Source organism: Hemiscyllium ocellatum, chromosome 29, assembly GCF_020745735.1.
Source record: "Hemiscyllium ocellatum isolate sHemOce1 chromosome 29, sHemOce1.pat.X.cur, whole genome shotgun sequence".
In the NCBI taxonomy this organism is placed as follows: Eukaryota; Metazoa; Chordata; class Chondrichthyes; order Orectolobiformes; family Hemiscylliidae; genus Hemiscyllium; species Hemiscyllium ocellatum.
In genome coordinates this window covers 31004973-31077061 of record NC_083429.1, presented here as the reverse complement: position 1 = coordinate 31077061, position 72089 = coordinate 31004973, and the positions used below count along the sequence as shown (strand labels likewise).

The 72089-nt window shown below is 40.4% G+C and overlaps 1 protein-coding gene across 1 annotated transcript; it reads left to right on the top strand.

The window, feature by feature from the left end:
- The first annotated feature begins 20627 nt into the window (after nucleotides 1-20627).
- LOC132829515 (cystathionine beta-synthase-like) lies at nucleotides 20628-56644 on the top strand. Its single transcript, XM_060846735.1, has 15 exons — nucleotides 20628-20767; nucleotides 23479-23585; nucleotides 26470-26604; nucleotides 28650-28729; nucleotides 34827-34961; nucleotides 35285-35354; nucleotides 39162-39253; nucleotides 40989-41114; nucleotides 41895-41979; nucleotides 44843-44948; nucleotides 45302-45370; nucleotides 45865-45999; nucleotides 47270-47378; nucleotides 49787-49871; nucleotides 56526-56644. Exons 1-15 carry the CDS (start codon nucleotides 20628-20630, stop codon nucleotides 56642-56644), a joined length of 1593 nt encoding a protein of 530 aa, XP_060702718.1.
- Nucleotides 56645-72089: the final 15445 nt, after the last annotated feature.

Here is a 72089-nt window from a genome sequence, read left to right as displayed (position 1 = left end):
TGCAAATTCCTCGTAGTATTCCATTAGTCCTACATGAGCTAGGCGCTGTAGAAGCCACTGGCATTATTGATGAGCTGAAGAATAGATCTTTGTGTGAGAAAAGTAAACATGGACCATAGAGGAGCACCAACAGCTTTCCACAAATGAGAAAATTCAGTAAATTGTCTCTTGTTCCACAACCCCGATGGGTAGCTATCCCATTTGTTTGGTAAACTTTTAACTGAATCAAAACCCATTCCCTTACAAAAAGTTAAACTCAGGCCTGTCATCACCCTTCCCTTTACTTTACCAGCAGAGGGCACCCTGTGCTGGCCCATGTTATGAGGCTGTTGGACTTAGTTGAGATAGGAAATGTAATCTATGTTGAATTTGTAAGGCTATCTAAAATGTTTGAAGAAAATTCCAGTCAATCTTATTTTAGCATGGACATTAATTGAAAACCTAATTATGTCTACATAACAGAAGACAGAGAAGAAATGCACACAATCCAAGTTTATACAAAAGTGGCAGCATTTAAAATGACATTTTTGATTTCTAACAGTTGCAACATATTGCTGTAAATTCAAAAAGGATATTTATCACATTATAGACTTTGATGTGACTGTCAAAGGTCTAAATAATAAATTTGCAGATGGCACAAAAATTGATGACGTTGTTGATAGTGGCGAGGATGGTCTCAGATTGTAGTCTGATGTTGATCAGCTGGTAAATTGGGCAGTGTAATGGCGAATGAAGTTTTATCCTGATAAATGTGAAGTGATGTTTTTTGGAAGGTCTAATGAGGGAAGGACATACACAATGTATGGTAGATCTCTAGGGAGATCAAAAGAACAAAGGGATCTTGGTGCATAAGTCTCTCAATCCCTAAAGGTGTCATCACAGGAGGATAGGGTGCTGAAGAGGGTAAATTGGATGCTTGTCTTCATTAGCTGAGCCATAGAATGTAGGAGCAAGGAAATCTTGTTACCACTTTATAACACATCGGTTAGGCCATGAATGGAATACTGTGTACAGATTCCCATACTGTCCGAACGACGTGAGTATGCCAAAGAGGGTGCAGAGGAGGTTCTTAGGTTGGTACTTAGGATGGAAAGTCTCAGTCATGAGGAGAATCTGAATAGACTGGGACTCCTTTCCTAGGACCAGTAGAGGTTGAGTGGAGAATCTGATTGAGGTATTCAAAATTATGAGAGGCAGAGACAGGGTAGATTGTGCGAATGTTTTCCCTGTTGCAGACGCATCTGAAACCAGAGGGTGAGGACAAAGTGATTCAGAGGGCAATGAGTAAAACTGTTTTCATCTGGAGGGTAGTAGAAATATTAAATGTGCTGCATGAGAGAGTGGTGGAGGCATGTACTCTGGCAACATTAAGAAGCATCTGGGTGAGCACTTAAAATGCCAGGGGCATAGTAGGCTATAGACCAAGTGCAGCTAAGTGGGATTAATGTAGTTTGGACTTGTTGGTCAGCATAGATATGGTGGGTTGAAGGGCCTGTTTCTATGCTGTATGATTCCATAACTCTGACTTTGTTTGCAGACATCCCTCCAATTAAATATTGGCAAGACAGACATCATTGCTTTCTGTCCCCACTCCAATTTGCCAAGCCACTGACTTCATTTCTCTCTCCAGGAGAAAGTGAGGACTTCAGAGGCTGGAGGTGAGAGTCAAAAATTGTGTTGCTGGAAAAGCACAGTAGGTCAGGCAGCATCCGAGGAGCAGGAGGATCGGCTTGTTAGGCATAAGCTTATGCCTGAAACATCGACTCTCCTGCTCCTCGGATGCTGCCTGACCTGCTGTGCTTCTCCACCGCCACACTTTTTGACTTTTCATCTCTCTGTCTGGCAATTGTCTGACACTAAGCTAGAATGTTAGCAATTTTATTGTCATATTTGATCCTAAGATGATCCTTTCACAGTTTTTTCTTACCCTCACTAAGATCACCAATTTCCATCTCTGTCACAGCACTGCGTATAACCTTTTCAGCTCATCAGCCACTCTAATTCATAACTTACACTGGCTGGTCTCCTACATTCTGTCTTTTGGAAGCTTGTGGTTATCAAGTCTCCATATCCATATCCTAACTCACACAATGTCCAATTTACCTGTGATGTCTGGCCTACACTAGACCTCAGTCAAGCAACACTGTGAAGTATTACATTCTCATCTTTATTTGCAAATGACTTCAAGGCTTTGCCCCACTCTAATTTGTTCTGGTCCCACAACTCCCTCAAATATCAGCATCTCTTGAGCATCTCTGTTGTTAATTGCTTTGTTTTTGGTTGTTGTACCTTTAGTCGCCTAGGTTAAATTTCAGGAATTTCATTACTAGATCGGTTTGTCTCTCTATCTCTCTTACCTCCTTTCAGACACTCTTCATAACGTTCACTTAGACCAAGGTTTTAGCATGTGACCAAAAATCTCTTTGTGGTCACTTATAAATTGTTTTAGGTTAAATACCCTTCAGGATGGAAACAAGCCCTCCAGCACAACAAGTCCACACTGACCCTCCGAAAAGCAACCTACCCAGACCCATATTCCCCACCCTATATTTACCCCTGACTAAAGCACCTCATACTATGGGCAATTTAGCAAGGCCAATTTACCTGGCCTGCACATCTTTGGATTGTGGGAGGAAATCTTTGAATTGTGCTCACTCTCTCAGCAGAGCAGGTAAGGGCTGTTTGGCAGTGGCTGCTTGAAGGCTCGGTGACATTTGTTTAATCGTTTAAAAAAAGTTTTTTTTTAGAAAGCGCAGGAGCGGACCCGGAAGCTGGTGTAGCGCAAGCTTACCTGGGTAAGTTGTTTTTTATTTCCCTATAAAGGTGCACAGGAGAGGAACGCGAGGCACTACAGAGGTAGTACCTCCCACCCGCCCTCCTCCTCTAACCTAATAATAAGACCCGTTGTGGTAAGAAGGTAAGTGCTGCATTTTGCTTATTGCAGTGTTTAGACCTAGTTTTTTTTAAAGGTTACTTTTAGGGGGATGGCAGCGAAGGCAGTGCAATGTTCCTCTTGCAACATGTTTGAGGTGAAGGATGCCATGGTCATCCCTGCTGATTACACTTGCAGGAAGTGCACCCATCTCCAGCTCCTCCGAGACCGTATTAGGGAACTGGAGCTGGAGTTGGATGAACTTAGGATCATTCGGGAGGCAGAGGGGTCATAGATCGGAGCTTTAGGGAAGTAGTAACTCCAAAGATTGCAGACAGATGGGTGACAGTGAGGGGGGCTGGGAGGAAGCAGCCAGTACAGGGACCCCCTGCGGCCGTTCCCCTCAAGAACAAGTATTCCGTTTTGGATACTTGTGGGGGGACGACTTACCGGGGTAAGCAATGGGGTTCAGGCCTCTGGCATGGAGCCTATCCCCATTGCTCAGAAGGGAAGGGTGGAGAAGAGCAGAGCAATTGTTATTGGAGACTCGATAGTTAGGGACACAGATAGGTGGTTTTGTGGGGGCGAGAGAGACTCATGTTTGGTATGTTGCTTCCCAGGTGCAAGGGTACGTGATGTCTCTGATCGTGTTTTCCGGGTCCTTAAGAGGGACTGGGAGCAGCCCGAAGTCGTGGTTCACATTGGCACCAACGACATAGGTAGGAAGAGGATGAGGATGTTAGACAGGCTTTCAGGGAGCTAGGTTGGAAGCTCAGAGTTAGAACAAAGAGAGTTGTTGTCTCTGGTTTGTTACCCGTGCCACGTGATAGAGAGTCGAGGAATAGGGAGAGAGAGCAGTTAAATGCGTGGCTACAGGAATGGTGCAGAAGGGAGGGATTCGGTTTCTGGATAACTGGGGCTCTTTCTGGGGAAGGTGGGACCTCTGTAAACAGGATGGTCTACATCTGAACCTGAGGGGCACCAGTATCCTTGGGGGGGAGGTTTGCTAGTGCTCTTTCGGGGGGTTTAAACTAACTCTGCAGGGGCATGGGAACCGAGACTGTAGCTTTAGGCTGCAGGACCTGGAGTGTAGGGAGGTTAGGAACATGGCATCAATCTCGAAGGAGGGTGCCTGTAAACAGGAAGGTGGCTTAAAGTGTGTATACTTCAATGCGAGAAGTATACGAAATAAGATAGATGAACTTGCAGCGTGGGTTGGTACCTGGGATTTCGATGTTGTGGCTATTACGAAGACAAGGGTAGAACAGGGACAGGATTGGCTGTTGCAGGTTCCAGGGTTCAAATGTTTTAGTAGGGTCAGAAGTGGAGGTAAAAGAGGGGGAGGTGTGGCATTGCTTGTCAAAGATAGTATTACAGCAGTGGAAAGGACGAAGGATAAAGACTCTCCATCTGAGGTAGTTTGGGCTGAGCTTAGAAATAGGAAAGGTGAGGTCACCCTGTTTGGAGTTTTCTACAGGCCTCCTAATAGTCCTAGAGACGTAGAAGAAAGGATTGCGAGGATGATTAAGGAGAAGAGTGAAAGTAATAGGGTGGTTGTTATGGGGGACTTTAACTTTCCAGATATTGACTGGGAAAGCTATAGCTCAAGTACGTTAGATGGGTCGGTGTTTGTCCAATGTGTGCAGGAGGGTTTCCTGACACAATATATAGACAGGCCAACAAGAGGTGAGGCCATAGTGGATTTGGTTCTGGGTAACAAACCAGGCCAGGTGTTAGAATTGGAGGTAGGTGAGCACTTTGGAGACAGTGACCACAATTCGGTGACTTTTACTCTAATGATGGAGAGGGATAAGTGTGCACTACAGGGCAAGAATTATAGCTGGGGGCAGGGAAATTATGATGCGGTGAGGCATGACTTAGGATGCGTGGCTTGGAAAAGTAGGCTTCAAGGGAAGGGTACAATCGATATGTGGAGCTTGATCAAGGAGCAACTATTGAGAGTCCTTGATAAGTATGTACCTGTCAGGCAGGGAGGAAAGGATCGTGTGAGGGAGCCGTGGTTTAATAAGGAATTGGAATACCTTGTTAAAGGGAAAAGGGCGGACTATGTAAAGATGAGGTGTGAAGGTTCAATTGGGGCGATTGAGAGTTATAAGGTAGCCAGGAAGGATCGAAAGAGAGAGCTAAGAGCAGCAAGGAGGGGACGTGAAAAGTCCTTGGTTGGTAGGATTAGGGAAAACCCAAAGGCTTTCTATAGGTATGTCAGGAATAAAAGAATGACTTGGTTAGGAATAGGTCCAGTCAAGGATAGTAGTGGGAAGTTGCATGTGGAGGCTGAAGAAATTGGGGAGACACTGAATGAATACTTTTCGTCAGTATTCACTCAGGTGCATGACATTGTTGCTGATGTGAATATTGAGTCACAATTAATTAGAATGGATGGCTTTGAGGTATGTAGGGGAGAGGTGTTGGAAATTCTGGAAAGGGTGAAAATAGATAAGTCCCCTGGGCCTGATGGCATTTATCCTAGGATTCTCTGGGAAGCAAGGGAGGAGATTGCAGAGCCATTGGCCTTGATTTTTATGTCCTCGTTGTCTACAAGAATAGTGCCAGAAGACCGGAGGATAGCAAATGCGGTTCCCCAGTTCAAGAAGGGGAGTAGGGATAACCTTAGTAACTACAGGCCGGTGAGTCTTACCTCTGTTGTGGGCAAAGTCGTAGAGAAAATTGTAAGGGATAGGATTTATGAACATCTGGATAGGAATAATGTGATCAAGGATAGTCAGCATGGTTTTGTGAAGGGCAGGTTGTGCCTCACAAACCTTATTGAATTATTTGAGAAAGTGACTAAGGAGGTGGACGAGGGTAAAACGGTAGATGTGGTGTATATGGATTTTAGTAAGGCGTTTGATAAGGTACCCCATGGTAGGCTACTGCAAAAAATACGGAGGTATGTCATTGAGGGTGAGTTGGAGTTTTGGATTAGGAATTGGCTGGCTGGAAGAAGACAGAGGGTAGTAGTTGATGGTAAAGGTTCATCTTGGAGTGTAGTTATCAGCGGTGTTCCGCAAGGATCTGTTTTGGGACCATTGCTGTTTGTCATTTTTATAAATGACCTGGAGGAGGGGCTAGAAGGTTGGGTGAGCAAGTTTGCGGATGATATGAAAGTCGGTGGAGTTGTTGACAGTGAGGAAGGATTTGGCAGGTTACAGCGGGATATAGATAAGCTGCAGAGCTGGGCAGAAAGGTGGCAAATGGAGTTCAATGTCACTAAGTGTGAAGTGATTCACTTTGGTAAGAGTAACAAGAAGATGGAGTACTGGGCTAATGGTGGGATACTTGGTAGTGTGGATGAGCAGAGGGATCTTGGTGTCCATGTACACAGATCTCTGAAAGTTGCCACCCAGGTAAATAGTGCTGTGAAGAAGGCATATGGCGTATTGGCTTTTATTGATAGGGGAATTGAGTTCCGGAGTCCTGAGGTCATGTTGCAGTTGTATAAGACTCTGGTGCGGCTGCATCTGGAGTATTGTGTGCAGTTTTGGTCGCCATACTATAGGAAGGATGTGGAGGCACTGGAACGGGTGCAAAGGAGGTTTACCAGGATGTTGCCTGGTATGGTAGGAAGATCATATGAGGAAAGGCTGAGGCACTTGGGGCTGTTTTCATTGGAGAAAAGAAGGTTTAGGGGTGACTTGATAGAGGTGTACAAGACGATTAGGGGTTTATATAGGATTGACCATGAGAACCTTTTTACACTTATGGAGTCAGATATTACGAGGGGGCATAGCTTTAAATTAAGGGGTGGTAGGTATAGGACAGATGTTAGGGGTAGATTCTTTACTCAGCGAGTCGTGAGTTCATGGAATGCCCTACCAGTAACAGTTGTGGACTCTCCCTCTTTATGGGCATTTAAATGGGCATTGAATAGGCATATGGAGGATAGTGGGCTAGTGTAGGTTAGGTGGGCTTGGATCGGTGCAACATCGAGGGCCGAAGGGCCTGTACTGCGCTGTATGTTTCTATGTTCTATGTTCTATGAAACTGGAGCAAATCCATGCAGACACAGGGAGAATGTGCAAACTCCATACAGACAGTCGCCTGAAGTAGGAATCCAACCCAGGCTCCTAGTGCTGTGAGGTAGCAGTGCTAACCACTGAGCCACCATGCCATCCAAATGTTTTATAATATTTTTGTGAAATACTCCAGGACTTTTTATTCTTTTAAATATGCATTATTAGTTGTTGTTTATTTCTAAAGTGTTTATGTAATTTTAAATAGTTTGATTTAGACTCAATCTAATCTCCCGTTGTTGCTTCTTACTATAGTTTGTATTGTGGTTAGCTATAAACTTTCAAAATTGCCTGGAATACTGATTTCTATCTTATCTCACCCAATTCAAACTACACAAGTCTGGCTCTTCCTATGTCAGCAGAAATACATGCTGGGTAAAGAAAGTATTCATTAAGGCTCATTCCATTTACACATGCTTATAATTTTTTCCCCATTTTTTACTATAAAACCTGCCAAATTAAGAATTAAAAAGAGACTGACAGAAGTCATTAATTCACCAACTTGAGATATTTAGAATAAGCCAAGTCACATCTTGAAGAAGAGGATGCCAGGAATTTCACAGTATTAAATCACCAGACTTCATGCAAGTATGTTTTACTTAGTCACATGCTTTTTAAAATGATTTTAAAAAACATTATGGTCATCTGGTATTGCAGTTAAATTTTCCAAAAGCATTCAATTTCTCAGTCATTAACATTTCATGTGAACAATTACTTTCCTAGGATTAAGTGTTCTTTCTAGGATTGTTAAAATCCATTATTTAAGGAGACAAAATTTGAATTGTAATTCATACGTAAAATTCCTAAAAGCTACAATCAATCGATCTCGCCAATTCACAGACTAGTCCTACAGAAAGGAAAGTATTTAATTGTATTGAGTTAATGTATATGCATTCATTCCCATTTTCTGGTACAGAACCTGAGAATGGCTGAAAAATGCCTTTTTGTTGAATCTTTTCATTCTGTATTCATCAGGGCAATTCACAAGAATACCAATTTAAGAAGAAAACCAATAATTACAATGCATGAGAGGGATGTGCTGATTTGTCGGCAAGTAGACTCTAATTGCTAGAGATTTTGATATGGGGAATACACTAATTAGTGATAATTTACAGTTAACTGACAGTTCTTTAAATTTTAAACCAGGGTTCATTCTGATTGGTCAGGGCTTCACTTGTCCCTGAGCAGGTTGGATGTCCAACAGTTCAATGTGTTCGATGACTGGCCTTATCAACAACTTTGTAAGGAGGATCTGAACTATTTGTTCACCATGTAGACTTGATGCTGAATTAGGGTATATCAAAGCCATCCTGCAGGGTGATTACTCTGATCTGATTAGCTCATGTCTCACTGTATATATAGCAAACAAACTCAAACTGAGGTGATCCCTCTTGGTTCTGAAAAGTGCTCAATCTACCTCCGACTGAAAGATAAGAGGTCTCAAGCATGTGACCAATAGGTGAAGATAGCTGTTTCACACTGCTAGTAGGTAGCCCCTACACAAGTGCCTTTCAGCAACATGAGAGGAGGGTGCTGATTGGATGGAAAATGCACTCTGATGGCTGGAGATGTTGCCATGGAACTTAACCAACTTAGTGACTAATGCATCAAGTAGCAAGCATGCAGCTGAAGGACATTGTGACATGAGCATAAAAATTCTAAGTTGATCTGCAATATTATTACAACGTACTGAGGTGTTTGGTAGAATTTGTTTCTATTGTTGAGGTAAATATCACATTTCTACAGTAGCCAACATATTTCAATAGAGAGTTTTCAGAGAGATGCTGTCATCTTATAACTTTTGAAGGGTCCAAGTGGGCAATATGTTTTGGATTTCCCTGTTTAACTGCACAGCTGCAACCATTGTAGGTTTTGGCTTGACCTATGCAAATAATATAAATTTTTACACTCAACTACCCTATCTAATCCATTATGCTTGATTTGTATGAAGATAGGTGATAAATTTGCGAAGAATATTATTCCCTTCTCACTGCACTTCCCCGTGTAAGTAAAATTTCCAGTCCTATCCTCTTTGGCAATGAAGTACAATTATAATTTATAATATAGGACAAGGCCATTTGAATTACACTGAGCTGGAAAATTTAGACCAATACCAGTTACTGTCTTGTTTGAAATGAGGTTACTGGGGCTAAGCAGGAGCAGGAGCAATTTATTAAATAAGTCATGCAACACGGACGTTGGAAAGAAACATTCATAGGATAGGGATGTTACTTACCAGGAGAATGTTAATTGCCTATCTCTAATTGATATCAATTTGAAATCATGTTTCAAATCATGTTTGAAATCAAGTTAACACCTGAAAGCTCTATCTGACATCATGTGAGTATCTTTGCTCATCAGGATATGAAGAACAGTTCCATGCAGGAGCTCACCAATCTTTAGTCTTCACTTGCCTTTAAATTTGTACAGAAGAATGCTTCATGAATAGTAATTTAAGTTTACTCTTAAGTTTAGACTGAGGTCTTGCAAATACTTGTATCTTGGATGTGCTGTAACTAGTGATTAGTTGCAAGACTGAACCTCACTTCTCCTTTTCACTTGATATCAGTAAATTATTTAATACCAATCAGAAGGAATGGTGACAGTGGATCTATCCATTCCTGCAAGCAAATGCATTAATATTAATCACACTGACTAATGAAACTGGTAGAGTCCTGTGTGCTGTGTTGATCTCATGGTGTTTAATTAGAATATCAAAGGAGAAATGTTAATCTGACTGAATAATTGAATATGGGGTTTTGAGAACAGGAAAATTCTCAAACTTTGGTCAAAACAGAGGTGCCAAAATCAATAAGTGATTTAAACCTGTGCTAATGCCATGAGAAAGAAAATGAGAGCCTCTTATGGACTGGTTCAGTCTATGAACATGCCTCCTCTACTCTATCACTGTACATTGAGGGTGTTAGAGATAACAGGAATGTCAAATAACTGCCAGTTTATTTGAGTGTGGCCTTGGAATTGGGCAAGTTAAAATCATTTTGCAGTAATTTTGGACAGGACAGTGATGTAATTGAAAATCAGTGAAATAGCACAAAATCGATGACTAATGCCTTATCATACACATCCATGGGAAGAAAGGGGGATAAAGAATGACTTTGTGTTTTAGTGGGTAGAGTAGTTTGATCAATCACTCCAAAGATGTACTTGAAGGTATTTTAATGGATTGACCACTGAAACAGACCCTAGCTGCAGGACTTCTAATAACCAATGTTATTGTGATTCTACATGACTGCTTAGTGGTTTAATATAAGTATACTAGTTAATGGAACAGTATCCAAGTTGTTGAGTGCCATTGCTAGTTGGAGCAAGGATCAGACCTTGAGAGTGGATCAGAGAGTCTAACATTCTGGAAGATATGACCAAAGGATAGAACAGTAGTAAACCACAATCTTGAAATTCTGTGGTCCTTGGGTTATAAGTCCAAAGAAAGGAGTTCCACTAACAATGTCATGAAGGTAATATAGCTACAAGTCAGGATGGCATGCAACTTACCTTACAGATACTGGTGATCCCATGTACCTTCTGCCCTTGCCTTTAGGTAGAAAAAGTCATAGGTTTGGAAAGTGTTGTTGAAAGAACCTTGGTAAATTGTTACATTGCATCTTGCAAGTGACAAACACTGCTACTAATGTGCATTGGTGATGGAGTGATTGAATGTTAAAGATGGTGAATGTGGTGCCAACCAAGTGGGCTTTTTTTTTGGTATTGAGTTTCTTGGGTTTGTTGGAGCTGAACCCATCCAGGCATGAGGAATGTATTCCATAACACTCCAGACTTGAGCCTTGCAGGTGGTAGACAAGCATTAGGAGACAGAAAGTGAGTTACTTGCCACAGAATTTCTAACCTTTGACTTGCTGTTGTAGTGAGAATATTTATAAAGCTGGTCTAGTTTTGGTTCTGGTCAACAGTAACCTTCATAATTTGGTCATGTGGCATTCAGTGATTGTAGGGTACTGATGTGCAATCAGTTATTTCTGATATTTAACTGGTTCAAATCACCCCCAAATCCCTGGTTTTAGACACTGGATTTATTTAGGGAATGTGAAAAGAAGAAGGTAATAGGCGCATATTTTAGTGCAAAAGATTCTCTCTGTTTATTTAAAATACAATAGGTAAGTATAATACAAGAAATGTAGATAAACACAGAAATTGACACAATCAACTATACAAAGAACAGTAATACTATTAAATACAGTATTAATGAGATTCAACACTATTAGAGCCTAAAGACAACCATTTTCATTACACAAACTTTAATCAAGTTTCCTACCCTTAGGATTCCAATGCATTGTCACCACCCATCTTCCCTTCCTTGCTGGCTAGGTTGGGCCTTTGGGGTCTTGGAGTTTATGCTCATAGCTCAAAACAGGGTTTTGAAGTGTCTGATTGGTTAGGTTCTTGCCATTGGTTCTCTTGGTTTGGAACAGGCCTGTGTCTGGGATCTTGCTTCAAAAGCTGATTATTGGGGTGCAAGCCTGTGGGGAAGCTGCCTGTGTAGACGATTGTTGTCGAAAAAGGGCCTCCCTTCAGGTCAGATTGGGGCTGACAGTTATATTGACTGCATACTGTTAACTCCCCTCAAATTTGTGCCGTCCATTGTGTTTCTGGTGTTTCCTTCTGAGGGCAATTAGTTTTTTGATCGTTAAAAGTATGTGTGAATGGATTTTGATTGAAGGTGATTGCCTGATATCTTTGTAGGTCCCAGAGTGTGTGCTATGTAGCCCAATGTGTAAAGTCTGTTTTGGGTTAGAGTCTGTTAGTATTGGTTGATTGTCCTTTAAACAACAGATGTAACTTAGAATTTCAGGCTGAATAATAGTCCTAGACATAAATCTCCATACTATCGCCTCTGTTGTGTGTTTACTGCGGCCTCAGTCCAGGATTTTGCCCACTATTTTTGATATTGGAAAAGTCTAGGATTTTGCCCAATACTTTGGATGATGAGGAATATTGCCCAATTCTACAGTGATGGCAATGCTTTTGAATTTCAAAAGAAGATCATTAAGTTCTCATTTGTTGGAGATGATCATTCCTGTCACATGATTGTCAGGTAATGTTACTTGCCACTTATTAGTCTGTGCCTAAACGTTGTCCAGGTCTTGTTGCATATGGACACAGACTGTTTCAATGTCTGAGAAGTGGCAAATGGTGCTGCATGTAGCAAAATCATCAGTGAACATCCCCACTTCTGGCTGTATGACGGAAGAAAGATGAAGATGGTTAGAACAAAGACAGTACTCTGAGGACCAATTGCAGTGATGTTTTGGGACTGAGATGACTGAATGAGTCACCCAAAAGAGTCGGATACAATTACAACATTTAAAATGCATCTGGATAGTTGTATGAATATCAAGGGTTTAGAGGGATAAGAGCCAACTGCTGGCAAATGGGACTAGATTAATTTAGCATATCTGGTCATCATGGATGAGTTGAACCAAAGGGTCAGTTTCCATGCTGTACAGCTCTATGAGTCTATGACTCTAAGAGAAATGAATTGATTGATTTGACAGGCATCCAGAACACTGAGACCGAGCAGGTAACTTATACACATTTCTGCCCCCAGAAAACATCACCTGAAAGTCAAGAATGTGTGACATGGTCTTGGGATATCAATGGAAGTGTGCAGAAGTATTGTTACATGGGAGGGAACTAACAAGAGGAAATGTATAATGAAAATGACCTGAAGAACAGCTCTGAGACAAGTACATTGGAACAAATGGTTATTGTGGCCTGAAGAGCAAGTCAACACAATTTAAATGGTAGGGAGTTGACACATAATCAAAGAATTTGTCTTTAAAACAATCAAAGTGGCATTAGGGTGAAAAGAATTTTGTGTTTGGACAATTGAAAGCTAAGAGGGGAAAATACTTAATAGCAAAAATACACAAGATGGCTATTGGTGAAGGGAGACCCGGAGAATATTTCAAGTCCATGTTTCTGGAAGTGAATGTGTTATATTCAACCAAGGATGAGCTAAAGTCCTCAAAAGCTGATAGCATAGTTTCAGTGCAGAAAGAGGGAGAACTCTAGCAATTTGATGAAAGGGAAAAAGAAGAAAAAATAAAGAACGAGACAAAGGGAGGGAGATATTTACCATACTTGGAAGCCTACCTTCTTCCAAACTGAAATGACTGTCTTTGGAAATCACTTCTTGGTCCACATATCCATATATATCATCACTGTGCTGAGAATAAATATCTCCATGCAGAAATTAGCTACCTAAAGGCCTCTCTCAAATTGGCTACCCACTTTCCCTTTCTCTTTAAACCTCAGATAAATCCTAGCCAGAACCAGTACCTTGGAAAAATATCTGGTTAAAATGAACAAAGAAGTAGAAGAATAAATTTATAAGGCATGATATCGTGTTTGGTATGACCTGGTTTACAACATCAGCCAGACTCCTTGGATGAGGATACTGACATTATGTTTAAAAGTCACTCAAAGTTTGAAATCAAAAGATCAAGTAGCTTTATTGTTAATAGGGAACCAGACTTATACTGTAGAAATAGGCAGATTAATTAAGAAATAGTTATGATAAATCAAAAAGCTGTTTTCATTTGGAAAATGCGGACTGTTGAAAATTTGAATCCTCTTTAAACTTGTGTTCACTCAGCACTCCATACTTGGAAACAAAAACAGAAGTCGCTGGAAAAGCTCAGTAGGTCTGGCAGCAAATGTGAAGAGAAATTAGAGTTAACATTTCAGGTCACGTGACCCTACCTCAGAACAGTTCTGAGTTTCTCTGATTCCGCTTCACAGATGCTTCCAGACCTGCTGAGATTTTCCAGCAACTTCTATTTTTTTGTTTCTGATTTACAGCATCCGCAGTTCTTTCAGTCTTTATCCCGTACTTGGTATCTCCTGCACAGCACAAAACCTCATTTAACTGTGCCACAGTAATAACCATCTATTAATATGAACAAGCAAAAGATTTATCAGGTGTCACTCTGCACTAATGAATGTGTGTTTTTGAAAATAAGAAGGTTTTGCGATCAGAAGAAATTAAAACTAACCTTCACCTGGAGACGCAAGAGGACAATGGTCATCCAATGTCATGAATATTTGTCCCATAATCATTGCCCAAGAAGGTTCAGCAAATCTTAGCAGGACTTCTACACTTAATGGTAAGGTCCTAGAGAGTGTTGCTGAACAAAAAGACCTTGGAGTGCAGGTTCATACTCCTTGAAAGTCGAATCATAGGTAGATAGGATAGTGAAGAAAGCGTTTGGTATGCTTTTCTTTATTGGTTACAGTATTGAGTACAGGAGTTGGGAGGTCATGTTGCGGCTGTACAGGACATTGGTTAGGCCACTGTTGGAACATTGTATGCAATTCTGGTCTCCTTCCTATCAGAAAGATGTTGTGAAACTTGAAAGAAAAGAAACTTGGTTCAGAAAAGATTTACAAGGATGTTGCCAGGGTTGGAGGATTTGAGCTATAGGGAGAGGCTGAAAAAGTTGGAGCTGTTTTCCCAGGAGCGTCGGAGGCTGAGGAGTGACCTTATTCACAAAAGGTTCACAAAATTATGAGGGGCATGGATAGGGTAAATAAGCAGTCTTTTCCCTGGAGTCGGGGAGTCCAGAACTAGAGGGCATAGGTTTAGGGTGGGAGGGGAAAGATATAAAAAAGACCTAAAGGCAACCTTTTCACACAGAGTGGTACGTGTATGGAATGAGCTACCAGAGGAAGTGGTGGAGGTTGGTACAATTGCAACATTTAAGAGGCATTTGGATGGATTTATGAATAGGAAGGGTTTGGAGGGATGTAGGCCGGGTGCTGGCCTAGATTGTGTTCGGATATCTGGTCAGCATGGATGGATTAGACCGAAGGGTCTGTGTCCATGTTGTGCCTTTCTATGACTCTATGACTCTCTTTGTTTGACACAGCATAACATATTAACCCCAAGGAGTAGGATATAACAATAAATGCTCAGCGGGTTAGGAGGGCTTCTCATCTGGCAGAACTTGCAGGCAGTATTCATTACATAGTAGATGTGAGAGAGTTGTTTTCTTCAAATGTAAGATGGATCAGAAGAAGAGGAGAAAGACCCAGAGATCTGCTTCTTGGATGCTGCCTGAACTCCTGTGCTTTTCCAGCACCACTCTACTCCAGAATCAGTTCCCTAATACCTTGTCTAGAAAATAGAATGGTGCCCCCAAAATATTAATGAAACTAACACAATCATGTCAACATCCTGCTTGTCTTCTATCAGTGAATCATCCCCAAATGTCATGTTTGCATATTTTCTTTATCCAATTAATTAATGTGTCATATTTAAACTGCTGCTTCTTAACAAGCCCAGAACACCATCAGAAAATTGCTGGTAATTGTAATCAAAAATCTTCAAAATCAACACGTAATTTGTAATAGTTCTCCTCAATACTGACAGTCTCCTTGCAATTTATAAGTTTCATTTGCAAATTTAGAACCAACTTTTTGATGTAAATTACAAATCATTAGTGCAAATTGTGAATAGTAGTCACTGAGTAACACTGATCCTTGTTGACGATTACTTATCACCTCCTGCCTCTCTGCATGGCTATTTTTTAAATTCCCATTCTCTGTCTTGTGTCTTGAAGCCAGCTAGCAGTACATGCTGGAATTCTTTAATGCAGAAAGGGATAGAAGTTGAGTCATTAACAATAATGAAAGCTGAGATAGATATTTTTAATCAGTAAGGAAAGCAATGGTTATGGAGAAAAGGCATGAAACTGGAATTGATGAGTTGAATCAGCAAATAAATAATTGAATAGCCAAACGGACTCAAATGGCTGAACAGCCGAAATCTGTTCCCATGCCTTATCATCTTATAGTCTGCCACTTGTCCATGATATTGCTTTCTCTGACATCACCCATTAGTCCATTAAGGGCACCTTATTGAAGAGCTTTTGTAAATCTAAATACAGTACATTATTATTTACTTTGTTCCCTGCTTAAAACAAAATAATAAAGTTGATCACATTAGATTTTCCCATCTGAAATCCACATTGAATATTCATTACTAGACTACCTGTTATGTGCAGTGCCTGCTTGGGTGGGGGGAGGGGGGAGAGGTAATGGCTGGGTAGGATTGTCGCCAAATTGTTAGTACAGAGATCTGGGTAATGTTCCGAGGACCCGGATTTGAATCTTACCATGGCTGGTGGTAATATTCGAATTTAATAAAAATGTGGATTTAAGGGTCTAATGATTACTATGAAACCATAACTTGTTGGGGGAAAATATCCATCTGGTTCTTTAATATTCTTAACTGGTTTGGATTTCACATATCTCCACACCTACATGATGTGATTGATTCTTAACTGTTTGACAATTAGGAATGAACAATAAATGTTAGCCTGGACAGTGAAACCTACGTTCTGTGAATGTATCATTTAAAAAAAATTCTATTGACTGCAAATACCCTGTATATTAGGACCTGCATAAATTCAATGGCTGATCTGATCTTGGCTATTTTGTATCAGATAGATTTCTAATTCCAAATTTTCAATATAGCATCATTGATCTGTAAGAAAGATGAACACAAATAGAAAAGAAAAAGATAAAGGAACATTGGAGCATGTGTATATATCCCTGTAAGGCTGTTCTAACATTAAGTCATAGAGTCACATAGCACAGAAACAGACCCTTCAGTCCAACCAATCCATGCTGCCCATGATTCCAAATAAACAAGTCCCACCTGTTCGCACTTGACTCATAGCCCTCCGAACATTTCTTATTCATGAACTTATTCAAATGTCTTTTAAACATGGTTACTGTGCCTGCATCCATCACTTCCTCTGGAAGGTCATTCCATTCTCGGTACATAAAGAAAATTCCCCTCATGTCTTTTTAAATCTTTCTCTTCGCATGTTAAAAATATGGCCCCTAGTCTTGAAATTCCCACCTGAGGGAAAAGACACCTACCGTTCACTTTATTGATACCCACCAGGATTTTAGAAACTTCTGGAAGTTTGCCCCTCAACCTTCTATGCTCCAGTGAAAGAAGTCCCCACCTATCAGTCTCTCCTTATAAAAGTAAACCCTCCATTCACAGCAACATTCTGGTAAATCTTTTCTGAATACTCTCCAGCTTAATAATAGCCCTCTTATAGCAGTTAGCTCAAGTCTCAACTTGTTTGTTGTGGCTTGTTCCAAATCTTTTGATAAGCAAATCTAATGAAATTCTATTGAAGTCAGTGTTAAAATTTTCAATGCTTTCAACTCAACATGATTTTGGGAAAGTTTGCTGAACTTCCACTATAGTTTTTGAGAAGGAGAGCTCTCTGACATCAGCCCTAAATGGTCTAACTCCAATTTTAAGGTCATACACACTTCTTCTAGATTCTCACATGAAAAGAAATATTTTCTTACTATCTGCCCCAACAGATCATTTTACACACTGCAATTAAATCATCCTCCATTTTATGTTTGAAGGAATTCAAATCTGCTTCATGTAATCTGTTCTCATTTTTAACTCCAGTATCTCCATTATTAATTTGGTGAATTTTGTGCTGCATCTCTTGCAAGACAAACAGCCAATATATTCTTGCTGTGATATGATGTCTCAGACTAAATGCAGAAATCCCGATGTTGGCTATGCAAATTTTTATATAATCATGGTCCTCTTAACCTAAAGCCATATTCCATTAGCTTGTGGAAATTTCAAAGATTTGGGCCTATTCACTTGCCTTTAATGACTTTTTTATTTGTTCCATCATTTACACAATACTTTAATGTGTTTTTAAAAGTCAAATAACACCATCGTAGCTGGTATCCTGTCACCAAGTCACCCTTTATTTATATGTGACCAGCTAACTTAGAGCCAGTGTAGTGAGAGTCCTTTTTTTTTCTTTTTTTTTCTTTTTCTTTTCCTTTACCCCATACTACTGCCTGACAGTGGTAGTGCTTACTTTTCCCCAGCATCCATGAGCCGGTGTCAGAGACACAGTGAAAAACAAGTGTGTAAATCTTTATTTATTTCCACTACCAGGAAGAAAGGAAACACCTGAGTGGCCAGTGAAAAGCAATGCCTTTCTCAGAGGGCAATGCTGCATGATTAAACAATGAAGGCGAGGGCAGGGATTAAATCAAAATAGAGTTGTAGTGGGAAGAAATCTGGTTTATATCTGTCAGCCACAGGTCCCTGATTGTCCCAGGTCAATAGCCTCAATCCGGGATCACGTTCTTCATGAGATCCACCTGGTCCTCGTTCCACTCAGCTTTTGAGGTGCGAAGTATTGAAAATATTCGCATACTTTCGGCTTTTAAATACTTACTTCCTGAAATTTTGCTTGCATTATGTTCTGGCAGTCAGCCCTAATAACAAGGTAGCAGAGTTCATTGACAGAAATAATTATCCTTTCTCACCATTGCTGGGAACAATAGTTGGGGAACAGTTGTGATATTTGAACAGACTGTTTCCATTCTAATTGCAATTTCCTTTGACCAGAAAGGAGAAATTTTGATTTCAAGTTTCTGTAAGAGGAGGTAACTACAATTTTCCTGAATACTAGTAAAACCATCTTAGAATGCAATGCATCATTAGCCATGGCGACTTACTGGCTTTTGGAGTTTGCAATGCCAGGTTAATGTCAAGTTCTTTACCCTTCATTATGTGCTATTTTAAATGTTTGATGCATTTTGATTCATGAAATAGTTTGCAGTTTACGAACCATAGTTGAAGTTCTCAAATGTTCAGAAAAATAGCACTTGGGGAAAGAATATTCTGTTGAAAACCAATTGTCTGCTTTCTGTTTCATGTCTTCTGCTTTTCCTTGACTTTGAACAGTGAAGCACAGTATTCAGCTATCATTGAAATGACACTAATATATTCAATTGTGGCAATGGATGCAATATGATGAGAGTTCCAAGATGCTAAAGATTTGCTGTTATTTGCTAAGTGAATTTCTAATAGGTCTCCTCAGTACTAAGAAATTATAGACTATTATCAGAGTTAGGGGTCCTCAGATTTTCCTGGTGATTTATGTTCAGTGCATTTTGTTTCTACATTGCTGTTAATTCAAGGAAACTTCTTTGGCTGAGCTGAATTGGAATCACACAAAACAGAAGGAGGCCAATTAGCTCTCTCGTGTTTGTAACAGCTCACTGATTGAGTTATCAAATTAATCCTACGCCCCTTGCAAATAGCTTTGTGAATGTTTTGTTTATAATTATACATCAAATTTCATTTTGACAGCACTGTACAAAAGAAGCAAGGGTGATTTGGGGAGTAAAAAACTTCTTCACACAATGGGTATGGAAATGGGTGGGTTCGACTGAAGTATTCAAAAGGGCATTGGAAGATTATTTGGTCAAAAAAAACCCGATATGGTGTAAAGGCAGGAGATTGGGCATGAGTAATAGAATCAGTGCAGGCATGATGGACTGAATGGCTTTCTCTGTGCCATAACAATTCCATGACCCTGTGATTATGTGCTAGGTGTGGTTGAATCTGTGCCAATTGTCGAACAGCTTGCATTCCAGACCGTAAAAACTCACCTGCATTCCTCATTTGTCTATAACCAAATAAAAACTAGGATGAAGCAGACAGAAAATTTAAATTACACCTCTAATGTCAAATGCATTGTAATTATGCACAGCAAGGAACAGAAAAGTAGGAGGGTTCACCAAGCTATGAACCCATTGGACAGAAGATAAGCATTTAAAGTTTTCTAATTGTTGATGCCAAGCCAAAACATTCCAAAAGGAATCGAACTTCCCTCTCTCTACACATTGCCTTGTATTTGTTCCAGAAGAAAACCATCAGAATTTAACTACTCATTTTCCAGGTAAGGTTGGAGTGAACAAGATTTGTGTAATTAATTTCTTCACAAATACCTTTTTTTTATTTTAAATGATAATTACAGCTGCCACTAACTAAAGCAATTAACAAAATGGGGTGTCTCAGCAAACTTCATTGTAACGATATTTCTGATCATTCAGAAGCTTGAAAAACTTTTGACTGACTTTTGATATAAAAAGTGTATGAAAATGACTTCAGTTGTTCTGCTGTTCTTGCTGTCAGTCTAAAATGATTGAATCATGTCTAAAGTGATTTAATAAGAAAACGTGAACTTACAGGACTAAAATGTTGCAAGGAAGCTCTTGATTGTTATTGAAATATCAAATCGTATTATCCTGTCAGGGAACTAATCCAATTATAACAGGGAAAATCTATTTTTTTTATTACTTAAAATACAATGCCAAGACTTCTTCAAATATAATTCAGCCACGGTCTTTTGATGGTTTAGCTAGAATAGAACTGTTTTATAGAATCTTGTTTGCTATTCAAAACTCCATTTCAGAAAGCTCACCATTGTAGGTGTTAGGTCAGCCTGACTGAGGTTTCCACCACAGCATGCTGACTCTCCAAAATCCATTATATATATGTTTTGGACTTGCAAATGCTGCGAATGTACTATCCTGAAGTTTTAGATCTGATCTTTTATCCAAGCTAATGAAAGGCCATTTCAACCAGAAGCATTAACTTTGTTTCTCTCCACAGATGTTGCCTGGGTTTTTCCACTGTTTTACCTTGGATGTTAGAAACTAACTCAGTGTACTCTGGAAATTGAACTGAAGGCTGAGAAGTTTGCATTAGTCTGTTGCACACAGAGCAGAATCTTTAACAGATGATCAACACTGGAACCAGATAAAAATATTTATCTTTATTTCCTACAGATTAAATAAGTTTTGCTTTTAACTCCACTGTTCACATGATGACCTCTGAACTGAGCAATAAAATGAAAGAGAATCAAATACAGGAACCTCCGCAGCCAAGAATGCCAGACCTTCCATCACGCTGCACCTGGAGTCTGGGGATGGCACCATCCAAATCTCCACACACTCAAGATCAGCTGTAGGTATTACATATGCTTCAGCGAAGTAGCTTCACAGCAGCAAGACCACATGTCATTGAAGAGAAAGTGAGGTCTGCAGATGCTGGAGATCAGAGATGAAAATGTGTTGCTGGAAAAGCGCAGCAGGTCAAACAGCATCCAAGGAACAGGAAATTCGACATTCCTGAAGAAGGGCTTATGCCCGAAACGTCGAATTTCCTGTTCCTTGGATGCTGCCTGACCTGCTGCACTTTTCCAGCAACACATTTTCAGCACGTGTCATTGAAATCGTGTAACAAGTAGCTTTACTTTCTAAGTCATAGAGAGACGTATAGCACGGAAACAGATGCTTTGGTCCAACTTGTCCATGCCGACCAGGAATCTTAAATTAATCGAGTCCCATTTGCCAGCACTTGCCCCATGTCCCTCTAAACCCTTGCTATTCAGATACCCATATAGATGCCTTTTAAATGTTGTAATTTTACCAGCCTCTACCACTTCTCCTGGCGGCTCATTCCATACATGCAAAACCCTTTGTGTGAAAAATATTGCCCCTTTAGTCCCTTTTATATCTTTCCCCTCTCACCCTAAACCTATGTCCTCTAGTTCTGGACCACCCCCCCAGGGTAAAAAAGATCCTTGTCTATTTATCCTATCCATGCCCCTCATGATTTTATAAGTCCCTATAAGGTCGCCTGTCAGCCTCTGACGCTCTGTGAAAACAGCCCCAGCCTATTCAGCCTCTCCCTCTCATTCAATCCTCCAATCCTCACAACATCCTTGTAAATCTTTTCTGAACCTTTTAAAGTTTCACAACATTCTTCCAATAAAAAGGAGACCAGAGTTGCAAGTAATATTTCAAAAATGGCCTAACTAATGTCCGGTACAGCCAGAACATCACCTCCCAACTCCTATACTCAGTGCTCTGACCACTAAAGGAAAGCATACCAAATGTCTTCTTCACTATCCTATCTACCTGCGACTCTACTTTCAAGTAGCTATGAACCTGCACTCCAAGATCTCTTTGTTCAGTAACACTCCTTACCATTAAGTGTATAAGTCCTGCTCTAAATTGCTTTTCCCAAATGCAGCACCTTACATTTATCTAAATTAAACTCCATCTGCCAATTCTCAGCCCATCTGCCCACCTGATCAAGATCCCAACAAAACCAAGTATCTTTGTTTAGTCGAAGCTCTTTTGGGGATCACATTTAGTACACCCACTTATTTTGTGTGAGTGCAATGGATTCTCTTCATAGCATTAAAGTCCAACTTCACTCAACATACCTGCACAAGTGAAGGTCACAGACTGAACTATTCTGGTGTAATTCTCTGTTTGTTCAACTAACTCCTCTGAGTAAGAATGTAATGCATTATCAATACCAGTTTCAGCAAATGGAATCTTCACAAAATCTAACAGAGTATACACAATCGATTTCAATTAATTGTAATCTAATCAAGGTCCTGTAAACATAAGCTAGAGTCAGCTGAATGGTTTGTAGTTAACTGATTTCATTAACTGAAATCCAAAGGACTGGATTTAACAATTACTTGCCAGAGTGTTTGAAGGTGGGAGGCTTGTTAAATCCAGTATTCAGCTGAATTACAATTATTGTCCACTTAAGGACCTCATTCCTTGGTCACTGGGACTTAACTGGCCTTAGGAAAAGCCTATGCCAATTTGCCAACCTGACAGACTGCTTTGGACCGTTTAGAGGGGCCTTTAAGGTTTAACCTGGTTGTCATCCCCACCAAAATCTTTCGAACCTGAGCCCCCAAGGTCCTTCATTCTCAGCCCTCCTCACAAGGGCTGGCCAGACTGGCCCCAGTCACAACTGTAAAAATAGACTCAGTTCCTGACTCAGTGCAGCACAGGTCTGTCTGAGGTGCTGGAGAGCTTACTAAAGCAGGACATTCTCACCCGGAAGCACAAAAAAAAACCCTCCCACCATATTGTATAATTTATCTCAGTGAAACCGTGTTAACATACTGAACTCGTTGCTTGTCCCATTTTCTTTTACAAAATAGAATTTTTTAAAAATTTGTAGAATTGCCCCAGTTTTATTTATCTTTCCATTCTTGCAGTACTGGAATCACTGGTAAGGCCAACATTTATTGCCCATTCTCCAATCCTCTTCAGTAGATGGTAGCCAAGCTCACTTTTGTGTAATGAATGTGCACTCACACTGCTGCTGGACGGAGTGTTCAGGGATTAAGTAATGGTAATACATGCCCAAGTTAGGAAGGTGATGAACCTAATGAGGAACTTGGAGTTAAGAGTACTTTTGTGTGACTGCTGCACTTGCCTTTCTCAGTGGTATAGGTTGCAGCCCTGGTGGGGTAGTGATAGTGATTTTCTGCAGTGCGTGTTGCACAGATGGCACCTGCTGTGGATACAGTGTGCCAATGAGGGATCAAGTTAATGAAAGATTGCTTTGTTTTAGATGGTATCAAGATTCTTGATTGCAGTTGGATCTGCACTCATCTAGGCATCTGGGGACATGTTCCAGCTTTTCATTTAAATGACACTATAGTTTCATTTGAGTGCTCCTGTGGCTTTTTCTCGTTATTTCTAACAGGCCATCTTTCAGTCTCAGTGTTAATCAGAAATCAAATCTGGACCTTAGCTAAGTAGTACAGTATGTGCTGCATTTAATTTTGGACACGCATTACAGACTTGTTTAGATTGTAACAAAGCATTCTGTTACATTCTACATCTCTTCTTTTGCAGAAAGGATTCAAGCAAGATCTTGCCTAATGTCCTTTATAAAATTGGTAACACTCCCCTAATCCGAATTAATAATATTGCAAAAGAATATGGAATCAAATGTGAGCTATGTAAGTAACACTGAGTGAGATCTCATTATGTTTTCATCCTACACAAATGAGCTCAGGTTTTTGGAAAAACTTGGCGCTTTCAAATAATTATTTTGTGTAGTTGTAGTAGGTAAGCAAAGACTGGACACAAAGGTGAGCCTAGTGCTGTACCTCAGCTGTTAATGATTTGGAGGTACCGGTGTTGGACTGGGGTGTACAAAGTTAAAAGTCACACAGCACTAGGTTATAGTCCAACAGGTTTATTTGGAAGCACTAGCTTTTGGAGCACTGTTCTTCCATCAGGTGGTTATGGTTGTCCACAACCACTTGATGAAGGAGCAACGGTCTGAATGTGAGTGCTTCCAAATAAACCTGTTGGACTATAACCTGGTGTTGTGTGACTTTTAACTTTCAACTGTTTAGGTTGTACTGCAATCATTCCGTTCTAGCATTTTAATGATCGCTATGTTCTTAGTCACTGTAAAATAAGGAAGAAAACTTATACTATATTCAGAACAAAGCTTGAAGATTAACCTCCAATGGTGTGCTAAAGGTTTTTATCTTTTGCAATTTTGTAATACATTTGCAATTTTTTGTCAGTAAATGAAAATGCATCTTTAAGGTCAATGTTCTGTAAAATGAATGCTTTTCTAAATTTATTTTACAAATACTTAGAATAATAATTGCTATTGTATGTACAATGTGAACATTGTTTCATGTTTCTGTTTTTGGCAGACTAATGAAAATGGTCTTGTAGGATTTTAAAAACTCATTTGCAGGATATGAGGGTCAATGGGAAGAGTTTCCAGCATTAATTGGCTATCTCTAATTTCCCTCACAAAGTTGTAGTTAATAGTTTTCTTGAATTGGTTCAGTCCAGAAGATGTAAGTACATGAATAATATTGTTAGAGATGGAGTATTGGACTTTCAAACCAGCAACAGTGAAGGAGCAGTTTTTTAAAAATCATTTTACACATTCATGAGAAGTCTGACTAGGCCAGCATTTATTGCACATCCTTAATGACCTTGGCAAATATGCTGCATCACTATCTTTTTGACCTGCTGATGTCCATGGGGTGTAAGGAAACACAAAATGCTGTTAGAAACAGAGTTTCAGTTCACAATGGTGAGTAACATGGATGGGAATTTAGAGGTGGTGGCATTTCCAAACGCCTGTTGCCCTTTAGGTGGTAGAGCTTGTGAGTTTGGAAGATGTTGTGTAAGGAAGTTTGGCAAGTTGCTGCACTACATTGTACAGATGTCAGACACTGCTACCACTGTGCTCTGATGGTAGAGCTACTGTGGGTTGAAGATGGTAAATAAGCTGCCAGTAATGTGAACTGCTTTGTCCTCAATGGTACCAAGTTTCTTGATTGTTGTTGAGGGTGTAGCCATCCAGGCGAGTTGAGAGTACTCCATCAAATTCCTGAATCATGCCCACGAGAAGGTGTGTATGAGCAATCTGTACCACTGCTCAAATTGCTGTATGACCTCTCTGTACTATTGCTCTAGAAAAGGTAAATTTATTGCCACCATCCTCTTCCAGCTTGAGCATCTGCAAGATTTGCCTAATCCAGTGATGCAGAGGAAAATAGCTTGATAGTCCAATGAAAAGTAGTCTTAAAGAAGATGTTGTTTATTGCATTTTATGAATCAGTTATATTTCAAATGGAACACAATATAAAAATAGAACTGTGTTGCTAAAGCTAAACAAAGCACTAATCAGACCAAAGCTGGAAAACTGAGCAGTTTTGAGCTCCCTATTTAAGCGAAGGGATACTGGCATTGGAAGCAGTTCAAAGAATGTTCATTTTGTTGATACCAGGTTTGGAAGGGATTGTCTTTTGAGGAGAGATTGAGTAGAATTGGCCTGCACTCGTTGGAATAGAGAAGAATGACAAGTAATCCTGTTAAAACATAGAAGCTTGTGAGAGGACTTGTCAGGATAGATGTGGAAAGGTTATTTCCTCTTATAGGAGAATCTAGAACAAAATGGCATAATCTCAGAAGAAGTGGTTGCAAATTAAAGACAGAGATGAGGAGGAATTTCTTCTGAGGGCTGTGGATTGGTGGAATTCTGTAGACAACTGATGAGGCTGGTTTTTAAGTATATTCAAAGCCGAGATATCATTATTTAGTCAGGGTATCATAGGTTAATGGGAAAAGGTAGGAAAATGGAGTTGAGGATTATTAGATCAATCATGATCTCATCGAATAGAAGAACAGTTTTTTTAACAGTGGAGATGAACTCTTTATAGGGTGCAATGAATTTTAATCTTATTTGTCTGGCAAATCTTTCTCATTAATTCATGCACAGGATTTGAGCCAGCATTTATTGACCAGAGGGCAGGTAAGAGTCAACTACATTGTTGTGAATCTGGAGTCTCATGTAGGGCAGACCAGCAGTTACCAAGTAGTGAGAAGAGCAGTGGCCAAACAGCATTAGTGAATCAGAATGACTTTCCGCTCAACAATTGGCAATGGTTTCATGGTAATGATTCCAGATTTAAAATAAAAAAAAGTGTTCAAATTCCACCATCTGCCATGACAGGATTCAAAACCAGGTCCCCATAATGTTACCTGGGTCTCTGGGTTAACAGTCTAGCAATATTATCAGTAGGCCAGTAAATAGGCTGTTTTAGGCTACTTTAGAAATATCTCAAAGCAAAGTTATTCTTAAGAATAACGTTACTACCACCAACTTACACTCTTTAATTCAATACTTGTTCAATATATTCTGTGACTTTTTATTTGCACTCTATCATTTTCAGTGTTTCTACTAAATGTGTGTGTGTGTGTGTGTGTGTGTGTGTGTGTGTGTGTGTGTGTGTGTGTGTGTATGATCAGAAAAATATAATTAGGACCATAACTTTGTTAAGGCTACTTTTTGAACATCTTTTCTAGTGGCAAAATGTGAGTTCTTCAGTGCTGGTGGAAGTATTAAGGACCGCATTGCTTTACGAATGATTGAAGATGCTGAGAAACAAGGGGTTCTGAGATCAGGTGATGTCATCATTGAACCAACCTCTGGTAACACGGGTAAGAATTGTTATAGTATTCGCTGAAAGATTTGAGTCTAAGTGAGTTATGGGAAAAAGGAAGTCAGTGATACCCATTAGGAGGTTCCAGAATAAACTTCAGTGATATATACAGATTCTATTCTAATCTCTGGGTGTTCTGCTAAACTGCAAGATTGCACCAGAGCCCTCCAACACGTTGAAGCGAGTGGAATAGTGTCGAAGAGTGTGGTACTGGAAAAGCACAGCTGGTCAGGCAGCATCCATGGAATAGGAGAGTCTAGGTTTCAGGCATAAGCTCTTCATCAGGAATGAGGCCTCTCTCCTGCTCCTCAGATGCTGCCTGACTGGCTGTGCTTTTCTAGCACCACACTCTTCAACTCTGATCTCCAGGCATCTGCAGTCCTCACTTTCTGCTGGTGGAATAGCAATTGACGTGTGTTGTGCCCACTTCCTGAGAGTTAAATGGGTGCAAAAAGCATATCATAATGGCCTTCCCCAATCTGTACCCAATTGGTCCATCCGTCAAATTCATGAGACCACCTTGCAGCCATCCTGAACAACTTGTGGCGATAACATTCAATGGGTTAAGTATGCTCCTTGTTGAAGCACCATGCTTCCAAAATTTAAAACACAACAGTTAAAGTAATCTGATCCAAATCACTGCTGCAGAAATGTGTTAAATGAGCCCAAAACATGGTGCTTACAAACTCATTGCACTCTGACATCTGTGCTTAAACATTTGCCGACTTCCTGTAATGTTTGCCAGGTGAACTGAAATTACAGATACAATGAAAATAAGACCAGAACTGGAATAGGAACCATTAGTCATGATTTCAAATGTGTAATCTTCCAACTTTGCAATTGGCTCCTGTCCTATGCCACTCAATGCTATTGCCAGAAAGAAACATTGTTGTTAAAGAAAAACAATTGCATTATTACTTTGGTTAGAGATCTAAGATTATGCATGAACACGTTTGCAATACGTTAAATGTTGTTTGCAGCATAGAATTTTGGCGTACATTTCTCTGTATTGAATGAGTTATGCAATTAACTGGAAAATATGAAAAGGGCAGAACTAAGCAGACAAACTTGCAGTGATGGACTTTATACTTTCATTGGGCTTATTTACTTGACAAAGCAATGTTTAAATTATCTCCCGTAGCATAAGAATGGGTAACATTTTTATCTTTTAGGTAACTGAAAGATACAATCAACATTTATTACAGCCTTGGTATCTTAATATATTGCAATTACTGGCACAAATATAATTAGGCTAGCACTGAGGAATTTGATTACAAACCATTGCAAGCTTGCCTCAGCATATCATGCTGCAAGTGGCCTCAGTAAGGTGGAGACACAGACCTTTCTACTGTTAGGCCACATACCATGATTCAGTGATGATTTCGTGAGCATGCCTCTTAAAGGCATATTGCATACTTGCTATGAAACATAAAACTGTAGACTTCACTGTCCTTGCGCAAATCAGTTATAGAAAAGAATGCATTAACGTTCTTGCAGGTAAATCAGAGTCATAGAGATGTACAGCACAGAAACAGACTCTTCGATACAACCTGTCCATGCCGACAAGATATCCCAACACAATCTAGTCTCACCTATTAGCACATGGCCCCTACCCCTCTAAACACTTCCTATTCATATGCCCATCCAGATGCCGCTTAAATGTTTCAATTGTACCAGCCTCCACCATTTCCTCTGGTAGCTCATTCCATACACGTACCACCCTGTCTGTGGAAATGGTTGCCTCTTAGGTCTCTTTTATATCTTTCCCCTCTCTCCCTAAACCTTTGCCCTCTAGTTCTGGATGCCCCTATCCCAGGGAAAAGACTTTGTCTATTTATCCTATCCATGCCCCTCATGATTTTATAAACCTCTATTAGGTCACATCTCAGCCTTCGATGCTCCAGGGAAAACCGCCCCAGCCTATTCAACCTCTCCATGTAACTCAAATCATTAGATTAGAGTGATCAGTCATTTTTTGATGTTGAGTGCTGTTACTTGGCCATAAGTGACTGAATGTATTGCCGTCAACTCATATTTTCACAGGTATTGGTTTAGGCTTGGTGGCTGCTGTGAAAGGATATCGCTGCATTATTGTCATGCCAGAGAAGATGAGCTTAGAGAAGGTAAATGTAAAATTAAGAATCCTTGATTCTGAAAGAAAGCAATGTCCTGATTCAGAAATACCCCACAGTGCAACTTCATTTTATTCCAGTTGCTGCTGCTGGTCAATTATTTTCTGCCCGTATTAACCCTGGGTTCATACGATGACAATCTGAAATGATTTTCTGCAATTCAAGTTGGGTATGGACACTTCTATTTTGTCACATTGCCTCCACAGTTTGGGCTGTGGTCCTCCCTGCTGCTGACTGAATGAGACCACTCGATGATTTACATCATTTTTTTTCCCTCTGTCAGTGTGAGGGAGTCTTCCGTGGATGTACGGTGTTCCTTTCCATTTTATGATCATAGAGGTGATGCAGAAGGCGAGAGTAGTGCAAACGCAAAAAAAAGGTTTATAAGAAGGAAGAATTATATCATATTCTGTCTACCCTACTCCAGTTGATGCAGCTTTTGCCTCTTGTAGGATGTTTTATCTGATGTGGTAATGCGTAATTATATCTGAACCTTAGAAACTAGGTATGGATATTGTGGTATTGAAATACCCAATAAGACATTTATCACAGCTAGCAATTCCATAGTCATTATATTCACAGGTATATCAAGTGTCAAGGTTAACACTAGGTTATTATATTGCAATGGTATAACATACTTTTAAATTGATCCCAGGGCAAGATGGAACTTGAGAAGTTTATATCCCCCACCTTACAGGCTATGACATCAGCATGTCTTTTAAAGGTATGCCGACATACTGACTGCGAAACATTACAAAGCAGTCATCTCCTTAATAATTACAGACAGAGTGACAATACAGAACAGTGGTTGTTTTGTTTTCCTTTATTACATTATAGATATAGGAACTCCTTTTTTATTTATACAGTGAAGAGAATTATTTTTAATATATTTATTTATTCTCATTCTTTCACGAGATGTGGCCACTGCTGGTTAGGTCAGTACTATTTGCCCATTTTATACACAACCCTTTATTAATTTTCTGATATGTGTTATGCTGTATGTATATTCTATAGGGCATTGGAATGGGGTAGACAGAATCTGATGCAACCTTTCCTTTGTAAAAACTTAAAAATCACACAACAACCGGTTAAAGTCCAACAAGTTAATTTGGAAGCACTAGCCTCTTCATTATGTGGCTGTGAGGCAATGCCTTGAAATGTAATGCTTCCAAGTAAATCTGTTGGACTATAATTTGGTGTTGCCTGATTTTTAACGTTGTCCACCCCAGTTCAATACCGGTTCCTCTAAATCATTCTTAAAAACTGTTTGTTTCTCTGCTTTTGCACCACTCTTGTCTTCTGCATCACTTCCTCTATGACCATAATATAGAAAGGAACATCTTACATCCGTGGAAGACTCTCTCACACTGACAGAGGGGGAAAAAAATGATGAAAATCAATAGTGGTCTCATTTTGTTAGCAGCAGGGAGGACCACAGCCCAAACTGTGTATGCAATGTGACAAAATAGAAATGTTTGCAAGAGCAAAATTGTCAGCAACAGAAAAGTGAGTAGAATTGCATGCAATTTTCTGGGCATCACAATCCACCACTGATGTTCAGTAGCGGCAGTGTATACTGTCTAGCAGATGCACTGCAGAGAATTGACCAAAATTCCTTAGACAGCACAATCAAAAGTCAGGACCACTACCATCTAGAAGGACAAGGATAGAAGATACTTTTGAAAAACGATTGATGTGAGACAAATCATATTTCTTGCTAGACTGTAGCGAGTTGCCAAGTAAGTAGGATTCTAGCTTGTTAAACACCGTATTAATGCCACAACTTGCCTCATTAATATTTAGCTTCCTATCTTATGAATGTGTTAAACAAACTAGATGCTGAGAAATGTTGACATGGAAATTGGAGTAGGTACTAGGTGTTTTCAGCTCACCATTTGCTCCAAAGGATCTCCCATGTTGCTTAGGCACAAACAATATGTCAGACCATGATCTGCAGCTATCATATCCAGTTCTCTGAGTGATATACAACCAAGAAATGGTCAAGGTGGGTGAGGTTTGCTTCTGTGTTACATTGTGCGGGATCCATGGAGAAGTGCAGCATCTCATTTATGCTGGATGTTAGGATGTTGAAGGCATAAGCAAATGAGGCGTGCATTTGCTTTTAAAAACTCCAGCTATGTTTGCATTCGCAAACATTTCTTCTCATGTATACAGAGTGAGCACGATTATGTGTTAAATGTTAGTCAAAAGAGATTCCACCATGCCTTTGATGCTAGCCAAACTCATTTGGCATTTCAGTGACTCGGGCGTTAATGGCTTTAACTGTTTATTCACTCATGGGACATGGGCATCACTGGTTAACCAGTAATTATTGTTTGTTCCAAGTTACCGTTGAGAAGGTGGTGGGTGAGCTGTCTTCTTGAACTGCTGCAGCCCCTATAAGTATACGGAAAATATCATTAAGGAGCGACTTCCAGAAATTTCACCCAGCAATATATTTACAAGTCACAACACTGAGAGGGCAACTTGGTGTTTCCATTTACCTGCTGTCCTTGTCCTTCTAAATGGAAATGGTCATGGGTTTGGAAGATATTGACTGGGGATCTTTGGTGAAATACTGCAGTGCACCTTGTTGTTTTCCTGCTGAGCATTTCTGGGGTAGATAATGGATGTTTTGATGTGGTGCCAATTAAGCAGACTGCTTTGTCCCCTCTGACCTATCATCGCCATCCCCAACCCCATTCACCTATTGTACTCTTTGCTACCTTCCCCCACCCTCCTCTCTGACCTATCACCTCCATCTCCACCTGATTCGCCTATTGTACTCTTTATTACCTTCTCCCCAGCACCCCCCAACCCCCAAACACACACACACACACACACACACACACTTTTATCTCTCCACCCTGGAGGCTCCCTGCTTCTATTCCTGATGAAGGGCTTTTGCTGGAAACGTTGATTTTTCTGCTCCTCAGATGCTGCCTGACCTGCTGTGCTTTTCCAGCACCACTCTGATCTAAACTCTGGTTTCCAGCATCTGCAGTCCTCATCTTTTGCCCTGGACGATGTTAAACTTCTTTAGTGTTGTTGAAACTGCACCCATCCAGGAAAATGGGGAGTATCCCATCACACTCTTCACCTCTGCCTTGGAGATGGTAGACAGATTTTGTGGAGTCAGAAGGTGAATTACCCCTCGGAGTATTTCTAGCCTCTGACCTGTTCTTGTAGCCACTGTGTTTATGTGGTCAGTCCAGTTGAGATTCTGGCCAATGATAACCTACAAGATGGTGATAGTACAGGAATCAGTGATGGTAACACCATTGAATGTCACGGTGGTTTGATTGCCTCTTATTGGAGATGGTCATTGCCTGCCATTTGTGTGGAGTGAATTCTACTTGCCACTTGATAGACCAAGCTGGATATTGTCCAGATCTTTTGCACTTGAACATCCTTCAGTATCTGAGGAGTCATGAATGGTGCTCAACTTTGTGATAACCATTGGTGAACATCCCCACTTCTAATCTTATGATCGACGGAAGGTCATTGATAAATGGTTGGGCCTAGGACACTATCCTGAGGAGCTTCTGCAGAGATGTCTTAGAGCTGAGATGACTGACCTCCAACAAGCATATTCTTATGTGCCAGGTATGATTAGATTTTATTTGATTTGATTTATTACTGTCACAGGTACTTAGATAAAGTGAAAAGTTTTGTCTTGCACACAGTACAGGCAGATTGTACCATACAATGTACATAAGGGCAATAGAACAAAGTGAGGAATACAATGTTAAGGCTGCAGAGAAGATACACAAAGAGCGAGATCAACATTAAAACTGAAATTTTAGAGATCCATTCACAAGTCTAATAGCAGCAGGGAAGAAGCTGTTCTTGAATCTGTTGGTGCAAGTGTTTAAGATTTTGTATCTTCTACCCAATGGAAGAGTTTGGAAGAGATTATAACTTGGGTGGGAGGGGTCTTTGATAATGTTGGCTGCCTTCCTGAGGCAATGAGGAGTATAAATGGAGTCAATAGGTGATGTGTGATGGACTGGGCTGTGTTCACAACTTTCTGTAGCTTTTTACGGTCCTGAGCAGAGCTGCTGCCATACCAAACTATGATACACCTGGATAGAATACTTTCTATGGTGAATCTATAAAAATTGATATCAGTTTTTATTGATATGCTGAATTTCTTTACTGTCCTGAGGAAATAGAGGCGTTGTTGTATTTCCTGGACTATTACATCAATGTGGATAGACCAGGACAAATCGTTGGTGACTGTCCTATGAGCTTGACACTTTCAATCATCTCAACCTCAGCTCCATTGATGTAGGTAGGGGCATCCCATCCACCTCATTTTCTGAAGTCAATGTCCATCTCTTTCATTTTGCAGACATTTAGGAGAAGATTGCTATCTTTTCACCATGCCACCAAGCACTTTATCTCTTTCCTGTATTCTGTCTTGTCCTTGTTTGAAATCCAGCCTACAATGATTGTGTCATCATCAAACCTGTTGGAATTAGGGCAAAATTTGGCCACACAGTCATAACTGTACAGGAAATATAGTCAGAGGCTCAGTATGCAGTGTTCTTGCATGCCGGTGTTGAGGGTTGTTGTGGAGGAGGTAGGAGGTGGAGTTGCCTATTCTCACTGATCACGGTCTATGGGTCAGGAAGTCGAAGATCCAGCTGTGCATGTGCGTGTGTGTGTGTGTGTGTGGGGGGGGGGGGGGGGGGGGGGGGGGAGCAGGGGGGGAGGGGAGTAACTGAGACCTAGGCCTAGGCCTCAGAGTTTGGAGATTAGTTTAGGTGGAATTAAAGCTTTAATCAGAGTGGGAGCCTGACATAGGTATCCCTGTTCTCCAGATGTTCCAAGGATGTGTGTAGAGCCAAGAAGGTGGGATCTGCGTTGTGACAGTGCATGAATTTCAAGGCAACAAGGCAGATTGAGTAGATAGTATTGATGTGAGCCATGACTAATCTCTCAAAGCACTGCATAATTATGTAGATCAGAGCCACTGGGTGGTAGTCATTTAAGCTGGTATGTACAGGATCTGAGTGCATGCCTGGGGATTCCATCTGAGCCAGTCATTTTCCATGAGTTCACTCTCAAAAAGGCCGATCTAACGGCTGACTGAGGGAACAGGTGCTGTTGAGACAGATGGCATTGTTTCACTGACCTTCTGTAAAATGGATTGAGTACATTAGGGAAGGATATATTTTATTACCTATTCTGCTCTGCTTTACTTTGTAGTCCATTATATCATGTAGGCCTTGCCACAAACGATGGGTGTCCTTGCGGTTAGTTAGAGTCTCTAGTTTAGTGACATTATAGAGACACCAAGAGACAGAGGCCACATGACTCCAACCAGCAGAGAGGTTGCCACCTTGATACCCATTGATTCCAGTTTCACAAGGGGTCTTTGATGCCATGCTTGGTCGAATGCAGCCCGAATGTTCACGGGCTATCACTTTCACCTCACCTTTGAAATTCAATGCTTTCGTCCATGTGTGAACTAAGACTGTAATGAGGTCAGGAGCTGAGTAGCCCTGGTGAAACAAAGTGGGCGTTACTCAGCAGACTATTGCTGAGCGGGTGCTGCTTGATAGCATTGTTGATGACACCTTGATGACACCTTCCATCACTTTACTGCTGATTGAGAGTAGACTGATGGGGTAGTAATTAGTCGGGTTGGATTTGTCCTGCTTTTCATGTGCAAAACTTACCTGGACAATTTTCCACATTGTTAGGTGGATGCCACTATTGTAACTGTGCTGGAACAGCTTGGCTTGGGAAGCAGCAAGTTCTGAAGAACAAGTCTTCAGTACTATTGCCGAAATGTTGACAGGACCCATAGCCTTTGCAATATACAGTGCCTTCAATCATTTTGTTGGCCAAAAAGATCGAATGAAGTTGAAAGAAATTGATCTTGAGGTGGAAAGCCAGCAGTATTTTCTTGCCCCATTGTTTTGCCAAAAGTAAATATTTGCTCAAATTGGATGCTGACAGCACACACAAATTGCAATTTACTTCTTATGAATGTTTGAGTCTGTTTCTACTGCTGTTATTCTTCAATGTTGTATTGTTTATCAACTATTTCCATTTTTTTGTCCGTTTTTTGTTACAGGTCAATGTGTTAAAAGCCTTGGGAGTTGAAGTGGTGAGGACACCAAACACTGCAAATCTCAATAGCCCTGACTCTCATATTGGAATGGCCTGGAAACTGAAGAGCGAGATTCCAAACTCTCATGTGTTTGATCAGGTGAAATCACTTGTCAATGTAACTTATGTAAATTTCTTGCATCCATCAGATCACACGGAAATATTGTGCAATATATGCATTTTGTAAAAATGCATCAAGCAGAAATTCAATTCCTTCCTGGAATGTGCAGAATGATGGCAGTGGAAGTCTTGAGGGATCAAGCTATTTGACTTTAAATGAAGAATAGTGAAAATTTCAGAGAACTTCAACTAGATCCTTGAAATTTTCCCTTACGATACCCCAAAAACTTGTAAGACTTGTCTATAAATCTATTATTTTGCTTTAAATGGAAACATTAATGCCAATATTTATTTTATCCTCAGTATCAAAATGCTAGCAATCCATTAGCACATTATGACATCACTGCAGAAGAAATTCTGGATCAATGTGAAGGTAATAATTTCTTTAGAGAACCTATTCCTTATTTGCCTCAACATCCATGAAGCACAGACTGTCCCTATGGCATTGTGCGTGTAATATTGACTGAACCGATTCCACCATGAGATAGTATTCTAGTTTTGAATTAAAAACATAAATGATCATATAGTTCCTGAGTCGACAGAGCTCTTTACACTCCTTTCCCCCATCAAACCTGAGGTTGATTGTGATTTAGGATCAAGTTGCAGGAGTAATCAGTTGATTCAGTTGTACACAGGGTTCTTATTTTCTAAACTTGCATTCACCTGGAAGATTCACATTTTAAAAATACATTTAAGGGGTTGGGGAGCTGCTGTCTAAGGCAGGATTCATTGCTCAACCCTAAATGTCCTGAAGAAAGTGGTAGTGATCTGCCTTCATAAATTGCTGCAGGCTTGAAGTATAAGGAGACACAGCCAGTGTTAGATTGCTTCAGGATTTTGACTCGACCACAGTGAAGGAGATTCTAACTCCATATTGTGAGAAAGGTGTATTTGCAGATTATGGTTCTCCCATGCATCTGTTATCATTGTCCTTCTAGGCAGTAAAGGTCTTGGATTTGGAAGGTGTTGCTGGAAGAACCTTGGTGTGTTACTGCAGTGCACCTTATAGATTGTGCGCACTGCAGCCATTATGCATAGCAGTACTGGGAATTTCTGCCAGCAGTGGCAGCTGGCATGACAATCCAGTGGGCTTCTTGACCCTGGATGGTGAGAACAATCTTGAACAGGATGCTTTAATTTTGGGCCTTAACATTTTACCTTTGACTGTGGTAGGTAGCTACACAGCAAATTGTATTTCACCTTCCAGATGTCTTCAATAGTGCTATCAGCTGAGCAATAACCTGCTCACTGGTGCCCAGTTTGCATTTTGCTGGAACTACTCAGCTCCTGACCTCATTAACAGCCATTGTACAAATGTGGACAAAAGCGCTGAATTTCAGAAGTTCAGTGAAAGTGACGGTCATGAACATCAAGGTTGCATTCGACCAAGTGTGGCATCAAGGAGCCCTAGCAAAACTCTATTCAATGGGCATCAAGGGGGCAAATTCTCTGCTGGCTAGAGGCATACCTGGCACATCAGAAAATGGTTGCGGTTATTGGCAGTCATTCATCTAAGCTATAGGACATTTCTACAGAAGTTCCTCAAGGTAGTGTCCTAGGCCCAACCACCTTCAGCTGCTTCATCAATAACCATTCGTCTATCATAAGGTGAGAAATATGAATGTGCAATTATTGATAAACAATGTCCAGCACCCATTCACAATTCCTGAGATACTGAAGCAGTCCAGTTTCAAATGCAACAAGGCCCGGACAATATCCAGGCTTGGGCTGACAAAGGCAAGGCAAAAGTGAGGACTGCAGATGCTGGAAACCAGAGTTTAGATCAGAGTGGTGCTGGAAAAGCACAGCAGGTCAGACAGCATCCGAGGAGCAGAAAAATCAACGTTTCCGGCAAAAGTCCTTCATCAGGGCCTTCATTCCTGATGAAGGGCTTTTGCCTGAAATGCTGATTTTCCTGCTCTTTCGATGCTGCCTGACCTGCTATGCTTTTCCAGCACCACCCTGACAAAGGCAAGTAACATTTGCGCTACACAAATGACAGACAATGACCATCTTGAATAGGAGATAATCTAACCACTACCACTTGACATTTGAAGGTGTTAAAGGTGTTACCATCACTGAATCCCCCACTATCAACATTCTGCAGGTTACCAATGATCAAAGATTCATCACAAAGACCATCACTGGGTCAAAATCATGGAATTCCCTCCCTTAGGGCCTTATGGGTTTACTTACAGCCCATGGACTGCAACGGTTCAAGAAGGCAGCTCACTGCTACATTCTCAAGGTCAACTAGGAAGGGCAATAAATGCTGGCCAGCCAGTGACACCCATGTCCTACAGGAAAATATAAACGTAATCCTCTGGATTTATCTCTGTAACCCAGAATGATTTTTCCTATTCGAGTATTGTACTCGAATAATATACCAGCACTTACAAGCACTGAAGTCACTGAATACATGAATGGCACCCAACTCAAAGTCTCTGTTGTTGTCACTGTCTTTGAGCTGCCATGTCAAATACTTTCCTAGTTTACCATCATGCGTTGCATGAGTAATACTTCCCTACGGTTCAGTGTCAGAAAAACTGAACTGCTCCTACTTGTTCTTGCTACACGCATATCTCCATTCATAATGCTACAAATATTGTCTCGATCTTTGCTCTGATCTAATCTCTGTTTTGTCACATTATTCTGTTCAAAGCTGTGTATAGAATATGCATACCATATTTGGGGATTCCTGAAGCAGGGCTTATGCCCGAAACATCGATTCTCGTGCTCCTTGGATGCTGCCTGACCTGCTGCGCTTTTCCAGCAACACATTTTTCATACCATATTTGGGGGTCTAATACAAATTCAGGAACATTTGCCAGTCACACCTATATGCTTTTTATAAAGATTTATATCCATAACTGCAGGCACATTTTGAAGTTCCAAATTCAGAAGCAAGGTCACTAGACCTGAAACATTGACTCTGATCGGAAAGATGTTGTGAAACTTGAAAGGGTTCAGAAAAGATTTACAAGGATGTTGCCAGGGTTGAGGATTTGAGCTACAGAGAGAGGCTAAACAGGCTGGGGCTGTTTTCCCTGGAGCGTCGGAGGCTGAGGGGTGACCTTGTCGAGGTTTACAAAATTATGAGGAGCATGAATAGGGTAGAGGGAGTCCAGAACTAAAGGGCATAGGTTTAGGGTGAGAGGGGAAAGATATAAAAGTGACCTAAGAGGCAACTTTTTCACACAGAGGGTGGTATGTGTATGGAATGAGCTGCCAGAGGAAGTGGTGGAGGCTGGTACAATTGCAACATTTAAGAGGCATTTGGATGGGTATATGGATAGGAAGGGTTTGGAGGGATATGGGCCGGGTGCTGGCAGGTGGGACTAGATTGTGTTGGGATATCTGGTCGGCATGGACAGGTTGGACCGAAGGGTCTGTTTCTATACTGCACATCTCTATGACTCTAACTGTGTATGCTGGAAATCAGAAACAAAATCAGTAATGACTGGATACATTAAGTAAGTCTGGTAGCATTTGTGGAGAGAAAACAGGGGCAACATTTCAGATCCAGTGACCCTTCTTCAGAATTGAAGAACTAGTCAGCCTGAAACTTAACCCATTTATTTATTGACTAGCTTTTGCTTTGCTCTTTGTTCCCATCTCATCAACTTCAAGAACTTGACCTTGCTCTTAAGGCACTGTACAATCTTGCTCCAATTTATCTACTCTAGCCATATTCCAGTCCAAACCCTCTATCCCTTTAACATTGGGTGATCCTCCATCTTTTCTAATCCACTAATTCACCAGACCCCAGCCTCGAGAAATGTCTTCCAAAATCATTTTGTTTTTCTGCCTTGTGTCATGCTTCCAAATTGCCTTCCAAACACCAAACATGGATCATGATCTTTCCACATTCTTACCCTTTACTCATTTATAATCCACCACATGTTTACAGCTGTTAAATAATTTAAGTTAATGCAGTTAGATTTTGCTCTCCTGTGAATTACCTGTCTGTTAGCATATGGCGTGTTACTCTGGAATAATATACAAATCTAACCTTGCTAAGCATGACCGCTTGCTGTAAATAATCTTGTAATTAATTTCATATTCAAGCTGCAACACACTACTGGAAGACAAAAGGTTCATTTCTAATGGAATATTTAGTTTAATTGTAATTTAATCATTCGAGAGTAAGTTTTTGTTTTGCTTTTTTTTATTTCCATAGGACAAGTTGATGTTGTGGTGATGGGTGCTGGAACTGGTGGTACCATCACTGGCATAGCAAGAAAATTCAAGGAAAAATGTCCCAACTGTGAGGTATTCCATCTTATATGGAGTAAATAAATGTTGATGAGTAAAGCCGTCGAGCTAAAATTGAAATGTTCTTCAAGGTGAAAATAGTGACTTCTTGTTGATTTGAAGGCGTAAAGGTAATTGTGCTGATTTAATTAAAGTTCAGCTCTGTTTGTCAATGAGCTATAAATAATAATGTTACAGCATTCATTTCAATTTATTGAGGAACTGAAACTAGCAATCTGGTTAACTATGCATGAAAACAAGACAGTTAATTTTAACATTTGGAGATTTAAGTTCCTTTTATTTAATGCTCAGCTATAAGATAGCACCTAGACCAGAAAAATGGAACATACTTGTGTTTATTTTATTGGATCTTTGATCACATGCCTCATATTGGCAGTTGTCAATTTGTTGCAATTTTCTGAGATTGAGAAACAGCAATTTTGTTACAATACGTTAGTTAATTAGGCAACAAAACGAAATATAAGAACTGTGACTGATGAGAATGATGTATGAAATGTGAAGTCTTTCTGTAAAATGGAAGAGCAGAGGCGGTTCTCTTTCATGCCCCAGATACTTTGTGGTCTTTTGTGAGAATCTTTGGTAGTAACTGTCTTTGCTGTTCCCATCGGCTGATGTGGAGGTTTTCCTGGTCTTCTCCCAAGGTGGTGGTGGTTTGTCCTGCCCCCATCCCCATAGATGTCATGTTCAAACCTATCTTGCCCCACCCACCCTTTTTTGACATACCTTTATTTTGGAGATTGGCCATCTGTACCATGCCATTTACCTTCCTAAAGTCCTGCCTACCTTCCTGATGAAGAGCTTATGCTTGAAATGTCAACTCACCTTCTCCTCGGATGCTGCCTGACTGGCTGTGCTTTTCCAGTACCACACGTTTTGACTCTGATCTCCAGCATTAGCAGTCCTGACTTTCTCCTAAAGTCTTTTATCTAATGATCATGATGCCGGGATGACCATTTGCCCACTTCCATTTGAAGGCTGGATTTCATTCCGTCTTAGAACAAAATATTCTTATTTTCAGTAAGATGCGCTCATTATAGGGTAATGTGATAGCTGATGAATCATCTGTTTATACATGTACAGAGCTAGTTATTACAACAACAGTTAAGTGAGGTTTCATGTTACACAGAAGATACCAAACATGAAATACTGACTGAACACAGGTCTAAAGGGGACCTCAGTTTCAACATTTAAAAGCAACATCAAAAGAGTCCCAGGAATGATTAGTAGGGGTAGATGATACTCAGTTAAGCACGTCTCCACTCTAAGCTCCTACCATATGACTAATGCATTAATTTTACATTGATTATTCTTTGATTCTTCTGGATGAACCTGCCAAAATTGCATTGCTTTTATACTTTGATTCAATGCTATCACAATGATGTGTGGTCTGTTACCAAACTCTCTTGCCTGTAAATTATTTCTCTTGCTGTTTCATATTACTTATCTTGACTGCGATGGTAGAGATCTGAGCTACCAACTCAGCACTTAATGGCAGTCACCTCACATAAAACTCTACAGCACATTGGTACAAACCATATAGTATAATGGAAGACCAAAATGCAATAAACTCTATCAATTTTGACTGAGAATGAACTAATTTATTTCCAACGTAGGAACTAAAGAAAGACCATCTTACTCCAGCAGTTTGCTACAATTCAGTTTACATTTTATTCAAAACCAAAAAAAAATTTCCAATCTGGAAAATGTAATTGATTTTCTTTACCCTTATCAGATCATTGCTGTTGACCCTGAAGGTTCAACTATGGCTGAACCAGAAGAACTGAACTTTCCAGACCAGATTTCATATGAAGTGGAAGGAATTGGCCATAGATTTATACCGACCGTACTGGACAGAAAAGTATGTCCTTGCATTCCACATACCGGGTATAATTACTTCAAGATCTCACTACTCCTAATGCATCAGAAAATAAGGACAAAGTGATAGGCTGTTTTCAACTTGACACTTGGTTAAAAAATTGTAATATTCCAGGCTGATTTTACTATAAAATGCTATATATTTGCAAATAACTCAAATTATTTTCAGTAATGATGAGCTTTCTTGTTTCTGCTCGAAATGTATATCCTAGAAATCATATATAACATATATTCTTTCAATAGGCAGCAAATGTGATTCATTTGAGATCCAAAAAGTTAGAAAATTTGGAAGAGTGCAATGTAAATAAATAAGAAAAAAAACTATTTAACTAAACAAGTCTGCTCCTTCTAACATATGACATCTCATCCTGTTTTGAAAAATGCACTATTTCTTATAGAGCAGTTGGCAATTTCTTCCATAACCTTTGCTTTTACTTTGTATGGGGATTTCATGATGTTAACTTTTGCTACTCTTTTCTTTGAGAAAAAAACTGACTTTTTGTGCACCTTATTAGCATGGGATAGGTAGACATGAAACCTGCATGCAGTACTTTCCCTGTTCAACCATAGCAGATACCTTAAGGTTACAATAAAGTGCAAACTATATCCTTTATTTTAAGTTAAGTGCTTCTGACAGAAAATTGTCGTCAATTTTTTATAGAACTGGCTAGACTGAACAGCTAACAATTTTTTCATTTGATCTTTAGCTTAATTCTTCAAAACCATATTGTCCACTGTAACAAAACTGTTCTTTTTCAAACAGGTGATTGACAAATGGCTGAAGACTAATGATGAGGAAAGTTTTGCAATGGCTCGGATGTTGATCAAAAAGGAAGGATTGCTGTGTGGTAAACCATGTTTCAGATAGTAGTTACATGATTTTTTTTTTATTTCTGTGAAATGAGATTCACAACATGAGTCTTTTCAGCAGTACCCTCTCCAAAATATTGGTTATATTGAATTGTGGAACTTATTGTTGTTTGAACTTAAAGATATTGGGTAAATTTGCCTAATACGAATGTTCTAAAATTCATTCTAAGCACAGCTGGAAGGCTGGATGATCAATCTCTCATAAGAAGATTTTGTCAAAAAAAAAATTGCCTTGCAATGCCATAAGGGACTTTTGGGCCTTCACAGCATCATGATTTTCTAGCTTTATTCAGTATTTGCGTTGTATTACATACATTCATATCTCAATCTATATAATGCTAAGTAGGAAGTTACCTGATAAGTTATAACAACCATATTTGAAGTTGTTGTAATGGAATAATTGTCATTAACTAAATGGTTCACCAAAGGAGGCATTGGATATGTTGAAATAGGCCATCTGTTGAACCCTTTGAGGAGGCCCCAAAGATGCAATTTATGATTCTGTTCTTTTACAGGTTAAGCCCCATTAGCAATAGAGAATAGTTCAATGTCACTTTAGAATGAGTAAGCCTGTCCTAACAGATAGAAATCAAATGTAGAATAATTAATTCAGAGAAATAGTTTTGGGTTTGAATCCTGGCCATTACAAAATTCAACTAATCACCAAAACAAATTCCGTTTGGCTTTGTAATTGAATAAGTGTTGTTTAGATTTTGGAGAAAATTTTGGAAATCCTGTAAAGGGATTTTTGTGTGCCTACAGTTGTAGAGTCCTTACCTCTGAACCTGGAGGCCTAGTTTCAATTCTTCTCCAGAGATGCAATAATCTCTGAATAGGTTAATTAGTATACATCTTCAATAACCTGCGAATGTTGTAAAATCACCAGTGTGTTATCAGCTTACTGAAGTTCAGCTTGTGATTCTCCACCTCAAAAGTATCTGCTATAATTTATCAGGTGGCTTCCATTTCAGCTTTGCATAAATCCATGTGCTGGGAGAGAACTTTGAGCAATTTGCTCTTCATCTTTACTTTTATTATAAAATTAAATAGACTGAAAAGGGTGCCTCCAATTGTACGCTGACAAATGTAAAGGTTGTATGTCTTATTTCACATCTTTGGTCTGGACCTTTTCTGCGCCTAAGAATTTGCTGCTTCACAGGTTCAGACAGGATTATTTAAATATATTTAAAAGGTGCTGTGCAACATAAAATTAGATGTAAAGTAGTTATTTAAGAGAATGTATTGGTGATCTCTTTTTCTGTCAGTACAATACTGGAAAACCAGAACCAAAAGTTGGTCTTAGTGAGGTAACTGAGGATTTGCAAGTCTTTCTAAACTAAGTCAAATGTTCATTATTTACAAGATTATTGTCTGACAGAAAACTAAGATTTTCAAGATTAGTCTAAATGTTAAAATGCTAAACATTTTTTTCCAAACTAACTAACTATCTTAACTCATCATGATGAAAGACTATTTGGAATACTTGTCTCTAATTTTCAATGCAGTATTAAGAAAATCAGGAAACCCCACTTGAGACACCACTTAAAACCTTATGATGTGGAACTGGTTAAGTGATATCTAATGACATGACGTTGCATGATACCTTTAAATTTGCATTAATTTTGAAAACAGTAATCCTTCCATGCCCAAATTCAAACAATATAAATTAAATAAGCAAAAGCATGTGAATGTAAAAGTGAGAAAGTTCATCTAGCTTACCTCCATCAACTAGTAACATTGGAGGAAATTCAGTGCTGGCTTTGGTACAAAATGGATGGGAATGAATTGGCCTGATTGACTATCCCATTGAGTTCACAATTACTTAATTTGGTGCTTTTCAAGTATGTTACTTTTCTTATCGTTATGTAATTGAATGAAGTAGCCTATAGAATTATTTTATGGGCAATATGAAACAAGATTATTTTGATTGCTGTTAACATTATTTACATTACAAGGTTCAGTACATCCAGAATTGAATTATATTCAAGGAACAGTGCCAATGTTTTCATTTCTTAATCTTGTTAGTATTCATTGGAATCATTGACCCAGATTTTTAATGATGATAAGGTTGTCAGCATTTACTTTCATTACTTGTTTGAAATTGATACCAAATTCTGGAGTCTGCAGTTAAACTGAGAAATTCAGAAGTTGTAGTTAATGTTTCCATGCTTCTCCATAAGGAGCGATTGTCTGCAATTAATTAGAAATTGGTGAGATCTTGCCTGTTTAAATTTTTAGTGATGCTGTTAAAAGAACATTGTAAAAGTTACATCTTCTTCATGAGGTACAATTGGGTTTTCAATGACACACCATGTTAATAATTATTGATGAACAGCCTCAAAAATGTTTTTAAAAATTCCTGAAAATTTACATTTATATTTGTGGAATTTTTTCTCCAATATGATTTCAAAAAGTCAATATTTTCAAAAGTTTCTTTATTTAAAAAGGTTTGTTAATGATATTTCAGCTTGTACATCAATGCCATGACTATGTCCTAATCATTTATTTTACTCTCTGCAAAATGTAGCAATGGGAAGAATAATCAGAACTTTTTACTTACTGTCAGTGAAAATGGTGTAATGTGATTGGCCACTTGTCCTATCTGATGACATCATTGTTACTAGGGTGCAGAAATCTTGCATATTTTGGTGACAGTTTTTTTTAAATAAAATCATAGATGGGGAAATTCATGTCATGGGGCTTGTTAAATCTATACAGGCAGTTGTTTTTAAGGTCAATGGTGAGGACTGTCACTTGCTGAGTGATGGTAATATCCAGCACGCTGTATGAATAACAGCGGCTTGTAAGTAAGCTTTTGTTTCCATTTTGCCTGTTCTTGAGGTGGAAGCTCTGGTAGTGCCATGTGTGCAGCTTTAAGAGTGGCAAAAGATCTGAAAGAAGGACAGCGCTGTGTCGTGATTCTCCCAGATTCTGTTCGAAATTACATGTAAGTCAGTAAATAATGCTGCTTTGCACAACTATCTAACACATTCACATTTGTAAAATACCTGCCCTTTACCTATAGGTCTTGTTGCTGTTCTATACAGCCCCTAGTTCTCCAGCAATGTGGGATTTTATTAGAATTTAATATTGCTCTTCTTTTGTTCAAATTGAAATGTGGTAATAAAGTGACACAAATATCCCACAAGAAATTAAATTCAGGAAGATATTTGACACCATTACATGATATGCATCATTAAGAAGATGTGGCCAAATTATCCAGCAATTGCAACTTGTTTAATTTTCTGAAAACTAACTGAGTATTTATCTTTATTTGTTCTTTAACTTGCACTGATTTAGGTCAAAATTTCTTAGTGATGATTGGATGGAAGAGAAAGGGTTCCTGCATGCAGACAGTGACCAAAAAAGGTAAATACACAAAGTTGGCTGATTAATTCTCCAAAGTGCTGAGATACTATTAATGAAAAGATTGTCAGTATCTTATTTCAGGGAGTAGTTTTAAACAAAAAGATCTTTGCACAAAGGTATAAGTAAACATTTCAGAATATAACATCTCCACTTTAACTTACAGCAGAATTACTTTGAAGATCATTGTGAATAAAATATTGGTGGGATTAGTTGGTATACGCAACTTAGATTTTCAAATGTATTTGCTCTACCACTAGTATGGCAATCAGGACTTAAGGATTAACAATTTCTACAAAACATTTAAAATGTGAGCATTCTAGGCCCCTTTATGCGCTTAGAGAAGGTCATCTGCCCCAATTAAAATCCTTATTTTTACGGCCACCTTGAAGGTTTATCACACTAACAAAACCATTAGAATAGCAGCAAATGTTGTGGTATGTTATCTCAATTTTTTTAATTAACTGGGTTAATTTTCTGTTTCATTTTTGCTGTAGCTGGTGGAATGTACCAATCAATCAGATGAAGCTTCCCTCAACTCTGACTGTCCTTCCCACAATCAGTTGCCAGGACATTATCCAGATTCTCAAAGAGAATAGCATGAACACTGCAGTGGTCATTGACTCCAGTGGGTAGGTATTATCCCAAGGAGTGACTTGTGGTGATGGTGGGAACTTTATACTAACATGTATAGCTAAAGGATATTCAATGTGAATATTAAATTCATGGAATAAAATCTAGCATCCAGTTCACCATTACCATCCACAACTACAACATGACTGTATCTAGTTGGATGTCAAGAGTTTTCAAATTCTTTTTCAATTGAATCTGTTGATAAGAAAGACTGCTGTGAGTATGCAACATGATTCATAAGGCATTTGGAACACCTTTCAATCTGTGCAGACTAATCCTAACCTCAATCACCATTGTTGGTTAGAACTAAATTAATTGAACAATCAAATTGTTGAAATGGCAATAATGCATTGCAATGGTCTGAGCTATGCATGCTAAATGCCTTCTTTACCACCTGATCTACCTGTGATGCAATTTTCAAAGATCTTTGTATCTGAACCACTAGGTCTCTCTGTTCCACAACACTTCCCAGGGCCTTACCATTAACTGTGTAAATCTGCCTTTGTTTGTCTGACCAAAATGCAACAATTCACATTTATCTAATTTAAAATCCATTGACCACTCCTTGGCCTATTGGCCCAGTTGATCAAGATCCTTTGTACTCTTAGATAACCTTCTTCACTATGCCACTAATTTTGGTGTTATCTTCAAACATACTAACCATGCTTATTATATTCAAATTGTTTATGGACATTTTGGATGGCATGGACCAGTTTGGGCCAAAGGGCCTATCTCCCTGCTATAGGACTCTACAACTCTATAAATGACAAAGGACAGTGGGACCCTGCACCGATACCTGTAGAACATCGTTGGTCACAGGCCTCCAGTCCAAAAAAAACTCTCCAGCACCACCCTATTTCTTCAACAGTCAAGCCAATTTTGTATCTAATTAGCAAACTCCCCCTCAATCTCTTGTGATCTAACTTTAAAGTCAATTGCTCCTATTTAGAGTAAAGATGTTCCAAACAGTGTACAATGCTGATATGATTTTCCTGTGCGCCCGTTATAACACTGATATGAAATCTTATGCCGGTTGATTGTGAAAATGCCAGGTACACCCAAATATTTTCCAATTCAAGTGTTCTATTTCTTATCACAGAACAAAGTATGAGTTGGTTACAAATCATCTCTAATATTCTGAGTAGATCCAGTGTGAGTTCACATGGCTAAATTAGTTCAAATGTAAAGTTTTTGCTGACAGCTTACTATTGTCATTAATAGGTGAAAGTCATGCAACGGATAATTATTGTTTTATGAATTTGTCTGCAGGACTGTTCTGGGTTTAGTCACCCTTGGAAATATTAAGTCTTTAGTTCATGAAGGAAAACTGAAGCTCACTGATATGGTGTCTAAAGTCATTTACCAGCAGTTCAAAAAGGTAGGGGATGCACCTTTTTAAGGCAGATATGCAATTTGTGAAGTTTCTACTTTGGTGATTTAACCTAAACATACAATTAGGAAATATGTATAAATTCTGAAGTAATTAGCTTTTTTTTAATGCCATATAATACTGTTTTATTTATCACTAAATGTGATTAGAAAGTAAAATTAGTATTTGATTTGAAACAATTGTGTCAATTCTTCTTTTGAATGTGAAGATAACATTCATTTAAGAGGGCATAGTTTTAGGGCAAGGGGCAGAAGGTTCAGAGGGGATTTGGGAAAAAATGCTTTCACTCAGCTTGTGGTGGGAATTTGGATTGCATTGTCTGGGAAAGTAATGGAGGCTGGAAACCTTAATGCTTCAAACATATTTGGATGAGCACCTCAAACATCAAAATATTCAAGGATACGGGACAGTTCAAGAAATTGGGATCAGCACACTTTTTTAGTTATGTTAGTGCAGATTCAATGGGCTGAAGGGCCTTTTCTGCATTGTATGAATCTATTTAAAGTTCTTCAATGAAATGTGATTGCTTGAGTGACAATGAGAAAGTCTGTCCTTGGATCTAGTTGCAGTTCAGTTAATATCTTGTTAGGGATTGTATGAACAGCAATCCAAACATTAGGTACTGAATTGACAAAATGAACTTTATTACATGTAAGAGTTAAATAAAGCAAGCACTTTTATCATTTTTTATTCATTCACTGGATATGGGCATTAATGGCTAGGATAGCATTTTTTGCCCCCTCCCTAATTGTTATATTCTCACAGCTTCTACGTAGTTGCTGATCCCTAACTTCTGTCAGATATTTCTCTCTGCCTGTCCCAAGCTGACTGAATAAGATACTGCTTCCATGCTAATTGCAAACTACATTCTGGCACAACATTCTGTGAAGGCTTCCTTATGGTGTGAGCTCTGTAAATCTTCCAGTTTCTTTTCCTTTCACGAATTCCAAACTGTTCTCAAGCCTCACCTGCATGCCACACTGTGAATAAAAAAGGTTAGCATTTTCTGTGTTTATAAATGGACATTTATATCATTTCACATTCCAAAATCTGAGCTGCAGTCTACTCAGACACTTCTAAATGCACAGTTCCAGATAATTTGAACAAAATAACATCCTATCCACAGTCTGAGTCTATGCATGATTTAGGATGGTCTGAAAAAAATGTGAACAGACTGTTTTAACTGCAACACAACTCTGATTTTTAAATTTGTTGCTATAATTGCTCTTATTTTAACAGCAAGGGAATAAACAACGCTTTGGAAAAATTATGTTGCTCATTTCCTCACATTATTTTAAAATATTTGTTGTATTTATTACTGCTGTTTGTAATGCAAATTCATGGTAATACTGTGTTAAGGCTCTAACCTTACATTATTGTAATAAAATCATTGCTGATATTTAAATATCTTTATTACTGTAGTATTAAAGTGTACTTCAGGAACAAAATTATATAAGGCATATTTCAGAACAGCATGTGTGTATGAGAAGTGACAAATGTTAATACACAACGTGTTAGTATTCGCAGACAGAAAGAACATGTACATGCACTGCACCAGTTTCATTCATCTAAGTCACAGCCATTTACTGATTCATTTCTCAGAGCAATTCCCTAAACAATCAGAGTTAACCTGTCTAGTTTAAAATTGAAACATAGCCTTCCAGGTAACTGTTAATCAGTATTAATTGGTGCCTTTTCCCTGACAACGCCTCTACCAATCAAGTCCATTTTCCAATCAACCAACATTCTTCTCCCATGTTGTAAAATTGTTGTTTTTCCCCTTGAATTGACACTCTTGTGAATTGTCCTGATGGATAGAGATGAAAAGCTTTGACAAAAAGTGACTTTGTTCAGCAATACTTAAGTTCTGTATTAACACATGAGCATAAGTAAAATTATATGAACTGAAAACATGTCCTCCCTAATGTCTAAACAAATTCATGTTGAAGAAATGCTTTGGTGATTTTTATTTTGAGTTTTATTGCTTTAGCAACTTGGAACATAACCTTTGCTTCTTCAGATGTGTATATTTTCATCAGTATGCTGAAATAGATTCTATCTAAGGAAAGCTGAAGACTTCTAAATACTCAATTTTCCTTTTTCTTTGCAGTTTGTACAATTAAATCAGCTAATACACCTCGATGTATACGTGTAGGTCGAGGAATATTTATGATGGGTGTTTACTATTAATATAATTCTTACTCAAAGGGTTAATTTATCCTTTTAATCAACCAATTCTCTTATCCACAGCAAAATAGCACTGACAGGAATAGGTTTTTGTCATTTTAAATGTGTTGAAGTTTGCTGACAATATTGTGTATTTTAACAGCATCAAACGTTTAATGAAATATATTCAATGCTCTGCTCCTGTTTAACTACTTTATTTTCTTTACTAGGTGAAATTAAGTGACACTATTGGAAAAATCTTGCAGATTTTGACACTGAATCATTTTGCCTTAATTGTTCATGAACAAATTCACAGTAAGTCAAGGCTAATTTTGCTAAGCTGGTTACAAATGCATAGTAAATGTGACTGAATGTCACAAGATTTATGAAATTCATATCAAGGTAATATGATGCAACAGTATTCTATTCTCTGTTGAAATTATACAGTGGTTTTGCATCAGAAAAACCCAAGTCTATGCAGCAATATTAGTCAGAATTTAAAACTTTCTTGCTTTTGCTATTCCACAGATGATAGATTTTTGAAATGTGCCATCATGAATAGAATGGAGAGGGTAGAAATCTCATCCTAACTGAAGATGCTCACATGGCTGTGTATGAGTAGACAAGTTTAAACCATTGATACTTACTTTGATGATAATAGTTGTGTGTTTTACAGGACATCAAAATGTGGTTCATAAATTACAATGCATTTAAATTCGGTGAGCTAACCGCTACAATACCAGTATTGATTTCCCATCTTCATATCAGATATTAAGTTAGAACTTCATTTTACAATCACATTTGTGGCTTTCCACAGGTCATGTGAATGCATTTTTTTCCCTGTGAGATGCTCAGTGAATAAGAGTTATCCTCACATTAATCAGGATTGAATGCAGATATCTTCAGGTTGATCCAGAACACACTCCTGACCAAGTAGCTTGAAAGGGAAAACAATTTGAACTCAAATAAATATGGTCCATTTCATAACTTTAGTGCTATTTACGTTTTAACAGACAAACAAATGTTTACTCTCTGAAATCTTTTTCATTTATTGCAAATCTGCTGAAAGTTTGCTTTTAGTCCTTTTGGTTTTTATCTCGTGCGTTATGCTACATTTTTGCTCTCCAGTGTCTTAAGGCTAGAGGATTGTAAATGGCAAGGACTTTGTTTTTTTCTCCTGGATTAAATTAATGTTTTGGAGCAAATTTGTGTTCCCTTTCTGTCCATGGTCGATATATTTGCATAAGAGGTGCACATTTACATACTCTCATAGTCTATAAGTCTCAAATTATATCTCAGCATCAAGCTTTTGTGAGTTTAAAAACAAAGAAGGTTGTTTATTCTCAAAGCTTACCCTTAAAATTATACATTTCATTCACTTGTCTCTTACATGTACTCTCACACCCAAAGAATTGATACAGGTGAAGGTAATATACTGTTAGAGCAAATAATTATCTTAATCTTTTTTACAGCATACTTGTGATTTTGCCAACATGATGATAAGATATAAGAGCAAAAGTAGACCATGCAGTACATTGAGTCTGCATTGCCATCCAATGAGATTATGTCTGAGCTGAATCTCCTCAACTCCACTTTTCTGTTCTTTCCCTCTAATCCTTGATTCACTTTTACTGAATAACGATCTGCCTATCTCAGTTTTGAATATACCTAATGACCCAATCTCAACAGCTCCCTGCAGTATGGAGTTCCAAGACTCCATGCCCTCTGAGAGAAGAAATTCCTCCTCATTTCTGCCTTAAATGTGCAACCCCATATTGTGAGATTATGTCTAGTCCTTGCAAAGGGAAAATGAGCTTTCCGTATCAATCCTGTCAAGTTTCCAAATAACTTTGTATGTTTTGATAAGGTTCACAGACCACAAGATGTGGAAGCAGAAGTAGGCCATTCAGCCGATCGAATCTGCTCCACCATTCAATTAGATCATGGTTAATCTAATAATCCTCAACTTCAATTACCTGTTTTTTGGCCGTTGGCCTTTGATTACCTTACTGTTCAAAAATCTGTCCATCTGAGCCTGGAATACACTTAAAAACAAAGTTGAACTGTAGATCTGTAAAATGAAGTATTTTCATCAGGCTATGAGGATTTTTGTAGTTGAAATTTTAAACTTGGCTGCTTGATTGCTTGCTGCTAATTCATTAGCATTTGGTTGACTGTGCATTGAGTCATAAAGGTCTACAGTACAGAAAAAGGCGGTTTGGCCCATCGTGTTAATGTTAGTCAAAACAACCACCCAACTACTCCAAACCCATTTTCTAGCATTTCATGCATAGTCTGCAATGCCTTATTATCACATTTAAATACTACTTCAATGTTATGAGGGTTTCTGCCTATACCACCTTACAACCAGTGAGTTCCAGATTCCTATCACTTCTGGATGAAAAAAAATGTTCCTCACGTTTCCTCTAATCCTCCTGCCCCTTCACTTAAATCAATTCTCTAGTCTTTGATCCTTCCATTAGGTGTAAAAGTTTTATCCTAGCTACCCTAGGGGTGGCACGGTGGTTAGCACTGATGCCTGACAACACCAGAGACCTGGGTTCGATTCCCACCTCAGGCAACTGTCTGTGTGGAGTTTGCATGTTCTCCACATGTCTGTCTGGGCTTCCTCTTGGTGCTACAGTTTCCTCCCACAGTCAGGTTAGGTGAATTGGCCATGCGAAATTGCCCATAGTGTTAGGTGAAGGGTCTGGTTGGGTGCTCTTCGGAGGGTTGGTGTGGACTAGTTGGGTCAAAGTTATTTCTGCAGTCAGTCTCCTCTGCTCTAAGGAAAGCAACCCCAGTCTGTCCATTCTCTCTCGATAACTGAAACTTTCTAGACTCGGCAGCATCCTCAGAAATCCCCGCTGCACCCTCTTGAGTGCTATCAAATCTGTTGTATCATATAGAACTTAACTCAATATTCTGCAACACATTTGCAGCTGTGATCTCCAGCATCTGCAGACCTCATTTTTTACTCGAAGATTTTAACCTACTGCGAATCCTCTTACAAGGATGCCTTCCTTGAAGAAGCTCTCTTCCTCCCTCTACAAGGATTTCAGTGAGTCCCTCTCTCACTGCACCCCCCAGGTCCTCATTTCCCCTCCCCCCACCTTGTCTCAATCGGTTCCCTCAACTCAGCACCGCCCTCCTAACCTGCAATCCTCTTCCTGACCTCTCCGCCCCCACCCCACTCCGGCCTATCACCCTCACCTTGACCTCCTTCCACCTATCCCACCTCCATCGCCCCTCCCCCTAGTCCCTCCTCCCTACCTTTTATCTTAGCCTGCTTGGCTCTCTCTCTCTTATTCCTGATGAAGGGCTTATGCTCGAAACGTCGAATTCTCTATTCCTGAGATGCTGCCTGGCCTGCTGTGCTTTGACCAGCAACACATTTGCAGCTGTGATCTCCAGCATCTGCAGACCTCATTTTTTACTCAATATTCTGTGGCCTAACCAACATTTTATACAGATCCAGCATAACCTCCCTCCTCTAATAAAAGCAAGTATACTAAATGTCTTCTTAACTACTTTATCCACCTGTCCTGCTACCTCAAGGGACTGATGGACATGCACACCAAGGTCCCTCTCAACTTTTGTGTTTCCCAGGGTCCTACTGCATGTCAATTCTTCACTTGCCTTGTTTCTCCTGTCCAAATGCATCACCTCACATTTATCCAGACTGAATTCTATTTGACACTGGTCGGCCCATCTGACCAGCCTGTCCATATCCTGCTGTAATCTGAGGGCTGTCTCCCCATAGTTTATCACCTGACTAATATTAATATCTTCAAAATTACTGATTTCTTCTTGTGGAGTTTTAAAAAAAAACCTAATGGTCTCCCACGTCAAATGATTTCCGCAAGGTCAACCTTCTTTTTCCAAACAGAGTTATTGTGCAGGTGAATTCCAACGTCCTGTGTCATTGTTTAAAATGCTGAGATTCACACAGTCCAACCTGCATGAATGAGGGAAACCATTATAATATAGTGGAAGATTGATAGGATCCATTTACATCTATCTTACCTTGGCCCAGAGATTCTGGTGAACAGATAGACATTGGAGCAGAATAGCAGTATTGTGCATTGAGACTGTGCAGAATTCCTGATACGGCTGAATGCAAGATAATTGAATGGGAATTGGAAAATTCCAATGGCTATTTCTCATACATCTGGAACGCTCTAAAAAAAATCCTTAAAGTCAGAGAATTCTGAAGTTCCAAGACAGTGAAACTTAATACTTACCCAAAATAAATTAGCAGAATAAAAACTTATTCCAACTCCCGGATAACTTAATAAACTCAACTGAAATTCCATCTTTTATTAAAAATTAGTAGATGGACCTCTAAGGTTTGTGTACAACAGTGGTTGGTTAAAACTAACATCAAATGTAAGCACATTAACTACATCGATTGCCAAGCATGGAACACAGAATGGCTGTGTGACCCCTCAGCTGCACAACTTAGAGGGAATATTGAACTGAACCCCTAGCACACCTCTGACGAATCCCTCTCCCCGCCCCATATGGACTACAAACCTTCTGCAATTCTTGTTAACAACTGTTAGATATATATTTTCAGAGTGGCCTAATTTCATTTCTTCAATAATACCAGAGCTGCAGATGCTGGAAATCAGGAACAAAAACAGAAAATGATGATGCAACTCAGCAGATCGGACAGCATCAATGGCAAGAAAGCAGAATCAACATTTCCGGTTCAATAATCTTTCAGAACTGATCTGCTGAAGTTCAGATGATGGGTCGCTAGATACGAAACACTGTCTCTGTGCCAATGTTGGATGTTAGTTTCAACCAATCACTGTTGTACACAAATCTTAGAGGTCCATCCACGAACTTAAAAAAAAATGGAATTCCAGTTTGTTTTCTCTCCACAGATGCTCCCAGACCCGCTGAGCTTCTCCAGCAATTACTGTTTTTGTTTCTTCTTCCAACTCTGTTTTTCATAACTCCATGTTTATTGTTGATAAAGATGAATATAATTTAATGCAGGTTCACACACACTCCTTGTATTTTGAACTCATCCCAATTAGTAACCTGTTAAGTCTGCCAAAACACATCATTGTTTATAATATTATAGCCATGAGAGAGAGTTTCAATATCAACAGTTTAGAATAAATTTAAATCCTGACCCTAGAGGTAACACAATAAACCAGTGTGTGATCCAAATACCTTAATGTCTTCATTGTGATTCAAGTGAAATCTTGAAATGACTGAACTATAATCAAACAATGAACTAAGATTGTACTGTTCATAAAGGGGAAATTAATTCCTAAAAAAGAGGCATATTTTAACCTCAATTAATTTCTCATTATTTTTATTGTACCAAAGGATAATTGACTGAAGCTACTTTTAAAAAAAGTGATGTCATATTGACATTGCTAGTGTTCTGGACCAGGCCGGACCTTTTCAAAACATCTCAAGGAAGTAGCTTGGACTAACTTTGCTAGTTGTTTTATACAGGTGTAAGTGGATATTCCAGGAGGGATGCAGCTGGCCCAACCACTTAGTTTTTAACAAAACAAAATGTATTTGCAAGAAACACAAACAAAAGAGACCAGATTACAGATGAACTATCCGAAAACCCAACAGGTTATCCCAACTTAATAATGCTGTTCCAAATACTTGCAACAATCCCCATAAACACCCCTTGGTAAAAAAAGGTAAAACCAAACACAGGGTCTCAGAGGAGAAATGTCAGAGAGAGAGAGAGGGTCAGCATGGACCTGCTTCTTTGGGTCCAGCAGCTTCACAACTGGCTGCCTGATAAAACCCAATCAAACCAAACCAAAGAAAATCTGAGCTGGGAGAACAGGCCACCCCCCTTTCATTGTACAAGTGTTTTTTTTTAACTTGAAAGTATTCTCAAGTAGTTAAAACTAGACCTTTAGAAATCACTGCTTTTGTGACCTCTCTGAAAAAAAAGCCAAGAACAACATAATCGTATTAAGGGAGCAACATCATCACACTGGTTAGTGCAGCTTTCATTAATCATACTTAATTGCTGTGGAGAGGAGCTGGCATTTTGAACTGCTGACATCCATAGGGTGTAGGATTATCCACAGTGCTTTTATGAAAGGAGTTCCAACATTCTGACCTAGTGACAATGAAGGAACAGCAATATAATTCCAAGTCTAGGTGGTGTGAGATTCAAAGTGACAGTTGCAGGTGGTGGTGTTCCAATATACCTGCTGCCCTTGTCCTTGAATTTGAAGGCGCTTTGGAAAGAGCCTTAGTGAGAGGCTGCAGTGCATCTTATGGCATGTATGTATTGCAACCACTGTGCGTAGCTGGTGAAGGGAGTGAATGTTGAAAGTTGTGGTTGGGATGTCAATCTGTGAGGACTGCCTTGGCCTGGATGGGATCAAAGAGTCTCTACCTCCCTGAATGAATGGAGATCTAACAACACTCAACAAATGGAATGTTATCCTGGACAAAGGCAGCTTGATTGGCATCTCACACCATTTTAAATGCAGCTTCTGGGTCCATCAGGAGGATACTGTCGCAATAGGACTCTATCCAGCCTGCAATGTTGTGGGGGCAGAAAGGGTAAATAGAAGCAAACTACTACTATTAATTGTGGATGCCAGGAAAATACTCTAAAAATCAGAGCTAGAATTTTCATGAGTGAAATGAGTAAATATTTTGATGGAAAAGGATTGATAGAATTTTGGCATTTCCTCACTCAAATGACAATTCATATGAGATTGATTGCTAATTTTAAATCTGAGTTTGACAGATTTTGGTAACAAATATGTTGAAAGTTGAGGCAAAGGAAGGCATATGGAAGTAGGTCACAGAACACCTTTGATCTCATTGAATGATGAAACAGTTTAAAGAGTTAACTGGCCTCCTCCTCTCATCTTCTAAGATACAGAGCTTCAGAACAGTGTTATCAATATCTACATCATTGAAAATCTGAACGACATTTGTGCTTTTTTGTTTATTTTTCAGGTAATGGCAGTGGCGAATGTGGAAAAAGAGAAATGGTGCATGGTGTGGTAACATTTAATGATCTGATAACCTTTATAGCAGACAAGAAGAAAATGATGGGTACAGCAGAAAAATATTAAACGGCAGATTTAAAATCCTGATAGAGTATCAATGGCATCAGCAATTTGATGGAGGTTGTACATAGTTCAGGTTGTGTGCTTCCACATCTGTTTGTTTTTCTGTGCACAAAAGTTGTAGCTTTTGGTTCCATGTTATTACCACATCCAGTAACTTACAACCTGAAAACTTGATAACTAATAAAAGTGTGTTGCAGCCTCAAGAACTCAATAGAGTTATTTGAAGTTTAGGAAGAGGCTGTTTAGCCATGCCAGCTCCCCATGGAGCAACTAGGTCAATGCCATTTACCTGAAATGTATCATACAAGGAGTCCTGGTATTCATTGCCCTACCTTTCCATCTTTGCTGAAATATATCTAGCATGCACTTAAAATATTTTATCCTTCTCATAGAGTCATAGCATTCATACAGCGGGGAACAGAGCCTTTGGTCCAACTTGTCCACGTCTACTAATTTTCCCATATTAAAACAGTGTCATTTGCCTGCATTTGGCACATATCCCTCAAAACCTTTTCTATTTACATGTATCTCCAAATGTATTTTAAATGTACCTGCATCTACCACTTCCTCTGGCAGTGCATTTGACATATGTACCATTCCCTGCATGAAAAGGTTGCCCCTGGGGGTTCATTTTCAATCTTTCTCCTCTCACCTTATAACTTTTCCCTCCAGTCTTGAACCTCCCCATCCTAAGGAAAAAACCTTTGCTATTCACCTTATCTATACCCCTCATGATTTTATAAGCCTCTCTCAGATTATCCCCATCCAGTCTCCTTAAAACTCAAACCCTGGCAACATCATTGTAAATCTTTCCCCAATAATAATATTCTTCCCGAAGCAGGGTGACCAGAACTGCAATAGTATTCCAAAAGTTGCCTCAGCAACATCATGCATAATCGCAACATGGCATCCTAAGTCTGATAATCAATGGTCAGAGAAATGAAGGCAAGTGTGCTAAACACCTTCTTAACACCCTGAGTACCTTTCACAGAACTATGGGCATGAATCCCTATAACTCTGTGTTTGACAACACTCCTTAGGGCCCTACCATTAACTGTCCTGCTTTTATTCATCTGAACAAAATGCAATACCTCGCATTCATTCAAATTAAACAGTATCTGACATTCCTTGGCCCACTGGCCCATTTGTCGAACAATATCGTGCTGGAAAAGCACAGTCGGTCAGGCAGCAGACAAGAAGCAACGGAATTGACATTTTGGGCACAAGCCCTTCATCAGGAATGAGGCTTGTGGGCCAAAGGGGCTGAGAGATAAAGGAGAATGGGGTGGGGTTGGGGAACGCAGCTGGAAATGATGAAGTTGGAGGTGAAAGTGATACTGGGAGAAAAGGGCGAAGCAGGTAGGTGGGAAGAAAGATCAACAAGTAGGACCGTTCAAGAGGGTGGTGCCAAGTTGGAAGGGTGGGAGCGGGATAAAGTGGGGGGAGGGGAAATGGGAAACTGATGAAATCCACATTGATCCCGTGTGGTTGGAGGGCCCCAAGGCAGAAGATGAGGCATTCTTCCTCCAGGCATCAGGTGGTTAGGGTTTGGCAATGGAGGAGGCCCAGGACCTGCATGTCCTTTGTGGAGCTGGACAGACAGGGGGGGTTAACGTTTTCAGCCACAGGGCAGTGGGGTTGGTTAGTGCAGGTGTCCCAGAGATGTTCTCTGAAATCATCTGCAAGTAGGCGTCCTGTCTCCCCAATGTAGAGGAGAACACATCAGGTGCGACAGATACAGTAGATAACGTTGGGGCCCGGGGAAGCAAAAGTCATGGAGAAGGTGGAGGGCATTGGTGGTGTCCTGAATGTAGGTGAGGAGTTCCTGGACTAAGTGGGACAGGATGGTGCTGAGGTATGCAGGATAAGTTGGGTGAGGCAGGAGCTGGCTAAGACCTGATTGCCACGTCATACCCATTGTCTCAGCCTGCTCCTGCCCCACCGAACTTATCTCTGCATACCTTAACACCATTCTGTCCCATTTAGTCCAGGAACTCCCCACCTACTTTCGGGACCCCACCCATGCCTTCCACCTCCTCCATGACTTTCATTTCCATAGCCCCCAACATCTTCACCATGGGCATCCAGTCCCTGCACACATCTATCCGCCATGACGAAGGCCTCCAAGTTCTCTCTTTCTTCCTCTTACGCCGACCCAACCAGTACCCTTCCATTGACACCCTCATCCGCCTGGCTGAACTGGTCCTCACTCTCAACAACTTCTCCTTCCAATCCTCCCTCTTCCTCCAGACCAAAGGGGTAGCCATGGGCTCCCGTATGGGCCCCAGCTATGCCTGGCTGTTTGTCAGGTACGTGGAACAGTCTACCTTCCGCAGCTACACTGGCACCATCTCCGATCTTTTCCTCTGCTACATCAGTGATTGTATCGGCACAACTTTGTGCGCCCACAGTCACTTGAACAGTTCATCGACTGCACAAACAACTTCCACCCTGACTTCAACTTCACCTGCTGAAAATGTGTTGCTGGAAAAGCGCAGCAGGTCAGGCAGAATCCAAGGAACAGGAGATTCGACATTTCGGGCATAAGCCCTTCTTCAGGAATCAGGCTTATGCCTGAAACGTCGAATCTCCTGTTCCTTGGATGCTGCCTGACTTGCTGCGCTTTTCCAGCAACACATTTTCAGCTCTGATCTCCAGCATTGCAGACCTTACTTTCTCCTTCAACTTCACCTGGACCATCTCAGACACCTCCTTCCCCTTCCTAGACATCTCCATCTTGATTTCCAGTGACCGACCCAACACAGACATCCACTACAAACCCACCGACTCCCACAGCTACCTGGACTACACAGCCTCCCACCCTGCCTCCTGTAAAAACAATATGCCTTATTCTCAATTCCCCTGCCTCCACTGCATCTGCTCTCAGAACGACCAATTCCACCATAGAACATCCCAGATAGCCAACTTCTTCAAAGACCGCAATTTCCTCTCCCACGTGGTCGACGATGCACTCCAGTGCATCTCCTCCATTTCCTGCACCTCCGGCCTTGAACCTCACCCCTTCAATCGCAACAAGGACAGAACCCCCCCAGATCCTCACCTTCTACTCCACCATCCTTTGAATACATCACATCAGCCTCCACCATTTCCACCACCTACAAACAGATCTCACCACTAGAGATATATTTCCCTTCCCACCCCATTTGTATTTCAGAGACCAATCACTACCCGACTTGCTTGTCAGGTCCACAACCCCCACTAAATCACCCTCCCCTCCTGGCACCTTCCCCAGCACCACAAGAAGTGCAAAACTTGCATCCATACCTCCCCCCTCACCTCTGTCCAAGGCCCCAAAGGATCCTTCCACATCCAACAGAAGTTCACCTGTACTTCCACACACATCATCTACTGTAACCATTACACCCGATGTGGTCTCCTCTACATAGGGGAGACAGGACGCCAACTTGTGCAACATATCAGAGAAGATCTCTGGGACACCCACATCTACCAACCTCACCACTCCATGGCTGAACACTTTAACTCCCCCTTTCACTCTGCCAAGGACATGCAGGTCCTGGGCCTTCTCCTTCACCAAACCCTAACAACCTGATGCCTGGAAGAAGAACGCTTCATCTTCTGCCTTGCGATCCTCCAACCACATAGGTTCAATGTGGATTTCACCAGTTTCCTCACTTCCCTTCCTCCCATCTTATCCCATTCCCAACCTTCTAACATAGTACCATGCTCTTGAGCAGTCCTACCTCTCCATCTTCCTTCCGACTTATCTGCTCCACTCTTTTCTCCAACCTATCACTTTCACTCCCACCTTCATCCATGTATTGCATTCCTAGCTTCCTTCACCCAGCCCCACCCCCTCCCATTTATCTGTCAGCAACTTTGGCCCAAAAGCCTCATTCCTGATGAAGGGCTTATGCCCAAAACGTCGATTGTCCTACTCGGATGACACCTGACCGGCTGTGCTTTTCCAGCACCACATTCTTCAACGCTGATCTCCAGCATCTGCAGTCCTCACTTTCTCCCACTAGCCCTTTGGATCAAGTTCCCTTTGTAATAACCTTCATCACTGTTCACTGTACCAGCAATTTTGGTGTGTACTGCAAATGTGCTAACTATACTTCCTAAATTCTCATCCAAATCATTCAAAAATGACAAACACCAATGAACCCTGCACAGATTCCTGTGGGCTACCACTGGTCACAGGCCTATAGTCCAATGAACAACTCTCCACCACCACCCTGTCTACTACCATCAAGCCAATTTTGTTTCAATTGGCAAGGTCTCCCTGAATCCCATGGGATCTAACTTTACTAATTAGTCTACCATGCATAATAATACTGCACTGTCCTCATCGATCCTTTTTGTCACGACCCCAAAAACTCAATTGTGTTTGGAAGACATGATTTCCCACACACGAAGTGGTTAGCACTGCTGCCTCACAGCGCCAGAGACCTGGGTTCAATTCCCGACTCAGGCGACTATGTGGAGTTTGCACATTCTCCCTGTGTCTGTGTGGGTTTCTTCTGGGTACTCCGGTTTCCTCCCACAGTCCAAAGATGTGCAGGTTAGGTGAATAGGCTATAGTGTTAGGTGAAAGGGGTAAATGTAGAGATATGGGTGGGTGGGTTGGTGTGGACTTGTTAGGCTGAAGGGCCTGTTTCCACACTGTAAGTAATCTAATCTAATCTAAAAAAACGCCATGCTGCCTATCTTTTTCCTCTCCAAATGCATGTAAATACTGTCTCTCAAAACCCCTCCAATAAGGCACCCACCACTGATATCAAACTCACATGTCTATAGTTCCCACGCTTCTCCTGAAGACTTTTCTTAAATACATTAGCCAATCTCCATTGGTACAGCACCGCACTTGTGCTAGGGACCCTGCAATTTCTTCCCTAGCTTCCCACAACATCCTGGGATACACTTGATCAGGTCCCAGAGATGTATCCACCTTTGTTTCATTTTAAAACCTCCAACACATCTTCTTCTGTAATGTGGGCTGTTTTTAAGATATCAGCATTTATTTGCTGAAGTTTCCTTTCTCCACAGTAAATACTGATGTGAAATATTCATTTATCATCTCTCCCATCTCCTGTGGTTCCACGCATGGATGACCTCATTAATCTTTACGGAGCCCTAATCTCTCCCCAGCTGCTCTTTTGCTCTTAATGTATTTGTAGAATCTCTTTGGATTATCTGCCAAAGCTATCTCATATCCCTGTTATGCCGTCCTGATTTCCCCCTTAAGAATGCCCTACTCTCATACTCTGCAAGCGATTCACTTCATCCCAGTTGTTTGTACCTGACATATGCCTCCTTCTTATTCTTGACCAGAGCCTCAATATTCATATTCATCCATTGTTGCCTAGTTCTATCAGCCTTACGCTTCATATGCTGCCTCTGAACAACCATGATCTCACTTTGAAAGCCTCCCACCTGCCAATCATCCCTTTACCTTGAAAACGCTCTGCCCCAACCAACTTTTGAAACTTCCTGTTTCATATTGTCAAAATTGGCCTTCTCCAATTTAGAACTTTAACTTTTATACAACATGTATATCAGTTATTACCTCCTCCTTGTTCTTTACTCTGGTGCTATCCAGATTGATATTTGGTCAATTGAATGATTTGATTCTGTGTCTTATGATCTTATACTCCACAACCACCTGATGAAGGAGCAGAGCTCTGAAAGCTGGTGCTTCGAAATAAACCTGTTGGACTATAACCTGGTGTTGTGTGATTTTTAACTGGGTAATTGAAATCCTCAAATATCACCACTGTATAGGTCATAGAGTCATAGAGTCAGAGAGATGTACAGCATGGAACCAGACTCTTCGGCCCAACTTGTCCATGCTGACCAGATATCCCAACCAATCTAGTCCCACCTGCCAGCACTCGGCCCATATCCCTCCAAACCCTTCCTATTCATATACCCATCCAAATGCCTCTTAAATGTTGCAATTGTACCACATCCTCTGGCAGCTCATTCCATACCCGTACCACCCTCTGCATGAAAAAGTTGCCCCTGAGGTCTCTTTTATATGACTAGATTAGATTACTTACAGTGAGGAAACAGGCCCTTCAGCCCAACAAGTCGACACCAACCCGCCGAAGCGAAACCCACCCATACCCCTACATTTATTCCTGCACCTAACAATACGGGCAATTTAGCATGGCCAATTCACCTGACCTGCACATCTTTGTGACTGTGGGAGGGAACTGGAGCACTCGGAGGAGACCCACGCAGACACGGAAAGAAGAACATGCAAACTCCACACAGTCAGTCGCCTGAGGCGGGAATTGAATCCGGGTCTCTGGCACTGCGAGGCACAGTGCTAACCACTGTGCCACTGTGCTGCCCACATGCCACCATGCTGCCCATGGCACAGTGGCATATCTTTCCCCTCTCACTCTAAACCTATGCCCTCTAGTTCTGGGGCAGGGATAAGACTTTGTCTATTTATCCTATCCGTGTCCCTCATAATCTTGTAAACCTCTATAAGGTCACCCCTCAGCCTCCGACATTCCAGGGAAAACAGCCCCAGCCTTTTCAGCCTCTCCCTGTAGCTCAAATCCTCCAAACCCAGCACCATCTTTGTAAATATTTTCTGAACCCTTTCAAGTTTCACAACATCTTTTCGATAGGAAGGAGACCAGAATTGCACGCAATATTCCAACAGTGGCCTAACCAATGTCCTGTACAGCCACAACATGACCTCCCAACTCCTGTACTCAATACTCTGGAAAGCATACCAAACGCCTTCTTCACTATCCTATCTACCTGCGACTTCACTTTCACGGAGCTATGAACCTGCACTCCAAGGTCTCTTTGTTCAGCAACACTCCCTAGGACCTTACCATTAAGTGTATAAGTCCTGCTAAGATTTCCTTTCCTAAAATGCAGCACCTCGCACTTATCTGAAATAAACTCCATCTGCCACTTCTCAGCCCATTGGCCCATCTGATCAAGATCCTGTTGTAATCTGAGGTAACCCTCTTTGCTGTCCATTACACCTCCAATTTTGGTGTCATCTGCAAACTTACTAACTGTATCTCTTACACTCGCATCCAAATCATTTATGTAAATGACAAAAAGTAGAGGGCCCAGCACCGATCCTTGCGGCACTCCACTGGTCACAGGCCTCCACCACCACCTGAAAAACAACCCTCCACCACCACCCTCTGTCTTCTACCTATGAGCCAGTTCTGTATCCAAATGGCTAGTTCTCCCTGTTCTCCATGAGATCCAACCTTGATAATCAGTCTCCCATGGGGAACCTTGTTGAACGCCTTACTGGAGTCCATATAGATCACATCTACTGCTCTGCCCTCATCAATCTTCTTTGTTACTTCATCAAAAAACTCAATCAAGTTTGTGAGGCACGATTTCCCATGCACAAAGCCATATTGACTATCCCTAATCAGTCCTTGCCTTTCCAGATACATGTACATCCTGTCCCTCAGGATTCCCTCCAATAACCTGCCCACCACTGAGGTCAGGCTCACCAGTCTACAGTTCCCTGGCTTGTCTTTACCACCCTTCTTAAACAGTGGCACCACGTTTGCCAACCTCCAGTCTTCCGGCACCTCGCCTGAGACTATCGATGATACAAATATCTCAGCAAGAGGCCCAGCAATCACTTCTCTAGCTTCCCATAGAGTTTTTGGGGACACCTGATCAGGTCCTAGAGATTTATCCACCTTTAAACGTTTCAAGACATCCAGCACTTCCTCCTCTGTTATCTGGACATTTTGCAAGATGTCACTATCTATTTCCCTACAAGTTTATGTCTTCCATATCCTTTGCCACAGTAAATACTGATGCAAAACATTCATTTAGTATCTCCCCCATTTTCTGTGGCTCCATACAAAGGCTGCCTTGCTGACCTTTGAGGGGCCCTATTCTCTCCCTAGTTACCCTTTTGTCCTTAATATATTTGTAAAACCCCTTTGGATTCTCCTTAATTCTATTTGCCAAAGCTATCTCACATCCCCATTTTGCCCGCCTGATTTCCCTCTTACGTATACTCCTACTTCCTTTATACTGTTCTAAGGATTCACTCAATCCATCCTGTCTGTACCTGACATATGCTTCCTTCTTTTTCTTAACCAAACCCTCAATTTCTTTAGTCATCCAGCATTCCCTATACCTACTAGCCTTCCCTTTCACCCTGACAGGATTATACTTTCGCTGGATTCTTGTTATCTCATTTCTGAAGACTTCCCATTTTCCAGCCGTCCCTTTACCTGCGAACATTTGCCTCCAATCAGCTTTTCAAAGTTCTTGCCTAAGAACGTCAAAATTGGCCTTTCTCCATTTTAGAACTTCAACTTTTAGATCTGGTCTATCCTTTTCCATCACTATTTTGAAATGAATAGAATTATGGTCACTGGCCCCAAAGTGCTCCCCTACTGACATCTCAGTCACCTGCCCTGTCTTATTTCCCAAGAGTAGGTCAAGGTTTGCACCTTCACTAGTAGGTACATCCACATACTGAATCAGAAAATTGTTTTGTACGCACTTAAGAAATTCCTCTCCATCTAAACCTTTAACATTACGGCAGCTCCAGTCAATGTTTGGAAAGTTAAAATCCCCTACCATAACCACCCCATTATTCTTACGATAGCTGAGATCTCCTTACAAGTTTGTTTCTCAATTTCTCTCTGACTATTGGTGGGAGGCTATAATACAATCCCAATAAGGTGATCATCCCTTTCTTATTTCTCAGTTCCCCAAATAACTTCCCTGAATGTATTTCCTGGAATATCCTCCCTCAGTACAGCTGTAATGCTATCCCTCATCAAAAATACCACTCCCCCTCCTCACTTGCCTCCCTTTCTATCCTTCCTGTAGCATTTGTATCCTGGAACATTAAGTTGCCAGTCCTGCCCATCCTTGAGTCATGATTTTGTAATTGCTATGATATCCCAGTCCCATGCTCCTAACCATGCCTTGAGTTCATCTGCCTTCCCTGTTAGGCCCCTTGCATTGAAATAAATGCAGTTTAATTTATTAGTCCTACCTTGCTCCTGCCTGCCCTGACTGTTTGACTCACTTCTGTTCTCAGCTATACTCATCTCTGATCGATCTCTTTCTTCACTATCTCCCTGGGTCCCACCCCCACACCTTACTAGTTTAAATCCTCCCAAGCAGTTCTAGCAAATCTCCCTGCCATTATATTAGTCCCCTTTCAATTTAGGTGCAATCAGTTCTTCTTGTACAGGTCACTTCTACCCCAAAAGAGATTCCAATGATCCAAAAATGTGAATCCTTCTCCCATACACCAGTTCCTCAGCCATGCATTCGTCTACTCTATCCTCCTATTCCTGCCCTCACTAGCTTGTAGCACTGGCAGTAATCCAGATATTACTACCCTTGAGGATCTCCTTTTTAAAATTCTACCTAACTCTCTGTAATCTCCCTTTAGAGTCTCAACCTTTTCCCTTCCTATGTCGTTGGTTCCAATGCAGACAATAACCTCTTGCTGGCCCCTTTGCCCCGTGAGAACATTCTGCATCCTCTCTGAGACATCCTTGGTCCTGGCACCAGGGAAACAACACACCATTCTGCTTTTTCTCTGCTGGCCACAGAAATGTCTGTCTGTACCTCGGACTACAGAATCCCCTAACACAATTGATCCCTTGGAAGCTGACGTACCCCTTGTTGCATTAGAGCCAGTCTCAATACCAGAAACTTGGCTGTTCGTGCTACGTTCCCCTGAGAATCCATCACCCCCTACATTTTCCAAAACAAAATAACTATTTGAAATGGGTATATCCACAAAAGAGTTCTGCACTAGCTACGTACGTCTCTTACCCTTCCTGGAGTTAACCAATCTATATGACTGTATCTGAGACTTTCTCCCCTTCCTATAACTGCCATCACATACTGTTCCTCATCGCTTCTATCTGTCTCTCCAACTGATCCACCCGATCTGATAAGATTCACACCCAACAGCATTTATGGCAGATATAATCCTCAGTAACCCTTAAACTCTCTTTAAACTCCCATGTCTGACAAGAAGTACATATCACTGCAAAGGCCATTGTTGCTCCTTCACGATTTACAGATACTGAAAATAACACCTCTTATTCCTCTACAAAACATTGCCCCAGGTTAAATTAACAGCTATGGCTCATATTTTAAGTTTAATCAAGAGACTTATCTCCAAAAACATATAATCAAGAAAGAACCCACTGTACTCACTGATACAGCCTTTCTCTTGGACAGAGTTAAAACAACAATTATCTGATTCTGTGCTGTGAACTTAGCCCAACAGTTCCTCCAAGATTAGTTGTGAATTTCACTGTTTGTTAATTTTCCCAGATGCATTCCGATGTCCAGTGATACATGAATTCAAACAGCAAAGGCGGTAACTGGCAGCTTCTCTCTCTCTCTCTCTCTCTCTCTCTCCTGCACTGTCAAGTCTTAAATTTCCTGCACATCTACCTTTTTACCTCCAGGCTCAAGTTCTCAAACTTAGCAGTACCTGATGTCATTCTGGTATTCTTAATGCTGAGAGTCATGTGGGTAACATGTTGCTGTGCAGTTACAGTGTATGCAGGGAGAAAGGGAATGGATCAGTACCAGGCATTCAGAAAGGATCAGGCAGGTAGGACAGGAGTCCTCCAATTGCATTCTGCTTGCCAACCAATCATCAGTTCTGAACCCTGGCAACAGTAACAGTTCATCTGGGGTGAGTAGCCAGTCTAAGGTCAGTACAAGGGAATACGTAAGCTAATGAAGCAAAAAGATACGGTAGCATTGCAGAACATCCATTGAGGTAATGATACCCTGAATAGGACAGGAAAAGACAAAGTGAACAAATAATAAACAAGAATAGCTAATAGGATGAAAGGGGGCAAGAAGTAGTAAAAAGACATGTGGTATTCAGAACAAATAAATGAATTAATGGCTCAAATAGAGCTTTTTGGCTATGATCGTATAGACATTACTGAGATGTGGTTACTGAGAGGTCAAAGCTGGAAACAAAATATTCAGGAGTATGTGACATTGTACATAAGAACTGGCTGCTGAGACTGCTTTTTTAGGACCAGTTAGAAGAAGTCTGAAAATAAGCAATGAGTTTGGGTCAGAAGCTATTGAATTCATGCAGATTCAATAGGTAAAAAATAAGAATGAAAAGTAGTCTATAGGCTCCCTAACAGTGATTATACTGTTGGACAGAGAATAATCAGGAGATAATGTTTGCATGTAAAGAAAAACTTCATTAATCATGACTTTCAGCTTCACATAATTTGGGAAAATCAAATAGGCAGAAAGCGCATTCGGGACTGATTCTTATTGACTGACATATTGTTGATATCCAATCAGGGTTTGGGCTGTTTTTGATCTAATAATGTGAAATGAGGCAGGTTTACTCAATGATCTCAAAGTAAGAGATTGCTTATGGAGCAGTGAGCATAGTTCTGTACTGTAGGAATTCCATAGTGTTATTATTCTATGTGGTAGAATGTAGTACTTGGTTTGAGAGCGAGAAACTTGGTTATCAATTAATTGTGGGGAAATATTAGTGTGTATTATGCAACAAGAAATAGCAGAGCATTGAGAAGTACATAATAAAGCAGAGCCAGCATGACTTAATGAATGGAAAATTATGTTTGAAAGATGTATTAAAATTCATTGAGGAGGTAGCAAGTAGGATACATAAAGGGGAACCAGTCAATGTAATATATTTGAATTTCAAAAGATATTTTGGAAGGTATCATACCAGGCTGCTTAAAAAGATAAGAACTCATGGTGTTAGGGATGATGTATTAACATGGATACAGGCTAACTAATACAAAACAGAGAGTGAGGAAAAGTGGAAGCATTTTCAGGGTGGCAATCTGGAACTAATAAAGTGACACAGTGATCAGTGCTGGGGCCGCTATTACTTACAATATACAATAAAGACTTAGATAGGGAATGAATAACTATTACAAAGTTTGTAGATGTACAAAACATGGGTGATAAGTTCTGTGGTGAGGATGACCCAAACATTCTGCGGTAAATTAGAGCTCTTAAGGATAGTGGAATCAAGGGTTATGGGGATAAGGCAGGAACAGTATACCGATTGAGGATGATCAGCCATGATCATAATGAATGGTGGTGCTGGCTCGAAGGGCAGAATGGCCTACTCCTGCACCGATTGTCTATTGAAAAGTGAAGATAGGTTAAATGAGTGAGCTATAACCAGACTGGTAGAGGATAATGTGGAAAAATGTGAGGTTATGCACTGTGGAAAGAATAAATAAGGAGCTGATATCGATTCAATGAATAAAGTTTACAGAATAATGCAACACAGAAGCTTTGAAAATCCTCATACATAAGTTATAAAAATCAAGCTCACATGCTCAGCAGACAATAGGGAAGAGAAATGGAATGTTTATCTTTATTTCAAACAGAATGATGTATAAGAACAGTGACATTTTCCTGAAGCTATACAAGATACAAGTGACACCATATCTAGAACACTATGTAGCCCCAAGCTGCCTTCAGACATTTAGTTAAAAATTAAGTAATGCTTCTATGTCTGCAAAGTTGAATGGTATGCCTTCATGCAGCACTGAAGTTGAGGTGGGGAAAACACTTTTGCCACTGAAAATGTTATGTTCCAGGTTTTTAGGAAAGGGGGATATCAGGACCAAGCTGCTCCAAAATAAAATGCTAGATACCAAATAAGCATTAGGTACTAATGTCATGATCTATTCACTTCACTTGGTTCTAGTTCATGCTTTTGTCGTTGTCTTTCAAACCATAGTATTCAGTTTGGGTCGCATGAGCAGCCATCAGGAACAGATTCCACCTGCACACTTTCTCACATCAACGTTTGTGTTGTGCCATCCTTCCTCCACACCAACGTTGCTCATATTTCAAAGACATGGTTCCTGCTATAATGGCCAAAATCTCAGCTAAGCACAAAGATAGAAAAGTATCGGTGTTATAGTGATATCAAGCAAAGAAATAAAGGTGCAAGGTGGCTTTTATTACCAAGGTATTAATGAAATTCCATTGTGGAAAATGAAGTTATATATAAATCCCACTTAACATGAGTCAACGGAAATTTTCATTTCTAGCATAAGTTTAACATAATAGAAACAGCATGCACGGAATTGCAGTTAGGTCAATTATTGTTTTACTTTTGGATATATCACAGGGGATTTCCTTGAGCGGTTCTAACTACACCTTACTATGTGACAGAATTCAAACTTACATGTGGAAACAGGATTTCTGCAGCATTCTGATGTAGTTGTGTAGATAGAACTATTCTGTGAAAGTTTCCAGTTGTTATTTTTTTCACCAGGTAGGCAAGTAAAGAAGGTAAAAACAATGACTGCAGATGCTGGAAACCAGATTCTGGATTAGTGGTGCTGGAAGAGCACAGCAGTTCAGGTAACATCCAAAGTGCAGCGAAATCGATGTTTCGGGCAAAAGCCCTTCATCAGGAATAAAGGCAGTGAGCCTGAAGCGTGGAGAGATAAGCTAGAGGAGGGTGGGGATGGGGAGAAAGTAGCATAGAGTACAATGGGTGAGTGGGGGAGGGGATGAAGATGATAGGTCAGGGAGGAGAGGGTGGAGTGGATAGGTGGAGAAGGAACTAGGCAGGTCGGAGAGTGTGACCCTCAGTTGAGGCAGGGCTGACTGTAGAGAGGTTACATTGCTGCAAGCGTGGAGCGGAGGATCCTGATTTGCTTCCTCAGTGCCTGCCTCAGTAACCAACTCATCCGGACCACCTTTAAACCAGCAGAGTTCGGACCCGAACAGGACAAACAGTACAGACTACAGATTCAAAAACACCAGCAACAGTTCTCTTTCAGGATCCTCCGCTCCACGCTCCAGGTCTTTTTTTTAATCTTTCCCCTATCACCTTAAACCTACGCCCTCTAGCTTTGGACTCCCCCACCCCACGGAAAAGAGCTTGGGTATTCACCCCATCCTTGACCCTCATTATCTTGTAAACATTCAAAGTTTATGCGAAGATTTGTAGCTCGGGTGCTTGTTGTAGTGCTTCTGTTAGCCGAGCTGGAAGTGTTTGTTGCAAACGTTTCGTCCCCTGGCTAGGAGACATCATCAGTGCTCTGGAGCCTCCTGCGAAGTGCTTCTTTGATGTTTCTTCCGGCATTTATAGTGGTCTGTCCTTGCCGCTTCCGGGTGTCAGTTTCAGCTGTCCGCTGTAGTGATTGGTATATTGGGTCCAGGTCGATGTGTCTGTTGATGGAGTTTGTGGATGAATGCCATGCCTCTAGGAATTCCCTGGCTGTTCTCTGTCTGGCTTGCCCTATGATAGTAGTGTTTTCCCAGTCGAATTCATGTTGCTTGTTGTCTGAGTGTGTGGCTACTAGGGATAGCTGGTCGTGTCGTTTTGTGGCTATTTGGTGTTCATGTATGCGGATTGTTAGCTGTCTTCCTGTTTGTCCTATATAGTGTTTTGTGCAGTCTTTGCATGGTATTTTATAAACAACAATCAGATATACGAACAAATCAACGGAACACCCATGGGATCACCAATCTCGGGACTCATAGCAGAGGCAGTTATGCAAAGGTTAGAACAAACAGCCCTACCACAAATTCAACCCAAACTCTGGGTCAGATATGTCGATGACACTTTCGTAATCATCAAAAACACGGAAATAGAAAAAACACACCGGATCATCAACGCCACACTCACAGGAATCCGATTCACAAGAGAAGTAGAAAAGGATAGCCAACTCCCATTCCTAGATGTGATAGTACAGAGAACACCGAACGGAGAATTCACCACAAGGGTACACAGGAAAACAACACACACAGACCAAGTCCTAAACTATGAAAGTAACCACCCCAACACACACAAATGAAGCTGCATCAGGACACTATTCAAAAGAGCTACAACACACTGCAGTACACCAGAACTGCGAAAAGAGGAAGAGGAACACCTATACAAGGTATTCGCCAAAAACGGAAACCCGCGCAACTTTATCAACAGATGCCTAAGAGATAGACCACGGAACGAGGACATGCCACAACCAAAAGGACTAGCCACACTACCATACATCAGGAGCGTTTCGGAACTGACAGCCAGACTACTGCGACCCCTAGGACTCATAACGGCACACAAACCAACAGCCACGCTCAGACAACAACTTACTAGAACAAAGGAGCCAATACCCAACATGAGCAAAACTAATGTAGTTTATAAAATACCATGCAAGGACTGCACAAAACACTATATAGGACAAACAGGAAGACAGCTAACAATCCGCATACATGAACACCAAATAGCCACGAAACGACACGACCAGCTATCCCTAGTAGCCACACACTCAGACAACAAGCAACATGAATTCGACTGGGAAAACACTACTATCATAGGGCAAGCCAGACAGAGAACAGCCAGGGAATTCCTAGAGGCATGGCATTCATCCACAAACTCCATCAACAGACACATCGACCTGGACCCAATATACCAATCACTACAGCGGACAGC

Coding starts and splice junctions, on each gene's coding strand:
- LOC132829515 (XM_060846735.1), top strand. CDS start 20,628: ATGACCTCTGAACTGAGCAATAAAATGAAAGAGAATCAAATACAGGAA. Junction 23,586..26,469: donor TGGAATCAAATGTGAGCTAT/GTAAGTAACACT, acceptor CATCTTTTCTAG/TGGCAAAATGTGAGTTCTTC. Junction 45,371..45,864: donor GCAGACAGTGACCAAAAAAG/GTAAATACACAA, acceptor TTTTTGCTGTAG/CTGGTGGAATGTACCAATCA.